This window comes from Telopea speciosissima, chromosome 4, assembly GCF_018873765.1.
Source record: "Telopea speciosissima isolate NSW1024214 ecotype Mountain lineage chromosome 4, Tspe_v1, whole genome shotgun sequence".
NCBI classification, from domain to species: Eukaryota; Viridiplantae; Streptophyta; class Magnoliopsida; order Proteales; family Proteaceae; genus Telopea; species Telopea speciosissima.
This window is the reverse complement of record NC_057919.1, coordinates 26588711-26655874: the sequence shown is the minus strand read 5'-3', so window position 1 is coordinate 26655874 and position 67164 is coordinate 26588711. Positions and strand designations below refer to the sequence as shown.

Below are 67164 nucleotides of genomic sequence, written 5' to 3'. Positions count from 1 at the left end.
TTTTATTCTAATCATAATTGTTTATTAATCGGTTAAACAGTTTAGTTGGATTTAAACCATTTAATTAAACAATCTCAATTTTGAAACCAAATCAAACCATTTATTAAATGGTTTACGATTTCAATGTAAATGGCTTTGTTCGATTTTGGTATATAGATTTGATTTGGTTTTGACATCCTTAGATACAAACGGATCGAACAGATGTACATTAAATGGACATAAACATCAATAATACTTTTAAGGGGAAATAATTTTTGTCTGGAGTATGGTCTCTGCTAATACTCCCTTGTTTGTATCGCTCTCCTTTTTCTATGAAATGACATCTATGCACCCTATTGATGAGGAGAGAGATAGACCCAAGGAGTGCTGGACCTATATAGGTCACTCCTCTAGACAGAAAAACAGTTCCCCTACTTCTAAAAGTAAAATATAATGTAATAAAATACAGATGCCAGTATGATATGTATTTAATACGATCGGTGTCTTTTTTTTAAAATATGAGAGGCAAATATGGTTTCTACCAAAAAAAAAAGAAAGGCAAATATGGTTATATTTTATTATACAATTAATATTATATATTATTATTATAAACAATAATATATAATATATATTATTCAACAGATAGAATAATAACATATAGAAGACAAATATATCAAGGATTGATAGACAAGTAGGTTAAAGGATTGGATCATGTAAACCTTAGACCTCTATCTCACACACTCACACACACACAAAAAAGGTGTTGAATGCAATGATTTTTGTGATGAAAGTGATGATGATATAGATAGTTGTTCTAATAATAAGTTGAATGATTATTGTGAAATTCTTGTTGAAAAGGTGAAAAAATATTTCATACGTAACTAAGTGTATTTCATATGGTTTTTTTTTTTTTTTTTTTCAAATATGAAATAGAATATATATGACAAAGAGTATCCATCACATTTTGCCTCATTTTCTATTTGATATTTATTGACATATCATTGTAATCCTAATGTATAAGATTCACAAGATGTAAAAAAACCTAATAAAATGACCTCAAAAGAACTTAAATGAACAAACCTAAGAAATTAGGTGGTTTGACTTAGAAAAGTATTAGAGTCTGTTGTCCACGGTCTTCCATGAACAAAGATGGACGACTGAACTTAACTGGCAAATCACAAAATATTCTAAGTCAATAGTCATGGACTACTGATCTTTAAAGTTCTAAGTCCACAAATGATCCTTGCAGTCTTCCATAGCTTCCGTGTATGTTCAAGAGTAATGAGACTAAGTCACAATAAGACAGACAATCCCATGGTCTTTTATGACCTGCTTTCGTTCATGTCTGAGAGTGACAGTCTTGAGTTCCTGCAACCACGATCTCCCATAATTGCCGTGCGATCTTCCATTCAATAACATTTATTGTTGCATGGTTATGAATTTGAATGCGATTTTGACTCATCATTTATTAATCTCTTGGATTCAAACCACTTGAGTGTAACTCTTAAACATCTTTACTAATGTTGAGGAATTCCAATTGCTAGTTTTTCTTATGGAGACTAAGTCACAATAAGACAGACAATCCCATGGTCTTTTATGACCTGCTTTCGTTCATGTCCAAGAGTGACAGTCTTGAGTTCCTGCAACCACGATCTCCCATAACTGCCGTGCGATCTTCCATTCAATAGCATTTATTGTTGCATGGTTATGAATTTGAATGCGATTTTGACTCATCATTTATTAATCTCTTGGATTCAAACCACTTGAGTGTAACTCTTAAACATCTTCACTAATGTTGAGGAATTCCAATTGCTAGTTTTTCTTAAAAAATATAAGTTGAACATTGGAGACCAAATTGAATTAATATTTACAACAAACTTAGAATGTAAGTGGTTCTCCAACAACTAGCTTTCCCTTGGAAATGCAAAGATAAAAATCAAATGTTTAAATGTGAAACTAAGCTTGACTCCAACGACGAGTTTAACAGTTAGTTCGTTTTCCTATAAAAAGGTGTGAGTCATTTTATGTCATTGTAAGAAAACAATAACAAGAGATTACAAGAGATAAAAGTTTACAAATTGATCTATCATCTTGAGAAGCTATTGTGAACTAAGCTATAGTGTCTATATCATTTTGAAAGGGCTATGAACAGAACTGCAACGTGTTCTATATCAAAAGCTAATCATCTTGTGCTGATCAAAAAAGCTTTAAACTGTGTACAATTACAGGCTTGAAAGAAGAAGTCATTTTACCGTAAAAAAATCCTTTTGTAGCATTTGTAAGTACTTTGTGTACTTGAGAAAGGAAATCGTTGGCATGTATGGCCCCGGTGGAAATCCTTGACCAGGGGTGGTTTGAATGCTCAATCTGAGGTTAGTGGTTGAATTATATAAGGGTTTGATTCCTATTTAGGAAAAAGAATCCATAGTAGAGGAAATCCTTGGTCAATCTATGATCAAGGTAATGGAAGTAGGATCAGTTTGTTAGAATATATCGATCCGAATAGGGACAAAATCCCAAAAGCCAGGATCTCCATAGGGCGTTCAAGAACACAAACAAATAAATAATAGAAAACAGGGATAGAACCACCAATCTTGTTTCGCATCCATAACGATGATCGCAGCGGAAATAAAGACCAAAGAACAAGGTGCTTCTCCTCTATTCCCAAAGTAACTAGCTTGATGAGAATACCTAATGCAAGGGATGATGAATACTGAATATCTCCCTCTCTGATTAGAATGCACTCCTCAATAGCAATTGAGAATAATAAGTTGTGATGGATAGAGGGGGGACCTAGCTCTCCTTATATAGTAATTCCAATAGGGTCTGACTCATCACAGTCCAAATAGGAATCTATCTGCCCACACTAAAGCCAGTCCACATAAGATTCCTAATATAACTCAATGACCCCCTTAATTAGACCAATACCATAATTAGCCTAAGTTTTACTTTATCTAATATTAGTCAATATTAGTCCATATTGAATTATATTCCAAATATAATTCTAACATTTTTTCACTTGGACTTATATTAAATCACACATTTTAAAGAGATTTAAAAACAATTTTGACCAAAACAAATCACAGGTTAACAATTCTTTAAGAAAATTTTATGTGCACAAGTTTTAAAAAACAAATTGGTCTAAAGGTCATATTAGAAAATCAAACCTATCCCGTAGAGTTTTAGACACCGAATCATGGCGGTAACTGCATCTATGATCAAGCGACACAGAGCCTTCCATGGTCACGAGAGCCTTCAACTCTACTAACATGGATGCAATGTGGTAGTGTGGCAACGAGATAATACTCATATAGTGATTCCTTATGGATTATCAATTTATCCGTCCAAAATTTCTCTTCTTTAAGTGGCACAGGTTCACTAGAGAAATAATATTTATGATTCCAACGAATCTGTATGTCTCATCTTGAATAACTCGAGTTTTACTTTATGTGTTACAAGACATACCTTTAGGCTAATAACTTAATGCCCCAACCTTGTTTAAGATTAACACATTCCTTAAGACTTTAAAACCAGAAATATATACATCATGTCAATGAATAAAACACCCATGTGTTTAAAAAAAACTGCATGCAATGACAACTGATATATATGCGTCAAAGTTTACCACACGGTAAAAATTACAGATGAAAAGAAACTTCATTTTACAATGGAGCAAAAAATAACTCCCACTAACCAACCGCATCCCATGATGCACCTAAGCCCATGCTTATGACATGTCTTTCAAAACAGAAGGACGAAGATCTTAGGTTAGGGGATCTATAACCATATCATTTGTACCAATATGCTCCACTGCAATGTCACATTTCTTTACTGTCTCCTTTACGGTCAAATACTTGACCTTCATGTGCTTAGACCCTCTAAGTTCTTTATTGTTGTTTATAAACAACACAGCAAAGCTGTAATCACTATATATCTGGATAGTCTATCCACAAAATCTAAAAAATGATCAACTACTTTATGAGATTCCTAAGTCAAATAACCTGAGTACCAACCCCATGGCGTGTTACAAATTTTACCTGTTTAGTCAAAATGATTACCAATGTTTGTTTTGTATTGTTCTATGATATTGCCCTTCCTGCCATCAGGAAAACATAACCAGATGTGGACTTCCTATCATTCTCACAGCCAGCAAGGTCGAAATCTGTATGACCCACTAGCTTGAGTTCATGAACGTGTCTTTATGTTGCATATAATCATTTGTCCCCTTCAAGTACCTCAATACTTTCTTGGCAGCAACCCAGTGACTAAGACCAGGATCTTACTGATATTTGCCAAGAAGACCCATCACAAAGGCAATATCCGGTCTGGTACAGACTTGAGCATATATGACACTACCAAGTGTGCTAGCAAAAGGCACCTTCTTCATTTCATCCCTCTCAGCTTCATTTTTCAGGCACTGTGTCGAACTCAGCTTGCCACCCTTGAGAACAGGAACATTTCCAGGTTTGCGATCCAACATACTGAACCTCTCCAGAACACGATCAACATAAGCCCTTTGAGAAAGACTTAATATACGGCGTGAACGATCCCTATGGATCTCAATGCCAAGAACAAAAGAAGCCTCACAAAGGTCCTTCATGTCAAATTCCCTAAATAATAGTTGTTTTGTATTATGCAACATCCCTAGGTCACACTGCTTGCAAGCAGGATGTCATCCACTTAAAGAATGAGAAAACAGAATTTGCTCCCACTAACCTTGTGATATATACATTGATCCACTTTGTTTTCCACAAAACCAAACGAAGTCACAATACTGTCAAACTTCAGATACCACTGCCTAGAAGCTTGTTTAAGATCGTAAATAAACTTTTTGAGTCTACATGAGATAGTCTGAACCATCCACCATAAAACCCTCAAGTTTAAATCAACAAGCTCCCAAACAACATTATGTTTCATCGATTGCACCTCATCTCTCATCACATCTAATCACAAATCTAACTGAGAACTAGAAATAACGTCCGAATAAGTAATTGGATGACCACACAACCAATGTCGTAGTCATGTTCACCCAGATAGACCTTATAGATAGAAGGTATTTCTGAATTTCTCTCCTTGATGGATTTCCGTAATGGTGCTACCACTGCCTCCCTTGAATCTGAGGAATCTCAGCTGGAACTGCATCAATGATAGAATCCTCAACCGTATCCTAATTAAGAGGAATCTCATCAGGTGCTACATGAATGTCAAGGACCGTATCAATATCAGGCTCCTGAACTCCAGCGGGTGTAACCAATGGCGTAGTATGCCTCACATCCATCTGAATAGGTAGAAGAACAGGTACTAATGTACCAACCATGTCACTATCTTAAACAGTTTAAGAACAATCAGTCTTTTCAATCATATTAAATTCCAGAAACTTCACTATCTATGAGTGTCACGCCCCTATTCCAGACAAGGAATATAATATAATATAAAGGGTGACTAGGATGACGCGTGTCATCCTACTAAGCCGCCCAGATCACTAACACAGTGTCCCAACGCATAGTCATAACCAATATTAAAGCAAGATAATATTAGAATGCGAAAAAGGAGTATTTCATTCCAAGGATCAGTAGTATTGCGGAAGCGTATAGAATCAAATAGTTACAAGATGTTTAAAGGCTAGATGATAAATATAGTAGTTAATTACATTCCCAATGACCATCTAATAACTATCAAAAGGTATAACGGTAAAGGTTTATACATGGGCTTAAGCCTCAAAAGTAAATCAAAAGGGACCAACTCTCGAATATCCTCATGGCCCGTAGGCGCAATCATCACAACGACACCCGTCGTCATGCTCCTCTAACACAGCTTCCAGCTCCTTTGTACCAATGTCATCATAACTTGACGACTGGACCTTGAGTCCCGCAAGATACCCGCCATCTGCATCATAATCTAAAAAGTGTGCACACGAGGGGGTTAGCTCCACTGAGCCAGTGAGGGGATGGGGATGCACAAACACGCAATTCACATAGTCCAATGATGCATACACATGTTAATTCTATTTTTATTCCACCTATCACACAACTAAGTCAGAGGTATATGCTACTGTGACAACTCGGAAGACACTGTGGGTCACTTATCTTATCACCACAATGAATTCTCAATTGTCACCAAGGGGCCTACGCCGATCGAAGCCTCCAAGACCACTCAGTGGCAGACCCCAATAACCAATACTACCATGACTGGCCTCTCTCCCCTCCACACAATCCAGTGTACTGATTACCCAACATCTAAACCCTTGTTGGTAAGGGTCGTAGCATAAGGGTGCAAAAATCCTAACCGTAGATATACTACATGTAAGTCCTATCGTCCCGAGAGGTAATCCGGACGAATCAACTTTTCATCTGGTTTAGTGCCCGGTTACCAGCACGGCATGACGCATGTAGTTCAATATGACATTCAACAAAATTACTTCATAAATATACAATATTCAGGGTTCCGGCATCGGCACTCACCGGCATCGTGACCCATTAAAATGTAATAACAACCACAATCATAATCATGTTCATCATTTAATAAAGTATGCAAATGCACAAATCATGCCAAATTAATTATACTAATAGTATGGTAAAATTATGCAATAATAGTAGCAAGCCCAAACAAACCAAACCCACTCACCCTAGGTGTTATATCCCGAAGCTAGAAGATGTCACCGCGATTACGTAGCATGTTGCAAAAATGGGAGATTTAACCTAGTGAAAGAGTGAGAATAGGGTTAATTATGTCAAAGGGGAGGATCCCCAAAAAGGTCCCCCACAAATTAACTAAGTTGTAGACTTTAAAGATAGGGTGATTTTATGGGTGGTTCCATGCCTAAACTTAAAACCACATGTAAATCCAACCTACACAAGGGCTTAGGAAGGGTTCTGCTAGGTGCGGTTTTACTTGTGGTTTCTCAGGATATATGAAACCGCAGGTAAAACCAACTTTAACAGATAGCTTCTTAAGATGATGATCTCAGGGTGGTTGTAGGGGCGGTTTCTCGTAGGTTTTGAAATCACAGGTAAAACCGCAGGTCTCCAAATCTCAAAATTAAAGGGTTATTCACCAAAGCTTTCATTCCCAAGTGAATTGAAGGAAAGGGAACACCAAGGGAGCTTCCTCCTTGGTCCATTAAGATCCTAAGACCGCATTAGGTCTATGTATTTCAAGGATTCAAGAGGGGGAAAGCAAGAGAACTTCATTTAGAGCATAATAGGATAGTAACCTTATGTCTATCGATTGGGATGGGATTGAGAGCTTTGAGGTTAGCCAATGGAGTCAAATAGGTCCACAAAATCAAGGCCATGAGTTCCCATCAATTTTTTGGTTCTAAAGTAAACCCTAGATCGATTCTCTCCCATCTCCCAGCCCCAAAATCCAAAATAAAAGACGGGAGAGGACCATAATGGCTTACCTATCTCAAGGAAGTGATACTCCACGTTGAGGCTCCATGAAGCAAGATCCTCAAGCCCCCTTTCAAGCTCCTCCACACCTCTTCTCCTTTCTCTCCTTCCTCTTTCTCTCCTTCACGTTTTAGGTTAGGTGAGAATAGTAATGAGAAGTAAAAGCCCTTTAGTCTATTTAAGCTAAGTGATGCTTTACGGTCCATTTGGTTGGGTACTAACAGAATAAAACCCATTTTTGATCCAACAAGTCAAATGGGTCAAGTAGGTTGAATGGGTCAATCTAAGTTAAATGGATATTTTAAGTTAAATGGGTCACCCATTAGTTCTAAATAGGAAATAAGTCTATCAAAGGGGTCTATTAAAGGGTGGGGTCCACGTAATAATGGAACACAAGTCCCTCACATATTTCTCGAGGTAAGTGGGACCTACAAATAAAATATTTCCTACCCAATTAAAATAGCCTGTGTGGTTCAAACCTTGGCCCGCACTTCGAGGGTATCGAGGGAATGGGTAAATAAATAAGACAAAGGGGCTACATTTTATATCACAACTACCATGGTCTGTCCCCCATGGACCCGATAGCTTCCTCTATAAGCAAACCTGTACTATGGTCAATAATTTTGTAGCTGAGTTTGACTATCATCGAGAACAGGTTACCAGCATACATGGCAGCGGTATCTACACGTCATAAGGGAGAAATAATAATTAATTATACTCCCAGGGTGCGGGTATAACAATGAGTCCATAATCTAGTGCCTCCGCAGGGATTATAAAATTTATATCCCTTCGAATGATGTGGGCAGCTAATAAAATAGTAACGAGTAGTCTTGGGATCCAACTTGTTCAAAGTCGGATAAAATAGTTTTACTTTTGCAAGGCACCCCTAAACTTTAAGATGGTTTAAACTGGGTTCAGTGACTAAGGGTTAAGGATATAAGGAATAGTTTTCAAAACCTCTCCCATAAGAACTTAGGTGAATTTGTCTTACTAACCATACTCCTCACCAGTGCAATTATGCCTTTCGGCGACACCATTTTGCTCAGGACTTCCTGGCATAGTCAACTGACCAACTATCCTAGAGTCCTCTAGGTATTTGGCAAACAGGCCCTTAAGCTGTCCAACATCACCATGTCTGCCATAATACTCACCCCCACGATCAGATTTAACAATTTTAATAACTTTTTTCAACTGTTTCTCAACTTTAGTCCTAAAATTCTTGACGTGTCAAGAGATTCAGACTTTTCTTTAATTAAGAACAGATAGCCATATTGGAAATAGTCGTCTGTAAAAGTGATGAAATAAAAATTTCTACACAATGAGGCTGAATAGGGACCACTAATGTCAGTATGAATGACCTCTAACAGGTCAGAACTACAGATTGTAGTTATTTTCTTTGTCTTAGTCATCTTTTCCTTACAATAGTCTACACAAGTTTCTAGATTACTTTCGAGAGTAGGTAGGATGTCAGACGTTATCAGCCTTTCCACTCTTGCTTTAGAAATATGACCTAGCCTCTTGTGCCACAATGTGAGGACCATTCTTTAGGTAAAGGTCTTTTGGAAACAACATTTTTAACTTTATAAGAGGCGTAGTTATCATTGGGAGATAAACACAGTCTATACAATCCATTGGACATAATGTAGGAACCAACTTTACTTGAAACAAAAAACTGGTAACTACCAATGTCCAACACTAAAAATGAAATTAAATTCTGCTTGGAGGACGGTACATAAAAAGTGTTCTTTACAGTCAAATTAAAACTAGAAACTAGTAATAAAATGATATCTCCCACGAATTTTATGTCAACATATCCATCATTTCCTATGACAAGCCTTGATTCATCCTGATTTGGTCGCTTCCGATTTATGAATCCCTGTATGGTAAAAGCAACACAGGTAGTTATCCCGCCATCTAGCCTCCAAGAACTGAATGAGGCTTCTGATGGATTGGATTCACAAACAAAAATCAAAGAATCTGTTATACCCGTACCCTGGGATGCAATTAAATATTATTTCTTCTTGTGACGTATAGATACCGCTGCCATGTATGCTGGCGACCTGTTCTCCATGATGGTCAAACCCAGTTACAAAATCATTAACCACAGTACGGGCTTATCGGTGGAGGAGAGGTTCCTCAACCGCCAGTGGGAAAAGTTCGTTGACGGCGACTTTGTTGACTATCCTCCAAGCACTAGCCCGGAAAGTGAGAAGTTTAGGAGAAAACATTCTGGACCGTCGCCTCAGTTGGGCACTTCGTTCAGTGATGAGCTTGGCATTGCTGTGGCGAAGCTATTTGGGGTAACGGATGAAAAACCATGACAAGGGAGATATAAGTTCTAACCTTTAATTTAATTACTTACCCTACCTTCGGTGTCCTCGAAGTACGGGTCGGGGTTTGAACTACCCGATCTATTATGATTGGATAGGAAATATTTTAATTGTGGGACCCACTTATTTAAGGAAGCGTGTGATGGGCTTATAATCCCATGGTGGATGGACCCATCCCCAAGTGGGTTCTTTTTTGTTTGAAACCTGTGGGCAGACCCATTTAGCTTGAGAGGCCCATTGGGCTTAAGTGACCATTTAACTTAAGAACCCATTTAGCTCTCATGAACCATTTAGCCCATTAGGCCCATTTGGCTTAATGAGCTAAGAATGGGTTTCTATTCTAGTGTTACCCAACCAAACAGGTCCTAAGGGCACTTTTGCCTGTTAAGAACTAAAGGCATTTATTTCTCTTTACTTTTCTCACCAAACCTAAACTGTAGAGGAAGAAGAGAAAGGAGAAGAGGTGTGGAGGAGCTTGTTTGGGAGGCTTAAGGATCTTGCTTCTTGGAGCCTCAACGTGGGTGCTACTTCCTTGAGGTAGGTAAGCCTTTAAGGCCCTCCCTTTCTTCTTTATTTGATTTTTTTGGGGTTGAGAGATGGTGGAGAATCGGTCTAGGGTTGTCTTGAGATCCAAGAATTGATGGGAACTCATGGCCTTGATTTTGTGGAGCTATTTGACTCCATTGGCTAATCTCAAAGCTCCCAATCCCATCCCCATCAATAGACATAGGGTTTCTACCTTGTTATGCCCTAAAAGAGGTTCTCCTTGCTTTCCTTTATTGAATCAATGGGTTGCATAGGCCTAATGGGGTCTTAGGACCCTAATGTGCCAAGGAGAAAGCCTTCTTGGTGTTTCCTTTCCTCCAATCTACTTAGAAATGGAAGCCTTGGTGAAAAATCCTTTGATTTTGGAGTTTGGAAGCAGGTGGTTTTACCTGCGGTTTTAAGACCTACGAGAAACCACCCCTGCAACCACCCTGAGACCATCTCTTAAGAAGCTCTCTGTTGAAGTCAGTTTTACCTGCGGTTTCACATCTGAGGTAAAACCACACGTAAAACTGCACCAAGTGGAACCCTTCCTAAGCCCCTGTTAAGGATGGTTTTACATATGGTTTTACATTTGGGCATGAAACCACCCATAAAATCACTCTACCTTTAAAATCTATAATTTAGGTAATTTGTGGGGAGACTTTTTGTGAACCCTCCCCTTTGACATAATTAACCATATTCTCTCTCTTTCACTAGGTTAAATCTTTCGTTTTTGCAATGTGCTACTTAATCGCGGCGACATCTCATAACTTTGGGATAATACCTAGAGTGAGTGGTTTTGGTTGCTTGGGCTTAATATTATTATTGTATTGTATATTATGTCATCATTATAAATTATTAAACATGCTTGCGCATATTGCATACTTTTATATATGATTGTTATGACGTTGATTGGAGATGCTTTACCTTGATGGGTCTCGGTGTCGGTGGGTGCCGGTGCCGGAACCCCAGATACTATATACATTTATGAAGTAATTATGTTGAATGTTATGTTGAACTGTATGCGCCGTACCGTGCTGGTAACCGGACACTAAACCAGATGAAAAGTTTATGTGCTCGGATTATCTCTCGGGACGATATGATTTGCATGTAGTATATCTGCGGCTAAGATTTTGCACCCTTATGCTACAACCCTTACCAACAGGGATTTAGGTGTTGGGTAATTAGTACACCGGATTCTGTGGAGGTGGGAGAGGCCAGTTATGGTAGTATTGGTTATCAAGGGTCTGCCACTGAGTGGTCTTGGAGGCTTCGATCGACATAGGTCCCAGGTGACAATTGAGGTTTCATTGTGGCGATAAGTTAAGTGACCCACAACGTCTCCTGAGTTGTCACAGTAGCATATACCTCTGACTTAGTTGTTTGTTAGGTGAAAAAATATAATTAACATGTGCATGCATCATTGGACTATATAAATTGCGTGTTTGTGCATCCCCATCCCCTCACTGGCTCAGTGGAGCTAACCCCCTCGTGCGCATACTTTTTAGATTATGATGCAGGTGACGGGTATCTCGCGGGACTTGGAGTTCAGCCCTCGGGATACGATGAGATTGGTGAAGGGGAGCCGAAAGTTGTGTTCAAGGAACATGGCGACGGTTGTCCTTGTGATGATTACGCCTATGGGCCGTGAGGATATTCGGGACTTAGTCCCTTTTTTATTTACTTTTGGGGCTTAGGCCCGTGTTTAAACATTTACTGTTATACCCTTTTGATAGTTATTAGATGGTCATTGGAAATGTAACTAACTACTGTATTTATCATCTAGCATTTGAACATCTTGTAACTATTTAATTCTATACGCTTCCGCAATACTACTGATCTTTGGAATGTAATATTCCTTTTTCCCGCATTCTGATATTATATTGTGTTAATATTGGTTATGACTGTGCGTTGGGACACTATGTCAGTGATCCGGACGATTTAGTAGGATGACACGCGTCGTCCTAGTCACCCTTTATATTACATTATATTCCTTGTCTGGAATAGGGGCGTGACAGAATCAATACCTGATAGCTTGGATTTTGATAACTAAGTCTTGTATTTGTTACAGTCCTTCTTTATGTGACCCTTCTTCTTGCAAAAGAAGCAGCGATCACTCTCTTTCTTAAAAGAGTCTCTCTTAGGTCCCAAATTGTTAATCTGATCGTACTCTTTATTGGCAGACTTATGAGTAAGGTTTTTAAACTTTTCACTCTTATGGGATTTGGAAGTAACAAGGATAGTGTGGGGTTTATCTTTCTTTAGTTTCTCTTCCTCAGATACAACCCTAGAAATAAGGTCATTAATACTCCAGACACCATACTGGGAAAAGTAGTTGGTTTTGATGATGTCAAACTCAGAAGGTAAAGTATCAAGAACTTGATGAACAATTAAGGCATTAGGAAGAGCAACATTTAAGGCTTTGATTTTGGTTTGATAGTCAACCATCCAAACAATATAATCCCTAACACCGCTAGAACCATGATATTCCATATTAAATAGCCCTTGCAGAAGTCTCCCAATCTCAGCATTCGATGAAACTTGATATCTCTTGGAAATTGCATCTAGCAACTCCCTGGCAGTACATTTATCAGGTAGACCACTCTTTAAGTGTTCCGATATTGACCTCTTTATAGATAGTATAGCTAAGCGATTACTATTTTTCCATGCAGAATGCACAGATTTTTCATCATCAGTACTATCATCTGTTAAGTCCATTGGTTTATCTATAACAGGGGACGTATGCATATTCGCCATCTCCATGGTAAACATAATGTCCTCTTTCCACTTCTTAAAATTTGATCCAGTAAGAATCTCAATAGTGACCATGTTATTGTTGACAGAAAAAATGACTAAAAATTTAAACAATGAACAGTACAATAATCAGCATGATGTAAGTATAGCTTGAAACCTTATAAGCTAATGAAAATTTTACACACATCGTTGTGAAAACACCTTTGAGATGAATTCCCAACATGAAATTGTAAAAATCCCTACATACCAGTGGCCATGAGAATACAACTCAACTTTCTAAATCCACCACCTTTGGGTGTGCAGAATTCTAGGGTCAGCTTATTCACATGTATACTGTATATGTATCCCTTCAAGTACCAATACATGATCACCACCTTCGGGTGTATGACCACACATCAGAGTTGAAGGACATCCCACAACTGTATGAGACCGGTGTTTCACAAATCCAACAAGGAATGTCACTTTGGCGGCTGCATCCTGTCGAACTCGTGGAATCCTCTCTTAGATTTTTCAAAATTACTTACATCCTTAAACAATTTTGTGTTATTTTATAACTTATGACAAAGAGCTTAATGTCTCAAAATTAACACAAATATGCCAACAGTATTGTTCATCAAAGTAGGTATTCTAGCAAATCAGAAAATTAGTTCGGTTCCTAATGGAACGAATCGATAAATTCCAGAAAAGGGCATGTATCAAAAGAATATCAAAAATATTTAAAATATGCATATCTAATCAAAACAGAGGGTACCACCGTGTAGAGCACGCAGAAAAATAGAGCCAACGCAAAAGAATGTGTGGGACCCCAATATCGCATATCTAATCAAAGAGTCTCGTAGAGCCCCCGGTCTGAGCCTAGAAAGTTAGGTCAAAGTTCAAGCCCAAATACGGTTGACTGTACTGGTCAAACTGGCCCAAATGGTCAAACCGAACCACCCTGATCCAATCAGGTTCGGGTCAAGTCTGACCGGGTCAAAATTTTGGGTCATTGGGTTAGGAAACGGGTCGGCCCGACCCAACGGTGCACGTTAGCACTTCTCTATATTTGGCAGGGGCGCACGATAGCAAACCCCAAAAAATTATTTTTTCTTTTTTTTTTTTAATTTTTAAAGACCTGAACAACAAGTGAGATCACCCACCGCTGTCGACGGCGCGTGAGGGAGCGTCCGACGGTGGCCGACGGTGATCCACCCTCTAAAATTCTTGAAATTCTGTGCTCTACGCACCCATGTGGTCAGATTCTGTTTTCGCCGGTTAAAAAAAATCGACAGTGTGCCTCCATACGGATTTTTTGAAAAATAAAAAAAAACCCTAAAAACTTTGATTCGAACAAAAAAAATTTCGATTCCCTTATTATGGTCTATTATTTTGAATCTATATAAGTTCAAGAACGGATCTATGGAGGCTCTGATACCACATGTTAGAATATATCGATCCGAATAGGGACAAAATCCCAAAAGCCAGGATCTCCATAGGGCGTCCAAGAACACAAACATATAAATAATAGAAAACAGGGACAGAACCACCAACCTTGTTTCGCATCCATGACGATGATCGTAGTTGAAATAAAGACCAAAGAACAAGGTGCTTCCCCTCTATTCCTAAAGTAACTGGCTTGATGAGAATACCGAATGCAATGGATGATGAACACTGAATATCTCCTTCTCTGACTAGAATGCACTCCTCAATAGCAATTGAGAATAATAAGTTGTGATGGATAGAGGGGGGACCTAGCTCTCCTTATACAGTAATTCCAATAGGGTCTGACTCATCACAGTCCAAATAGGAATCTATCTGCCCATACTAAAGCCAGTCCACATAGGATTCCTAATATAATTCAATGACCCCCTTAATTAGACCTACCAAATTAGCCTGAGTTTTACTTTATTTAATATTAGTCCATATTAGGGAATATGGAATTATATTCCAAATATAATTCTAACACAGTTGTGTCCAAACCCCTCTAAATGTTGGTAGTAGGATCAGTTGTGTCCAAACCATTCTAAATGTTGGTCTCTTTCTCTCTCTCTCTCTGTCTCTCTCTCCCCCCCTCCCCTCTTACAATTGCATTTGTTTGATAACTTGCATTTAATTTTAGCTTATGTTTTATATTGTGTAAAAAGAGTTATAACCCAATTTACCCCCTCTTAGGTGTTACCATTCAATCCTACATACAAGTTCTTGGCTGATAGTATATCATTACAGCCCTCAATGGGGTGGCAATGATATTCTCTCTTCGGTTTTTTTTCTTCTAAATGTTATGCTAATTGTTTTCATATTTAAATCATATTTTCATATTCCTCTTGATCTTTTGATGTTCATGAAATTTTCACTCATTTTATATTATTTTATTTTATATATTTTTTTCTTTCAGAAGAGAATTTTCTATAAGGTAGAGGGTTCTTTGAGCAAGTGGCATAGAGTAGCAAACCAATGAGGTGCAACATAAGGTTTCGTACATAGGAGGGCAGCAAGATAATTTCATGAGAGAGAGAGAGAGAGAGAGAGAGAGAGAGAGAGAGAGAGAGAGAGAGAGAGAGAGAGAGTTAGCATTAGAGTACCCTCCCCTGGAGCTTTTTCCCTTTCTATAATTTTGGTCTTTCTTGTTTATAACTTTATACTCCATTTCCCGTGATTTTGGATATTTTTTAAATAAGTGGTTTACCATTTCTTAATTTCTATCATCCTTCATCCCTATTATATTTTTGTTGTAGCATTATAGAAAATATTTATTGTGCTCTTTCAGGGTTTTTTTCCGGTATTTTCATATCACATGACACATTAGTAATTTAGATTAATTTTATGTATGTATTTCTAACAATCTGCTTTCAAGTTTTAAAGGTTGAATCATGATAGAGCGAGTAGGTATGTTATGCATTAAAATAAATTGTCCATGCATTTAGGGTTTAAGATTTGATTTGGCATAATGGGGTTTTTTTTTTTTTTATAAATTTCTGTAGAATATTTTTATACAATTTCCAGGTCTATCTCTAGATTGTTTTTAACAGCAAAAAGCAAAATCTAGGTATTGCATAGCCTAATTTGAGTCTTTTTATTTTTAGGGAGTTTTTCATAAACTTTAGGGTTATGTTTGCATTACAAAGATATTTTGTAATTTTTCATGTTATATTAAATTTGAATTTTATTTGATTGTTTTCTGTTTAGAATTATTTAATATCAATCTAGAATGTTTCCATGCTAGTTTAAGTTATTTTTATTTTTAATGTTTAACATTAATTCATGCATAGAATGACATTTTTTTTGAAATTTTGCATTCCTAATAGAATCTAGGGTTTTAGTTTCTTATTTGAATGATAATTTGGTCTTAAGTTAATGTTTAATTTGGATATAGAATAATTTTCTATATTAGTTTAGGGAAAAGGCTAGGCACACTGCCCGCATACAACACGCTAGCGTGCCCCAATTAGTGCCGCTCACTAGCATACTGTAGGTGGGTGGTGTGCCTATCCCTCTCCCATTAGTTTTTTTTTTTTTTAATGAGAAAAAGAAGATATATTACTGGAAAGATAAGAGACTTTGTACAATATTGTGATAAAGAACAACTTGTTCTTTGTGGCCTGCTATGTATTTAGTCATAAAATTTACAAAGCTAGAAATTGATTGGAATGCCTCTGGTTCCATCAACTGCTTGAGATAGAAGAGGACTTAATCTACATGGCTGCACCACTGAAGTTGGGTCTTGAAGCGAAGTAGGGATTTCCATGTTGTAGAACCAAATTTCCTTGATGTTGTAACCTAGCTAGGATGCATATTGAAGACCTTTTACAAGGCCAAAAATTTCTATCTCCAAAAAATCTTTAGTACCCAAAAAACCTGCAGCTGTTAATAATATTTGTCCTTCCAACAAAATAGAACACATTTACCTCGATCTCTTCAGGGAAGACTGAGTTGTTGTTCCTATGCAAATCAGAATTGTGGTGTAATATGTGAAAGGATTTCAAGCATATATCTATAGGATGATCACTATTACCAGAACAATGCATAGAAGAAAATGCAGTATGGGTTGGGGATATTACAACCATTTGCGGATGTTTGAAATAACTCCCACAAGTTCAGATTTAATAGAATTATGGACCACCTGGTTCCTAACATTAGAGAAGTTAGTGGATATTCGAAAATCCATATTCGATCCGAGTTCGTATCCGTTTAGGATAATCCTAATCCGTTCAAAACTAATCTGATACGAATATGATAATCCCCCTATCTGGCCAATTATTATCCGATTCATTTAGCAATCCAACGGTAAAAAAATATTTTGAAATATATCTCTGTGTCCATCTATCCTTTTAAGTCACCTTATTGGATTTTGTTATCTTATTTTTATAATTTTATAAGTTAAGATAATGTGATTCTTTTTCTATATTTTCTATTGGTTTATATATATTGTATTATGCAATGTAATACATGGAAGCACATATCTATGTGAGAAAATCAAAGACTAAGAAGAGTAGAAGAAAGGGTAGTTGTTGAACTCTCAAGTCTCAACCCTAATTGTTATACCCATGCCCAAAATACACCCTAGGTTTTCTGGCCAAATTGAATTTTCATTGATAAATGTTGCGGCACTGCCAATGGTCGACACCTGTGACTTTGGACCGTAGTAGTCAAGGGGAAACCCTGAACCAAAGGATGGGAATCACACTTTGATGGGCGATTAGACCATACAATGGGTAAACTTTTAATCCTAAATATTAGGTATGCATACTCCCTTTAAAGCCCTTAAAGTGCAGGCCAAAGCCCGGAGCCAAACAAGAAGTGAAAAGGTCTTTTCTTAGGATCGGATTTAAGGCAGAATGCAAGACTACTGTTGCATCCGGGCTTGCATCCTATGGTACTGTTGAGCCTCTAATGGGTAAATTATTATGTGGGATTCACATGCCCCCATGCTCCAAGCATCACAGATGTATTCCCGGGCCTGATGGACCCCACCCCACCTCTATCCTTTCCTCACCTTGTTGAACCATGTTAATGGACCCACAAAGCTTAACTAGTTAAAATGTGTTTTATGACTTAAAGGCCATAGCCTACAAGGCCCGATTGATCTTTAAATGAACCAAGGCCCAAACCATGTTTAAATTAAATTTTAAAGCATTTTGGACATTTGGAAACCTTATCCAAATAGGCCCTAAGGCCCAACTTGAGTTAAAATGGGTTTTGGGGTTTAAGGACTTAGGCAAACGGACCCTAAGGTCCATTTTAATTATAAAAGGAGGGAGCTTTGAAGCTCTTCCTCATTTCTCCAAAAGCCAAACTGGGAAGAGGGGAAAGAGGAAGAAGAAGAAGAAGGAGAGAGTGGGAAAAGGAAAATAACTCCCTCACTCACACTCTCCGTCTCCTCTTGCTGTCTGGACAAGGAAAGAAGAAAAGGAAGGAAAAGAAGGCAGAAGGAGATGAAGAAAAGGAAGAAAAAGAAGGAAAGGAGGAGAAGGAAAGAGTAACGAGGGCTCACCTAGCCTTGTTCTTGCTGCCTCTAGTGATGGAAAGTAATCTTTCCAATTTTCCCTCTCAATTTCTCTATTTGGTAGTTTAGGGTTTTGGTTTTTGGGGTTGGGAATTGCTTGGGTTCCACTTGGGACTCAATGCTCTTATGTTGGGGCATGGTCTTAGTCCCTTTGGGTGCCATTGCACACTCTTACTCCTCCCATTGATGTACCATACAACCCAAGCCATGAAAACCTAGGGTTTTCACCCAAAAACTCAAGTTTGGGTTGAGTAACTGAGTATGGACTATAGATGCCTTGATTCTTTGTGCCATTAGGGTTAATAGGACCTTAATGAACCTTAGAAACCATCCCCACAAGGCCTTGGAGTCATTAATGGGCTTTGGGGATCGATTTAGTTGATTGTCAGGGAAGAAAATTGTGTTCCAGATGCATCGGATGCAACATCCTGCGTAAATCTGATGTTGCATCCGATCCTGTCTGGAACTGCCCAGCTTTGACCTTTGCTCACTGTTTTGACCATAATTTGGTCTATACATGTCATCTCGATGCGATTCAAGTTGCGTTATACACTAGACTTAAAGGGATACAATTATTATAAAGGACTCTTAGACCTAATTAGAGTGGAAGACCCTAGAAAGTGGATCAAAACCCTAATGTTTTGACAGTAACGTTAGGACAAAATTTTAATCCGGTGACCTCGCCTACATCGTGATTGTTTGAGTAGAACTTGCTAAAGTTTTATGGGGTTTAATTACAACCTAAAATGCCCCTTAACTATTCTAATTACATGATCTATTATGGTGCCAAGGTCTACCCTCGATGCCCTTAAAAACTCGTTTTTCCCTCATTAGTTTTGGATATGGAATCTTGGAAATTTGGAGTTGAATTGGGGTTCCATTAGAACCCAAAGTATGACCTTAACTATGTGTTGGGCCTCATTAGTGGTGTCATGACCTTTAAATGCACTCATTAAAACCCCTCCTTGAACCCCATTGACCTTAAGGTTTCAAACACCCAAGAGAAACCCTAGCTTTTGGATCCTTGAATCTATGGAATCTCTTAATCTTTGAATGGCTTGTATTTCTAAGACCTTAACAGACCCAAGGACACCCCCTCCCTAGCCCTTAGAACTTAAAGAACCAAATGGGGCAAAATGGGCTGTTAAAGACCTTAAAAATCGCACCTGGGTAGTATCGAATGCAATGTCCTGTGTGCATCCGATCTTGCATCCGATGAGGCCTGAGCCTACAGGAAGGATCGGATGCAAGGTCGGATGAAAGACCCTATTTGAATCCGACCCTGCATTCGATATTGTTCTGAAGCCTATAAACTTATGTAGCTTTGGGGGCTTCTCTATGAGGCCTTCCTTAACTCTCCTAACACTCTTACATGCTTCCCTAGGCATTTGTATACGTACGGGAGGGTGACCTTGAACGGGAATCATTGCACGGTTACAAATCTATAACAAACAATCGATGAGTGGGGGTTGGACTTTTTTTACCTTGAGTGATTCTATGCTTAAATGATACAATTGATGCATTTATAATACTTGTCATATTTCATGCATAATTTATGTTTGTATTATTTAACTATGAATGTGTTCATGTGTATGTTAATTGATGGCTATGCATTGTAATTGTGGTTGGAAATGGATGAAATGATAATGTGGTTTGTTTAATGCTTCTCATCATGTATTATATTTGGTTTGTAATGCGTCGTGTTGTGCTGGTACTCAAGTGATAGATGGTATGAGACATTGATGCGCCCGGAGTATCTCTCAATACGATAGTTTCATATAACATTGTGCATAATGGGTTTGTATATTGTGATTAAAGGGATACGGGTGGTAGATAGGTTAATTCCTAGACCGTGATCGCGTAAATGTGATAAAAGGGATACAGGTGGTAGATGGGTTAATTCCTACATCGTGATCGCCTTAATTGGTAACCAACCCGGGTGTTCGATGGGTGAATTCTGAAACCGTTGTTAGGTTTATCGGAGGTTTGCTGAGACACTGATGTGTGTCCATGATTGGCAGGCTTCCACACGCAGTTAGGTTCATTATCGTTGAGTGTCTAACGGGTAAATTCCAGAACCAGGGATAATGCCTATTGCGTTGTATATAATATCACTGCATGCATGCCCTGCATCATAATTCATTGCGCATCATATATCATGATTCATATTGTCGTTTGAACTATTGTATATGATGCATAGCTATAAATTGGATCTAATGTGCGAGTCATCATTGGTGGTATTGGACGTCAATGATGCACATTTATCAGGTTCGGCTTGCAGTCAAACTATTGTTGTTGTGTGTGTAGTTCAACTTTCTGCTCACAGGGCTTAGTGGAAGCTCACCCCTTGTGGAATCCTTCTTTTTAGAATGTAATACAGATTGTACCGTACCGGTGGATGATAAAGGACCTGGTAAAGGATGTAGATGCGAAAGTTGGTCATTGACCATTGATGCTTCTTTTACTTCTTGTTGCTTTTGATATTGTATTTTCTTGTTGCATGTTTTCCTTTCTTTGCTGTACTTATGAAACGACTTCTGTTGTATTAACTTTAAATTCAAGGATAATCCACTCTATGTATTTATTATCACTCTAGTTTCCCTTTATGAGAACCAGTGGCCTTGTTTTAAAAAGTCTTCCGTTACTCCGATGTTCTTTATGATTCTTGACTATGTGACTGTGAGGTAAGCCATTGCATTCGTAATCCTGGAGGCGGTTTGGGATGTTGGGAAGCATCCTAGTCATACCAAAACCCTAGGGTGGGGATTGGGGTGTGACACTAACCCTCATCATAAAAATGGTAAAGATGTCAATGGATAGTCAAAAATTCGTATTCAATCCGCGTTCATATCCATTTAGAAGAATCTGTATTCAAAAAATCACTATCCGGAAACTATCCAAATCTGTCCGAAAATCGATAGGATATTATCCGAATTCTTCCGAATATAAACGGATACGAATATGATAATGCCACTATTCGACTGAATTCGATCCGTTTACATCTCTACCTAACATGCCATATAAAATAACAGGTAATAATAAAAATCGAAAAGAACCACTTGGAGAACCTCTCTCATTAGTTTATTCTAGGATTGTGCTTTCTAACTTTTTTGGAGATAGCCTTCAGCCTAGGTAAGTTTTCTTCTCCTTTCCCTTATATTTGATTATTTTCATGTTTTTTCAGCTTTTGTTTATGTTTAGTTTGTTGATTAGAAATATTTATTATTTTGTTTAAATACCAAGCAAAATAAGAAGGTCAATTTAACATATTAGACTAGGGTGCTTAACCCCTTCCCTAGTTTGCAACTTGACCTAAATCTAATTGTCTAACAGGTTCAAATGGAGTTAGGGGGACTGTTTATGGGTCCTAGACCTTAATCTAGGTAACGACTCCCTATTTCTTTTCTCCCAAATTTAGAAACCTGTGTTCTTAGTTTTTACAATATCAACAAAAAAAATAAATAAAAAATGCACACCACACATAGAGTTGACCACACCTAAATTATAGATCGTCTCAATCATATGATTCACATATTTTAGACTCTTCTTCTTATATTTTTAATGGGAGAGGGTTCCCAATAATGTCAGTGTGGGGAGAAATATGCACACCATACTAATGCGTGCCCTGAAAAGGTAGTATCCATATTGGGCCCACATTTTCATAGTAGGTGAGAGAAAATAATAAAGAATCATGTGGGAGGGAAACTCCACAATGGCAACCTGGCAATATTTTTCCCATCTTTACAAGTTTAAATTATTTTAAAAGCCTTTATTATAAAAAGGATTTGTAATTGACACGTACCTCTCAAGATGTCAAATAATTTGTTACCTTTTTTTTTTTTTTTTTTGGCCCTTTAAGTATTATACATAATTTTCTCCAATATGGATAAATATTGTCATTTTATATATTTATACGAAATATATGTATGATAAAGACACCTTTTGATAATGACATAATGAAATATCATTTTGAAACTATCTTTGATAACCCTTTTATACTTCTAACTTAAATATCTTTAGAGAATAAGAGAAAAAAACTGTTTAAAAAAAGGTGTCAAGCTTTAAATAATCCCATAGAGGTACATTCCCATTATAAAAAAGTGAAATATGGTTGAATTAAAAAAAAACATATTAGATGATGAAATGGTCAACAATGTGCGATAAAATAATAAACTACTTATCAGAAAAATTATCTCAAGTTCTCTGCCTGGTACAGTTCCCTAGTGCCTCTAATAAGGGGGGGTGGACCCCACCCGGGTAGTGTGTTTGGGTAGGGGTTAAGGTGGTCATTTTTGCCCCCTATGAGAGGAACCGTATGAACTATACCGGACAGGAACCTGAGAGGATAAAGATCCCTACTTACCATGTAGTAGATAGATATAACACAACCCTTCTTCACCCCAAATAAGGAAACCTTTCAAGTTTTTTTCTTACTTTCTTAAAAAAAAGATACCGATGCAAAAGGCCGGCCCAATTTCTACAAAAATAAAAAAAAGGTGGCCTTATTTCTACAAAAAATAAAATAAAATAAAAAAAGCTGGCCCGGATAAAAATCCTTTGCAATATTGCAATGCTTAATCTTGCGGTGCCTTCAGACTCTCTCTAATGACATTTAACCACCAGAGTCGATCTCCCACCATTCGTGGGGTGTGGTCCCCATTCCCAAATGTGGTCCCCACACCCCATGGATAGTGGGAGATCGACTCTGGTGGTTAAATGTCAATGGAGAGGATCCAGACTCTTAGCAGTTTGGGTCTATGAGCTTGACACACGAAAGATGCTTCATCCAATGATATAAGCTCGAGTAGAAAGACAAAAAAAAAAAATAATAATAACAATTAAGTCTGCTTGAACTCGCACCATTGGATGAAGCATCTTTCACGTGTCGAACTCGGAGACCAAATTACAAAGGCACCTCAAGATTAAGCACTGCAGAGAATTTTTATCCGGCCCAATGACACCTCCCCTTCTTCCTTTTAACAATTGTCTCAGCTTGCAAGTCAAGGCACCTCTCCATCAGTGACAGTCTACCATACACTAAATAAGCAAAGGAAATGCACAAACACTAAAGAATTCATTTTGTCAACGTAATAATTTAAATAAACCTCTTCAAAACTATATGAATCTCCTATCATCTCCCCTGCTCCACAACAATAGAAAAGCAATCTCAGCCTCTCTGTTTTGCAGAGCTCTTCTCAAGTTCTCAAGTTCCCTATTATGGCTTCTTTCGTTTCCACATTCCTCTTCCAAGTCCTTCTGGTGGTTACCTTCTTGCAGCTTTCCAATGTTGGGAGGAGACTCTCTGGATTGTTGGAGGAAGAGCAGTCTATTCTCTTACCATACCACAATGGTTCTTTTTTCCCACGCAAAATCTCTGTCAATCTTATCTGGTACGCCAATTTCAAACCTACCAAACGGGCCATTATCTCAGATTTCATCTCTTCCCTCTCATCCTTGAAGACCCAACCCCAACCCTCTTTTCTCACATGGTGGAAGACCACAGATCACACACAAGCCCTCTTCGTTCACTCTCTCCAAATGGGTAATCAAATCCTTGATGAGAACTACTCATTGGCAAGTCTCTCACTAGAAAGCAAATCGTGAAGCTCGCAGGTAGAGGCGATCATATAAATGCCGTCAATGTAGTTCTGACCGCCTCAGATGTCATCGTCGAGGGCTTCTGTGTGCAGACATGCGGAAACTATAGTGCTCAAGCGAAGAAGGTTTACATCTGGGTTGGTAACTCGGAGACTCAGTGCCCAGATCATTGTGCTTGGCCCTTCCACCAGCATATCTATAGGCCTCAGAACCCACCATTGATTTCCCCAAACAATGATGTGGCCATGGATGCAATGGTTTTCATTCTGTCTAATCTCTTGGGTTCAACTACTACCAACCCTTTTGGATATGGTTTCTATCAAGGCTCGGCTGAGGCACCATTAGGGGTACCCTCAGCTTGTCCTGGTATCTATGCCACTGAGGCTTACCCTGGTTTTGTAGGGAAGGTGTTGGTGGATTCAACTACTGGTGCTAGCTACAATGCCAATGGTGTAAATGGAAGGAAGTACCTGCTTTCAGCCATGTTTGATCCTTCCATGTCTTCATGCTCTACTGTGATCTAAGAATTAGGAAGGAGAACCAGAAATTTGTATATATGGGGTTATTCTATTGTTCTCCGGAAAGGCAGAGTCTCTGCTGATGATATTGACGAATAACAGAGTATGCTAGCATGTTGTCACCCAACTCCATTTGAAATTCTTATGTGTGTCTCCAATTCTTGTACTTATTTCAAAGATTGTTATACAAGGCATATATTGTACGACTAAACTGTAACACAGTAATAAGTAAAATACCTGTTATCAGTACCGAGACACCAATCAGAGAGGAGAACTTCTACAGCATGAACAAGAACAGTCACGAATAGGATGAGTTGAGTCGTATCTGACAGATACTCTCCTTAAGGTTTTAGATGCCCCCACTTCTGCAACGGGGTTGACCTTGCACCTAGCCCTCCAAGATGAAACAACTCCTAAACGTATAGGTTGCAGAACCTGATACGAGTACTAAGGATACCAAATGGCTATACTAGCCATATGTTTATAGAAGATGCAATAAGGTTAAACTGTCTCTGGAATGAACAGTTGCAGAGACAGAAAACAAATTCTGTTGTGTATATAAAATGACAGGCATGAAAAGTTGTATATGTAAGGCTGGAGTACCCTTTCATGAAGGGACATATCCATATGGATTACAGGTGAGATGGTACATGTATCCTTCACGTATGGAGAGGGGGCGTATCTATTCGTATATGTGTATGAATAGGTATGTATGGTTCAACCGTATAGATGAACCATGGGTGAACCAAACCGAGTTTTAAAATAAAGATTAAAACTCAAAAGTGCAAAACTTATATTATCTAAAAAATAAGATTTCGCCAACACCCACACCCAGACCCCGACCCCGACCTCGGCCCGGAGCACGCACATGCGATTCAAAAGCACCCCACGGACCTCCCACACACTAGAGTGTAGGGTGACTACCTCTCCAAAGGGCTCACACCTTAAGGAACCAACCATATATATATACCCCTCACGTTACTCTCCCATAACCAATGTGGGACTATTCATGAGCTCAATATTGCCTTTTGCACATAAGAAAACACAACAAATTCAAACTAAAAATGGAGGGAAGTAATAAGGAGAGAATAACAAAAGACACATATTTTGAAACTTTGTACCACATGACTCTAAAAGTACTTTTTTGAAATAGTACATTGACCCAAAAAATGCTTTTATAAAATAATAATACAACAAAGATTGGCTAACTTTGGCTTTTTTGGTGGCGACATGAATGAGATTTTTTCAGTGGTCTGTGATGATATGGTCTGACCTGATGGATCGATCCAACTTGGAAAAGTATTTATTTGTCTTGTTGTGTAAGTAAAAGTGAGAAGTAAGATTTGGGGGTTTTTCGTGTTAGGGTTTTTGGAGAGAGTTCTTGCCGACCTTTGGGTGTTCATGAGAGATCTCTGTTGTATTTTCTTTCAGATATATAGTGAAACATCTTCAGTTTCGTCTGTGGACGTAGCACATCATATTGATGTGTGAACCATGTTAAATCTCTCTGTCATCTTGGTCTGTTTTGTTTCTTCGTGTTTCTTAGTGTTTGCATTAACAAAAACAAAGGGTGATTAGTAGTTTATGGACTTTTTTTTTTCTAATCTATACCCGTTTTATGAACTCTTAGGATCGAAACTCAGTTTTGATTGGATGATCTTAAGCTTTCCATGAACAACTTGTTTCTAAAGTATGTCTTTTAGTGTATGAAGCAAAAAGATTTGATGAACAAGGAAGAGTAGATTGAAAATGATGAACTTGAATAGATGATCAGCAAATTCTTTTGTTTAGTCAATTGTAAAAGATGGTTTATAACTGTCTCAAGGGTGTCTAGTTGTGTTAGAAACTTTGAAACTAGGATTACAAGAAATATACAAATATGAAACTAATCCTAAATACTTGTGCCATTGTGGAACTATTCTTGAAGGCCTCCACTACCAATTCTTGTTTCCGAGGCATTTCAATTTATGAAGTATTTTCTTGAAGCTTGATCTTCCATTGAATGCTTCCAACATTTCATACTTCTTTTGTTCTCTGAGTTTATGGAACATTCTTTTAAGGATGCAAGCCTTGGTAAATGTCCTCGTGATATATCACTTTGCGATTGATCGGTGACTTGCTTCTGCTTGCTTGGCTTGATTTTTTCCGTTTCTTTGATGCACGAGGAAATACCTCCAAAAAATAGCTTTTTCACCACTCATACACAAACTTTCATTACTCCAACACATTTTAGTGATCACTAAAATATAAGGAGAAAGTTTTCCTTCACCATGGATGTAGGAAAAGTACACCCATATAGGGTCATAAATGTTTGCCCCAACGCAGTAAGAAGTATGCGGGATATTTCATTCTAGTGCTAACAACCCTCAAATCCACAAGGTAAAGAAAATCCTAATTCTAATGAGGAAGAAGAGCAAATAAAACCAGTTTGATTCATAAACTTCAAGATACCTTTATTTTGTCCTAAATGACCTTTATATAAGAAGATCAGATTACAAAGGAAAGAACAATGAAATAAAACTGGAAACGAAAAAAAGTAGAAAAATAAAATAGGAAACTAGTATCCATAAATCACGCACAAAACTTTGGAGGCCCGGATCACCCCTTAAACGTGTGAATTTGACCCCGAATCTATAGTCCAATGAATCTTGTTACTTAACTAAGCTATAAAGAATTGGTTGCTGTTTGGATATTGGTGTTATGAGTCCCATAACTCCACTCGAGTAAAAAATTATGGCCCTTGGAAGTTGTGCTGACAAATTAGCACTTTCGACCTAATCGGGTGGACTTCTGCCAATCTAACCAATCCAAAAATTCTTCAGAAATCTTCTCTACATCACTCCTTATTGTACAAGGTCGATAATACCCCTTTACTTTTCCACAATAGCCTCTACAAACCATCTAAATGCCTCGGTCAAGGGAGAATCCCTTGACCGTGGCCAAAGGAAAACAATCTCCAAACATAATGTAAAAGAGTAAGTTTCCCTCCATCACCCAGTGAATGGATTCCCACCATCCTAGGTTTTAATATATTCCTAAAATACCGCCTGATACCTCCTGCGCACATCTAAACCCAACTCGGTGAATGGATTCCCTTTCACCATGACCGAAGGGAAACTTGGTCCTAATGTAAAATACATTGTCCCAACACCTTTTCTTTAAGTGAGGACCCATGCTCATATCAAAGTCTCTTAATAATTTGTCTTTTTTTTTTTTTTTTTTTTTTTTTTTTGAGATAATTTTGTTTGAGTTTACTTAGCTCTCCTAAGGTAGATGGAATGTGACTGGAAGATTCTACAAAATAATCCTACTTGAGATTATGCTTTCTGTCCAAGAGTGTGGCCTATGCTAGTGCTCCTTGTGTCTATCTCTCTTCTCCCCCAATAGAGATAAAGATGTCATTTCATAGGAGGAGGAGAGAGATTGACTCATGGGCGGTGGCATAGGCTACGTTCTTGGACTAAAAACATTTTCCCAAAAATTATGCCAAAAAAAATATAAAGAAAAAATATTAAAATGCCTTGTTTAATTAATATTTGGCCCTTATGACATAGCAAAAGGCCAAGGATATGGCAAGAGTCTTAACTCTGGAAGAAAATTCTAATTCTGTGTCATGTCATCCAAATGCGCTTGAAACTTCATAGTCTTCTCATGTAGAGTTATAGCACCATCCTCTTCATCTTTCCTATCAACCCTTTTAAAACCCGAACTCTCCTCCCTAGCTCAAGTGTGTTAAGCCTAAGGGTGATAGTCAGTATGGTATTGGGAATTCGGTATGGTACAAAAGATAGAAAGTAGATACCGAAACCATATCGTACCGAATACAAACTGTATTTCTACTACTGATATTGTATTGACTTGGTATAGTTTGTATTCAATGTCAAAAAATAGTTTGTATTCGATATTAAAAACAGTTTTTATTTGGTATAAAAAACATGATGTTGGCACGGCTCAATCAAATCAAATCAAACAATCCATTAATTCCTAGGAGCTTTGATTTGATTGAGCCATTCCAACATCCCACTTTCACCCACAACCAGCGACGATGAAGAAGACGATACAATAGAGAAGAATGGAAGATGAAAGAGCATGAACACTTGCATCCTGTGGTTCTAATTTAAACCTGCTCAGAACTAATGCCATAGATTCAAGAGTTTGTTTGATTATCGAGTCAGACAACGCGACACTCATTTCCTTGTTGAGCTACCCAAGGATGAGCCCACCTATCACCATTGATGGTATTTTGAAGGACATCCGATGGTTTGGCTCCCAATTCCCTTATGTTTCTTTTCTTTGTACCTCTAGACAAGCGAATGTTGTTGCTCACTCTCTAGCTAGGATGGATCTGTCTGTGGAAAGTAAGACAGATTGGCCTCTTTCCACTCCTTGGCTTCTTGATGCTTATAATCAGGATGCCTTTAGCTCCTTTTGCCCTCCTCTGCAATAGAATTGTTTTTCACAAAAAAAAAAAAAAAAAACCCAGGAGTTTGAACCTAGTTCTTCTTATTGTATATCAATAGCGAGAAGAATGGTCACTAATTGAAAGAATTGTAGATGGAGACGTAAGAAAAGAGAAAGATTAACAAGAATTTCAATGGAAATTTTAAAAATATATCTTTCATGTTTCGATTTTCAATGAAAAATTAAAAAATATATCTTTTATGTTTCGAAACAAAATTAAGGATAAAACTTAGGGTTTTGATTTTGCAAGTTGGTACTTTGGCTATATACTTTAGCCTCATTCGGTACAAATTTTGTGTGTTATAGAGAATTTGGTACGGTATCGATACATATTGACGATTTTGTCTTAAAAACCAATATCGTACCAAGAGATATTCTATTTTCACATATCAAAATCAAACTGAATTTGTATTAGAGAGATAGTCCATACGTTTCCCTTTTCATTTCAATGATATAATTAAAGGAGAATGTTTTTTGTATTGGGGGCGCAGGTTGCGCCCAGAAACATGGGAGTGGGCAAAATGATCATTCTATCCCCCTAAATGACAGGCCCATGTGTTTGGGCGCAGGCTGCGCTACGACACAGAAAACATGAACCCCTTAATTAAATTTATTCTAAAAACCGTTGTTATCAGATGTGATAAAGTTTAGTCGGACATGACCAACATAACAGAGACATGGATGACAATGTGAGTTCGACGAACACAACTGCGAGGTGGCAGACAGAACGCAACCGTTTTCGCCTCAAATAAGGAGGCCATTCATATTTTCGGTATCTTTACTTTCTTCTAACCCTCTGACCTTTCGATGCTCTACTCAATACTCTCAAAGAGGTGGAAGCATATGGCTGGCCATATGGAATTATGGATCATTGACCAGTAGGTACTTCTTGGTCATTTAAACCCTTGTAGTTGTAGACAAGCTCTGGAGCCTGGAAGAGACTGAGAGAACTGTGACCATTTTTTTTTATTTACTCTAATGTTTCAACTTTCAAGGTGGGGGACAGTTGGCCACTTACTTGGTGACTTCCTCCCACTCTCTCACCTTGACTACATCCTGTGAACCACCGAACCAACCCTATAAGGTCAAAACTCTGCTTTCAAAATAACGCGTTTGAAAGAAGTTTTTAATGAGTCACCACCTACCTTTCTTTAAACAACTATCATCAGCCTGTCAGTTAAGGCCCACCTCATCTATCACTACAGCTCTACCATACACTAAAATATATACAAATGAACAAATCCCTCCTTCTCCGTAGCTTCACTGACCCATTTTCTTTTGTCAAACAATTAAAGATCTCCTTCCTCAACACTATTATAAAAGCTCCCATCTCCTCCTTTGATCCACAAGAACAGAAAAGAAATCTCAGCCTCTCTACCTTGCAGAGCTCTTCTCAAGTTCCTTTTCTTCACTTTAATTCCAAAGTTCCCTAATATGGCCTCTTTTGTTTCTACATTACTCTTCCAAGTTCTCTTAGTGGTTTCCCTCTTACATCTCTCCAATGCTGGGAGGAGACTCAGTGGATTGGTGGAGGAGCAGTCTATGCTCTTGCAATACCACAAGGGTCCCCTTCTCTCAGGAAAAATATCTGTCAATCTCATCTGGTATGGCAATTTCAAGCCTACCCAACGTGCCATTATCTCAGATTTCATCTCTTCCCTCTCATCCTCACCAGCTTCATTGAAAACCCAATCCCAACCCTCTGTTCTCGCATGGTGGAAGACCACAGACGAGTACTATCACCTCAGCTCCAAGAACAAGAAGCCCTCTTCGCTCTCTCTCCAAATGGGTAATCAAATCCTTGACGAGAACTACTCATTGGGCAAGTCCCTTACCAGGAACCAAATCGTGCAGCTCGCAACTAGAGGCGATCATATGAATGCCGTTAATGTAGTTCTGACCGCCGCAGATGTCAGCGTTGAGGGCTTCTGTATGGACACATGCGGAAGCCATGGTTCCCAAGGCAAGAAATCGAAGTTCACTTACATCTGGATTGGTAACTCGGAGACTCAGTGCCCGGGTCAATGTGCTTGGCCCTTCCACCAGCCCATCTATGGACCTCAGAACCCACCATTGATCGCCCCAAATAATGATGTGGGCATGGATGGAATGGTTATCAATCTGGCTAGTCTCTTGGCTGCAACGGCTACCAACCCTTTTGGAAATGGTTTCTATCAAGGCTCTGCTGAGGCACCATTGGAGGCAGCTTCAGCTTGCCCTGGTATCTATGGGAAGGGGGCTTACCCTGGTTATGCAGGGGAGCTGTTGGTGGATTCAACTACTGGTGGTAGCTACAATGCCAATGGTGCAAATGGAAGGAAGTACCTGCTTCCTGCCCTATTTGATCCTTCCACATCTTCATGCTCTGCACTGGTCTAAGAATTGGGAAGGAGAAACATAAAGTTGTATATAGATTTCAAACCGGAAGTGGTGTGATAGAAACATGATATATGATGTAATTCATTCATTTATTCATGCATTCATTAATTAATTTATTCTATAATTCTCAGAAAAACAGAGTCTTTGCTGACGAAATCGATGAATAATGAGTTTGCTAGCATGTTGTCAGCTTACTCTATTTAAAATAAAGGTTGATTAGTTGTTTATAGACTATTTTTTCTCTACTCTATACCCATTCAATGAACTGTTGGGGCCAAAAATCGGTTTTGATTGGATGATCGTAACCTTTTGGATGAACCAATTGTTTCTAAAGAATGTCTTTTAGTGTATGAAGCAAAAAGATATGATGAACAAGTAATAAGAGTAAAGATTAAAAATAATAAAATTAAACAGATGATTGTCAATCCCAAAACATTCCTTCACTATTTGGAGAACTAAGATTAATTCTCTTCCCAGTCAAATTCTTTTTCCAAAGGAATTTGTCAATTCCAAATTATTGTCTTTGTTGTACCAAAATCGTTGGCCATTTATTGTTTTCATGTCTTTTTTCAAATCTATTTGGGATAGTATTCTTAGAAATTATGGCATGTCCCTAAAATCTTTCTCTTTGACAAAGAATAGAAGTGGATCTCAGACATATTTAATAGTAATACTCTATATGACACTATTGGTAAGTTGGTTTTCTTTGTTTGTGATCTATCATATTTGGTGGTAAAGAAACAAAAGAAGTTCATGATATCGAGCTGGTATTGATATTAGTGTGTGGCATGGTACTTCATCATCAGTTTGGAAGAGAATTTGGAACTGTCATACTTTACTTAAAGTAAGAAATTTGCTTTGGCGAGCATGCACATCAGGTTTGGCTTCAAGAGAGGGGTTGCCACAATGACAAATTCCAATTGTTGTTTCATACTTGAGATGCGGCAGCACAATGGAGACTCCATTTCATATCTTGTATCATATCCTTTTGCTCAGGCAGTATGGTCTGACAGCTCGTTATCATAAAATGTGAGAAATTCAGGTGATATTTCTATCCAATCTTGGATACAGAGCAGGTCTCCTTTCGACCAGTTTGAAAAAAACAAGGATGGAAGACCGTGGGCTGATGTGGTATTGTACGGTATCTATGGAGAGCGGGGTTTGTGGAAAGTGCTGGTCACTTATGGAGGTTATAGAAGCTGCTCAAAAGGCTCATTTAGAGCTCTTTCAGGCTCAGGGTCATCCTGTATTTAGATCTATAAATATGAATGCCAACTCCAGTGCCCCTTCAAATGATGGCTAGGTTTGGATTCTTCTTCACTTTCCAATGCGGAAATTCAATATCGATGCATCTTGGAGTAGTGATCATCAATGAGGAGGATTATGGATTTTGATCATATATCACCTTGAACAGCTATGTATTGCAAAGTCTGAACTAACGGGTTTTTATTCTATGCTTCAGAGTGAGGCAATGGTCGCTCGAAGTATTTTGTTGGAGGCTCTAGAGGATTGCGTAAAGAGGAGGCTTATGGTGGAGATGGACTATAAGAACTCTATTCATGCATCATTCACACTTCCACAAATATTCTTTTATCTGTGTAGTTTGTGATTGGAGACATCTTATATTTACCTACTTATTTCTTTCATTTAATTTCCAATATATTTTTAAGGAAATCAACAAGTTAGCTAATTCCCTAGCTAGGAAGATGTTATCTATGACGTGTATGACAGAATAACTTAATTCCACTCCATGGTTGAGGGAGTTATGTACCTTGTCAACTATGCGCTTCTCACGTGTTTTTTTTATTTTATTTTATGAAAATAGTGAATAATATAATTAAAAAGAAGGCAACTGATTACAGTGTTCCAATAGACATGGGATTTTAGTACGACTGGTAAACTGTACAAGAGATCTAAACCATCCTATTAAAGTAGCATTTTCAAAAGACCGAAAACAAACGTCTTTGGCCCGATCCAAGATCTGCAAAAAGTATGTTAGCACTTCCCAAAAAAAAACAAAAAAACAAAAAAACAAAAAAAAACAAAAAAAACAGAAATGAAATACTGAAAAGAAATGTAAGCATTCCAATTACAATCATTAATGCATATTAATACAAACATGTATCCAAGCAATGTTCTTATTATCAATTAAAGATGCTTTTGAATATGCTTTCTTAGAATGGAAATGAGTACCAAACATTGCCTGAGATTTTGATTATGGATATCTCTAAAAATTAAAACATATATTTTTTTTGTAGAAAATATAAAATCATATTCAGTAATTGATCAGCGTGTCTGTCTAAACTCAAATGGTTCACCTCATATTGCGCAATTGATCTACTTGTATTTTCAGTCGTTCAATGTGTACTATTACGTTCCTTCTTAATTTTTCAACAAATTTTCAATGTTTACCTTATGGTAAGAGCTTAAAATTTGAAAGATGAATAGAGGAGAGTGAGGTTTACCTGTTTTTCCAAATTAATCAAGGTTATCAAAAAAGTCTCTGTTTATAAAGAAAATAATAGAATGAATAAATTAATTAATTAATGAATTAATGTTTTACATCACATATAACGGTATGTATATACAACTTTCTGGTTCTCCTCCCTAACAATTCTTAGATCAATGTAGAGCATGAAGATGTGGAAGGATCAAACAATGCTGGAAGAAGGTACTTCCTTCCATTTGCACCGTTGGCATTGTAGCTAGCACCAGTAGTTGAATCCACCAACAACTTCCCTGCATAACCAGGGTAAGCCCCCTTCCCATAGATACCAGGGCAAGCTGAAGCTGCCTCCAATGGTGCCTCAGCCGGGCCTTGATAGAAACCATTTCCAAAAGGGTTGGTAGCAGTAGCAGCCAAGAGACTAGCCAGATTGATAACCATTCCATCCATGCCCACATCATTGTTTGGAGCAATCAATGGTGGGTTCTGAGGGCCATAGATGGGCTGGTGGAAGGGCCAAGCACATTGACCTGGGCACTGAGTCTCAGAGTTACCTACCCAGATGTAAGCGAACTTTGATTTCTTGCCTTGGGAACCATGGCTTCCGCATGTGTCTATACAGAAGCCCTCGACGTTGACATCTGCGGCGGTAAGAACTACATTAACGGCATTTCTATGGTCGCCTCTACCTGCGAGCTGCACGATTTGCTTCCTGGTGAGGGATTTGCCCAATGAGTAGTTCTCGTCAAGGATTTGCCTACCCATTTGGAGAGAAAGAGAAGAGTAGGACTTCTTGTTCTTGGAGCTGAGGTGGTAGTACTTGTCTGTGGTCTTCCACCATGTGAGAACAGAGGATTGGGGTTCGGTCTTCAATGAGGCTGGTGAGGATGAGAGGGAAGAGACGAAATCAGAGATAATGGCGCGTTGGGCAGGGTTGAAATTGCCGTACCAGATGAGATTAACAGAGATTTTGCCGGAGAGAAGAGGACCCTTGTGGTATTGGAAGAGCATAGGCCGTTGCTCCACCGATCCAGAGAGTCTTCTTGCAGCATTGGAGAGATGTAAGAGGGAAACCACCAAAAGGACTTGGTAGAGCAATGTAGAAACAAAAGAGGCCATATTAGTGAACTTGAGGAGTAAAGAAGGGGAGGTATTGAGAAGTAGAGAAAGAGTTCTCTGCGAGAGAGAAAGATAGGCTGAGATTGATCTTTAGATGTAATGGAGGAGAGAAGGTGGAGATTGTTGTTTGGCTGTTGTGGAGAAAAGATAGTATGGGTTCTTTATATATATAGTTCTGATATCTTTGGCCAAATGGGTTGGGAGAAGCAACGGAGAAAGATGGGCTTTTGTGTTTGTTTAAGTGTGTAGCAGTACGTGACCGAGAGGGGGAGGCCTCAACTGTTAGAGTGATGACATTATTAAAAAGCAAAACCTGTTGTTTGAACATTTTATTATAGGTAAAAGAGGGGTTTTCCCCAATTTTCCCTTGCTTTATTACAGCCCAGCTCCAGCTTAAGAGTGAGAGAGAGAGAGAGAGAGAAGGGAATGAAACACGGAACTAGGAAGATGGATTCCCTTGCTTTATTTATTAGTGTACTGCCCAGCTCCTACTAGAGGAAGTAACCAACCAACTCATGATCCTTTTCGGTGCTGACTGAAAGCTGATTTCCAATTCCTCCAGGTGTTCGAAGATGTGGGCATCTTCAATTCCTCTAATAGGGGGGAGTGGATCTCACCTTGGGCAGTGTTTTGGGATAGGGGGTAGGATGATCATTTTCACCCCATGTGAGGAATTAGAGGAATTGAAAGAGACAGCGAATTGGAGGGAATAATGATTTACAAGTGATGATTAAAATTGAAAAATACTTCTATAAACTAGATGGTTAATCAAACTATACCCTTTTCTTATTTTGGCTTTTATGCCATTTAGAAATGTTTTAGGACTTAAATTTTGTGCATATATATATTTATGTCATCATCTAATAATAACATGATTTTATAATTATACATTGGAATCTATCGAATTGGATTGATTGAGATCTGATATGATTTTCTCATATTCTTAGAACCTTATTTTGGATTGATCAGGAATACACAAAGATCACTCTTTTGGCCATTTCTTCCTTAGTATTTTTTTAAGGGGTGGAAGTTAGGCACACCACTATCTTTCTTGGAGTTAGCAGTTCAACTGAGGGGACTAGGATGGGAGGGGCAAGGGGACTTTTCCATAGAGGTGAGGAGAGAGGTATGTCCGACTCTTATCTTTTTTAAATCACTAAAAATGTAGAATTAATGAACTTACCTCTTCTAGCTAAATTTACAATAGTTGAATCAAAAGCTCCAAAAAACCAAAGTTATGTCAAAATTTATGCTTTTCTTCCTGATTCCATTTTCTAGGGTTTTGGTCGTTTCCAATTGATTTATGTCTAATTCTTTCCTGATTTCAATTCAATTCGAATCCAAATCGATGGTGCAGATCCTTTAAACCGGTTTTGAGAATTCAAACCCTAAATGATAGATCCATTTACTCTAATCATTAAACACCTACACACACAATTGAGTGAAGCACTGTCTTCCTTCGTTGCTTTTCTCAATTGTAACTTTATCAAGGTTTAAAAGTTTGGAATCATGACCGGAAATCGGAATCAACTACCATTGTTTCTCTCTCAACAGATTAATATATTTTTTTGCAATTTTTTAAGCTCAGCCGTTTAGGCCCTTGATTAACTGTCTTAGGAAGTGTGTGGATTTGGCCGTTGGGGTGCAAGATGGCTACGATTATCAATAACAAAAAGGGGGGAAATGTTCACTATACAAGGGGCGCAGAGTGCGCCCAGACACATGGGGTGGGTGAAATGACACTCCGGCCTTTGAATAGTTGAAATGGCTACCTCGCCCATCCCTTGTGTCTGGGTGCAGCCAGCGCCTTGTGTCCTGCTGTGCAGAGAATATCTCCCCCCCCCACCCCCCAAAAAAAAGGGAAAATTACATGATTAGCTACTTTTGGGTTTTCATTTACAAAACTGTCCACCTTATGTTTGAGTTAACAAAAATAGACAAAAACAAGTTTAGTTTTACAAAACCAGACAAAACAGTGACTCTCCTTCCTTTCTCGGCAGTTTTCCTCTGAAAAAATCTCTTTTTTTTCCCTCTGTTAGTTGGGGTAGCAGAGAATATTGGAGGTGGCTAGGACAAGGTAGGGTTGCAGGGAATGGGGGATGCCTGGGCGAGAAGGCAATGGCAGGGGTAAAAATGTCTAAAAAAGTAAGTGTGGGAGGTAGAGATACTATTTAATTTGTCCAGTTTTGTAAAACTAAACTTGTTTTTGTCTATTTTTGTTAACTCAAACATAAGGTGGACAGTTTTGTAAATGAAAACCCAAAAGTAACTAATCATATAATTTTCCCAAAAAAAAATGCAGGACGGCCACATGGCCACATTGGTCAATTTTTTGGTCCATGAAAGCACGATTATCATTAATCTGTAATTGCTGTACTTCTTTGTGTTTTTTTTAGAGAAAGTTACTTGGACACCCCTATACTATGGCCTAATTATTTAGTCTCCCCAATGTTTGAAACAATTACTTGAACACCCCCTGCAGTTTACCATTTCTTTCAAGTAGCCTTGTCCGTTAGTCAGTCACCATTATCATGGGTTAAATATTTTGTAAATGCCTAAACTACCCTTAAGGTGTAGTGAAGTGACACATTTGCCCCCCTTCTCTTTCTTCTTCTTCTTCTTCTTCTTCCTCCTGCAACCAAAAAAAAAAGTTTCAAAAACCATTAGGGCATCTTTGAAGATTAAGCCCGAAAGGTCGAATCGGAATCAAAGAGAAAAGCTTCATTCATGGCTCTTATGGCGGTCATCCTCGCCGTCTTCTCCTTCATTGGAGATGCTATCGCTGCTGATGCTCCAGCTCTAAGTCCTACTTCTGGTGCTGAACTCGGTGTCGTCTCCGCATCGATCGCCGCTGCTTTCCTTGTCTCTTTCCTCGCATTCATGCTTAGATCGTTCTACCGATAAACGATTTGAAGATCTCGTACGTCTCTGAATCTATTTTCTACTATTCCATCTAAACTACTCGGAGACTAACGGATTTTCTTTTTTTACTTTGAGATTTATACGATTCGATTCCTTGTACTTCGATTGTTTTCAGGTATTTTAGTAGGAAATTTATTTTTCTTCCTTGATGCAATTTTGAATCGTTCATCTACTGTGGATCGGAGAATGTTGAATTGTTGATATCAATCTTTCGTGAAGTACACCATCTGATTTTGCTGTACGTAGCTTCGACATCTAATGAATGCTTGGGGTTTTATATGGTTACAGTCTTACAAAGTCGGTGGTAGGGAATAAGATGTCCTAGATGGATTAAAATGGATTTCTTTACTCTTTAAAAGTGTGATCCATAGTCGGCGATTAGGGGGTCCACGCTTTCTCCCTCCCCTCCACTCTATCTCCCCCACTCCCGGTAGCACCCCCTCCCCGCCACCTACTGTGCTCCCTCCCTGCTATGAGCACCCTGGCCGGAAAGCTCACTCAAACCCCCTATTGCTCTGCACTGTGAACCCTCAGACCTCTGCCTCTTGCACCTGTGCCCCTCGACCTCTACCTCCCCTCTCCCAATTCAAAATAGAAATCTAATGAGATACTGAAATCAAAATCTCCAAATCCACCATAGTTGTAAATCAGTCCCCTCTGTTTCCTACTCTCTCCTCTCCTCTTCTTTCTAAAGCTCTAGTTTGACCACGGATTGACGAATCCACCACAGTCCGGTCACCGACGAACGACGAATACACCATTGTAGTCGGTTCAGACATCATGTAAACCCCCATTGCCTCGCTCCATCTTTAACTATTTGACTATTTTAACAGATTCTTGCTTCAAATGGGGGGAGTTGTTTATTCTGAGTTCTCTGCAAGAAGAAGAAGAAAGAAGGGTAATTTGGTAATTTTAATTTTACTGTATTCTATTGAATAGGTAATAAGGGTAAAATAGGCATTTTCATTTAAACACTAATAGTAGACTAACACCGTGAGGTTTCAGGGGGTCGTCAAGCAATTATTTCAAACGTTGGTAATCATAAGCAAAATGGCCATAGTACCGGGGCTGCCCAAGTAATTTTCTCTTTTTTTATTTATTTATGTTGATACCTACCGTCCCCACAACTTAATTCAGAAAACCCATCAAAGAATATCATGAGCCTTTTTACTTCACAACGCGTCTTTTGGTTCTTTGCAGCATTGACAGTAAATTAATTTATATAATACAGTAGGCACTGCCTTTGCTTCTCTTTAGTCCAACTATTGCCTACCCCAATTTCAGCCAGGATCCAGATCATCTACGGTGCGCTGTCTGTAGCGGCCTGAGAGATGCAGACTGAATCGTGTGGGCAAAGACCGCCTTATCCTTGTCCAAACGCTTTGACCAAGCGGGGGTATGCCGGTCATTGTGTGCATAGCCTAGTCTGCGTCGCACAAGCCGCTACGGGCATCTGCGCCGTAGAGGATCTGTGAGTTTCTCCCAAGCTTTCTCTAGTTAATAAAATCTATCTTCTCTTTAAAAAAAAAAATACAAATACTCACCCCACGCTGTAAAGCAATAAAAAATGAATCTAGTCCTTTTATTGTAACTATATAATTCTCACATGAACCCCTCCTCTGTCTCTATAAACAAGAACTCAAAGACCATATTACAGCTAATTTAGGACCATATTATAGCTAATTTAGGAGTAGACACAATGGCATTAGCTTACGATACATCTACAGTGTGCCAGCCTTTTTCCATAATTCATGAATTTTTTTTTTTGGGGGGGGGGGGGGCGCAAAGAATTCATGAAGTTTGAAACCCATAGAAGTGTATGCATCTTATTATATACATGGAAGCGAGTTTTGAAACCATTAATTTTGTATTCAACATTAATCTAATAAGTGTATGCATCTTATTATATACATTTCAATTTATACGGGTATTTTTACGAACACCTGGCCTACATGTAAAATACAACTAAATAAGGAAATGCAATAGTGGATTACCATAACCAGAGTAATCCCACAATTTTTAGAAGGGAAATTATCAGCATCACCCGCTGACATTTGCCTATATTTTAAGGCACACCCACTAACTACCATATTATCAGCGCCACCCCCTGCTTTACCAAACTAATTCCACACAGACCCCCTATCGTTAGTTAAGAGGTGTTGAGTGGTGATGTCAGCTATATAATATTTTTTTAAAGACAATTCTACCCTTCTTACTGGGCGAAGTACCTAATCTACCCTTTCGATTAAAACCCCCACAAACCCTTCTTCTTCCTCACATTCAGCAAACAACATTGGAGAACATCCACTGCAACCTATCGTCTTCATCTCTACCCTCTTTCATTTTTCCGATTTTCATACTGAAACTCTTATTTCATCATCACTGAACCATTCCACCTCTACCTTCTGCCTTTCCAAAAGAAAACCTAACCTAGTCGCCCCACCATCTCCACCTTCTAATCCATTGACCAAACATTTTCTTCTCTATTTTTCTCCCAACCAAAAACTTATTTCTCTCATCCTCCACTGGTCTTCCAAAACCCACCGATCAAAACCCCTACCCATTATGATTGAACCCATTACTAACCTACCATTTATATTCTACTGTTGCTAAAATCGCATTTCCATTCTTCCTTTTCTATTCTCTTCTATATTTTCCAGCTATTACACCATTACCGTGGTGTTTTTGTGACCATATGAACCTATAACCCATTCTTCCCCCCCCCTATCTATCTTCTATTCGATTTCCTCACCTTCGATGTATCCTTGTGACCCCAACTGTAGGAAGAAATAGCCACGGTCATCATCCCTGAAGCAGCCATGGTACAATCGATGAAAATAATTTCAGGATCCACGGCAGCTTAGTTCATCCTAGGGAAGAACTGATTCGAACCATTCGATTTTGACGACCGTGAGAGGGGTAACATTAATTCTTCATCACGGTACCAACCTGGGGAGCTCAGGGAAACCCTCTGACTTCTTCATTGTTGCTGCTCCACCTACATTGGATAACCACGATTGAACCTCAACGTTTCTGCCGTTGCTATTCCTATGGTTTTTGTTTAATTTTATTTGATTGTGTCGGTTTGTAATATGAATTTCCACCCCTGTTTTTGATTTTGTTCATCGTACCATTCTTCCCGTGACAGACCTTCGTCAATCTTCTGCCTCCGACCTGCATTGCAAGTGCATACCCGGATCAAAGAGGACCGACCCCCATTGCCAATATTTGAAGTTTGCCACAACTTCAGGGTGGAAGAAATGGCTGGGTACTGGTTTTCACTAGAAAAACAATGTTTTTCTTCGTGGCCGTCGCCGTCGCTATCGTTGTTAATGGTGTTGTGGTGATTGTTTCCGGCGACACTTGTCTTGGCGGCGTTGTTTAGGGGGCTTGGGAAGTGAAGGAAGAGAGGGTTTCTTCTTCTTTTTCTTAGGGGAGTACAGTGTGCGTTTAAGAAATGATTTCGACTAGGTTTTTTTAATGTTTTAGTGAGAGGGGTATTTTGGTCAAAATAATTTTATTGGTTAACACCGTTCAAAAATGGGTAATCATTGATATTATGGTAGTTAGTGGGTGTGCCTTAAAATATAGGCAAACGTGAGGGGGTGGCGCTGATAATTTCCCTTTTTAGAATTGCCGGTGATAGACGTATCCAACACAATCTTGCAATCCTCTCTTCTTCCTTCCTCTTCTATTTTCTTCTTCCTCTTTTCCTTTCTTCGTTTCTATTTTTTTTTTCCCTTCCTCTTCCTCTTTTTCTTGCAAAAACCCTCCTAGGTTTGCTTCAAAGCTCACACATCATGCACATAGTTCAATAGAGGCAAACCGTAAGCTTAAATGATGACTTGATGGAGTTTCATGCATGGGAAACCGTTTTTCTTCTTCTTCCTTTTCTTTTCTTCTATTCCTTCTATATGATGACTTGATGGAGTTTCATGCATGGGAAACCGTTTTTCTTCTTCTTCTTTTTCTTTTCTTCTATTCCTTCTATATCTTGAGCTTTCTTCAAACCCTTGATGTATTCTTTGAAGGCACAATATCAAATAGAGTTTCCCTTGAAAACTTGAAGTCAACAATAAAACATAGAAGATTCAAGGATTCTTGGGTTCAAGCTCTTGGGAGCTTTCTCTAATTCTTTCTCTTCTTCTATATGGATTTTCTTCATTGTAATGAATTTTTGAGTGTGGTTTTCACCACCAAGCTCGTGATAAGGACCTTAACTCACATATTGTAATCGCAGGAAAACTTCAAGAATGCATCTCCAATTTCAAAACTCTCCCAATTTGCTCAGTTTCTGTGCAATGATACGAAAAACACATTACATCTTCGTCCGATAATGAAATGATGCACTTCCATTTGAGATGACAGAAGACTGGAAGAACTACAAGTTCTATGTGGATGACTTTGCCCAGATCTATCATTTAAACCTTCCATAATTAGCTACAAACATGCTCCCACTGCGTGAACCTATGATTTCTCGATTCAAACTACGTGGAGCTTTCACCCAATGCTACCACATGCTTTCGATGACTATATAACACTGTGATATGTTTCCATATAAGCCTCTCTGTATAATTGTTAAAGTGTCATATGTTTCCATGTAAGCCTCTCTGTATCACTATCAAAGTGTCACATCACTATCAAATCACTACTTGACCATTTCAGCTCTCCCAACTTGTTGTCTGATCTCTCCAATCACTTTCAAGACCTATGTACACTCTATATATCTCTACAAATTGACACTTGAGCACCATTTCCAGCACCGCCCCAACTACCACATGCCACATCATCAATAACTTTTGCCATGCAGTGCCTGTTGTCATTTCACTGCTTTTCAACCTCACTAACATTGTTAGTATTGCCAAATAACTCTATAACCCTTGTGATATATTTATACACCCATGTACATATCATTGTCACTTCACTAACACCTCAACACTTTTGATTGTACTAAGCACTGTACTGCCAATATGTGAGTGTGTTGATTCTGACAGTGCTGACAACAATGACAACACCATTCTTGTTTCCTAGGCATTTCAATTTATGAAGTGTTTTCTTGAAGCTTGATCTTCCATTGAATGCTTCTAACATTTCATACTTCTTTTGTTCTCTGAGTTTATGGAACACTTTTAAGGATGCAAGCCTCAATAAATGTCCTCGTGATATATCACTTTGCGATTGATCGGTGAATTGCTTGATTTGCTTCTGCTTGCTTGGCTTGATTTTTTCCGCATCTTTGATGCATGAGGAAATACCTCCAAAAAATTGCTTTTTCACCACTCATACACAAACTTTTTCATTACTCAAACACATTTTAGTGATCATTAAAACATAAGGAGAAAGTTTTCCTTCACCATGGATGTAGGAAAAGTACACCCATATAGAGTCATAAATGTTTGCCCCGACCCAGTAGGAAGTATGCGGGATATATTTCATTCTAGTGCTAATGACCCTCAAATCCACAAGGTAAAGAAAATCCTAATTCTAATGGGGAAGAAGAGCAAATAAAACCAGTTTGATTCATACACTTCAAGATACCTTTATTTTGTCCTAAATGACCTTTATAAAAGAAGATCAGATTACAAAGAAAAGAAAATCGAAATAAAACATGAAACAAAAAAAAGTAGAAAAATAAAATAGGAAACTAGTATCCCTAAATCACACACAAAACTTTGGAGGCCTGGATCACCCCTTAAACGTGCGAATTTGACCCCAAATCTATAGTCCAATGAATCCCATTACTTAACTAAGCTATAAAGAATTGGTTGCCGTTTGGATATTAGTGTTATGACTCCCATAACTCTACTCGAGTAAAAAATTAAGGCCCTTGGAAGTTGTGCTGACAAATTAGCACTTTCGACCTAATTGAGTGGACTTCAGCCAATCCAACCGATCCAAAAATTCTTCATAAATCTTCTCTACATCATTTCTTATTGTACAAGGTTGATAATACCCCTGTACTTTTCCATAATAGCCTCTACAAACCATCTAAATGCCTCGGTCAAGGGATACCGTCGCCGAAGGAAGACAATCTCCAAAACATAATGTAAAGACTAAGTTTCCCTCCATCACCCAGTGAATGGATTCCCATTCACCATGGCTGAAGGGAAACTTGGTCCTAATGTAAAATACATTGTCCCAGCACCTTTTCTTTAAGTGAGGACCCATGCTCATATCAAAGTCTCTTCCTAATTTGTCTTTTTTTTTGGAGATAATTTTGTTTGAGTTTGCTTAGCTCTCCTAAGGTAGATGGAGTGTGATTGGTGGATTCTATAAAAGAATCCTACTTGAGATGATGCTTTCTGGCCAAGAGTGTGGCCTATGCCAGTGCTCCCTGTGTCTATCTCTCTTCTCCCCCAATATAGATAAAGATGTCATTTCATAGGAGGAGGAGAGATATAGACTCATGGGCAGTGGCGTAGGCTACGTTCTTGGATAGAAAACATTTTCCCAAAAATTATGTCAAAAAAAAAATAATATACATATATATATATAAAGAAAAAAATTAAAATGCCTTTTTTAATTAATATTTGGTCCTTATTACATAGCAAAAGGCCAAGGATATGGCAAGAGTCTTAACTCTAGAAGAAATTTCTAATTTTGTGTCATGTCATCCAAACACTCTTGAAGCTTCACAATCTTCTCGTGTAGAGTTATAGCACTATCCTCATCTTCTTTCCTATCAACCCTTTTAAAACCCGGACTCTCCTCCCTTGCTCAAGTGTGTTAAGCCTAAGGGTGATAGTCAGTATGATATCGGGATTCGGTATGGTACAAAAGATAGAAAGTAGATACCGAAACCATATCGTACCGGATGCAAACTGTATTTCTAATAATAACGATATTGTACCGACTCAGTATGGTTTGCATTCAATTTCAAAAAACGTTTGTATCCGATTTTAAAAAGGTTTTTATTCGGTATAAAAAACATGATGTTGGCACGGCTCAATCAAATCAAACAATCCATTAATTCTTAGGAGCATTGATTTGATTGAGCCATTCCAACATCCCACTTTCACCCACAACCTAGGATGATGAAGAAGATGATACAATAGAGAAGAATGGAAAACGAAAAAGCATGAACACTTGCCTCATGTGGTTCTAATTTATACCTACTCAGAACTGATGCCATAGATTCAGGAGTTTGTTTGATTATCGAGTTAGACAATGCGACACTCATTTCCTTGCTGAGCTACCCAAGGACGAGCCCACCTAACACCATTGATGGTATTTTGAAGGACATCCGGTGGTTTGGCCCCCAATTCCCTTCTGTTTCTTTTGTTTGTATCTCTAGAGAAGTGAATGTTGTTGCTCACTCTCTAGCTAGGATGGATCTGTTTGTGGCAAGTAATGCTTGCAATCAGGATGCATTGAGCTCCACTTGCCCTCCTCTGCAATACAATTGCTTTTCACAAAAACAAAAAAAAAAACAAAAAAACAAAAAAAAAAAAAAAAATGATTCAGGAGTTTGAACCAAGTTCTTCTTATTGGATATCAATAGCGAGAAGAATGGTCACTAATTGAAAGATTTCTAGATTGAGATATAAGAAAAGATAAGGATTAACAAGAATTTCAATGGAAATTTAAAAAGTATATCTTTCATGTTTCGAAACAAAATTAAGAATAAAACTTAGGGTTTTGATTTTGCAAGTTGTTACTTTGGCTATATACTTTAGCCTCGATTCGGTACAAGTTCAGTGTGTTATAGAGAATTTGGTACGGTATCGATACATATCGACGATTTTGTCTTAAAAATCAATATCGTACCATACCGTACCAAGAGAGATTCTATTTTCACATACCGAAATTGTACCAAATTTGTATTAGAGAGATAGTCCGTACGTTTCCAGACAGAACGCAACCTTTCCACCTCAAATAAGGAGGCCATTCATATTTTCGGTATCTTTACTTTCTTCTAAGCCTACCTTTCGGTGCTTTACTCAAAACTCACAAAGAGGTGGATGCACATAGGGGTGTAAATGAATAATTGAAATCTGTTTTCATAGTCGTGTTCGTATTCGTTTAGTACTATTCGAATCCATCTGAAAACTAAACGGATGTAGATACGAATAGGCTATAACTATTCGAAAAGCTATATTACATGTAAATGGATAAAATATCCGATCCATATTCATGTCCATATCCATTTAGCACTGTCCGAATTCATCCGAAAGTTAATCGGATGCGGATGCGGATATAACACTCTCCGAACCGAATCCAATCCATTTACATCCCTAGATGCACATGGCTGGCCATATGGAATTATGGATCATTGACCATTACGTACTTCTTGATCATTTAAACCCTTGTAGTTGTAGATAAGCTGGAGCCTGGAAGAGACTGAGAGACCAGTGACCATTTTTTTATACTTACTCTTTTTTTTTTTTTATATATTTACTCTAATGTTTCAAGAGACATGTGTGGGGACAGTTGGCCACTTACTTGGTGACTTCCTCCTACTCTCACACCTTGACTACATCCTGTGAACCACCGAACCAACCCTATAAAGTCATAACTCTGCTTTCAAAACAACGCGTTTGAAAGAAGTGTTAATGAGTTAAGGCCCACCTCATCAATCACTACAGCTCTACCATACACTAAAATATATACAAATGAACAAATCCCTCCTTCTCCGTAGCTTCATTGACCCATTTTGTCAAACAATTAAAGATCTCCTTCCTCAACACTATTATAAACCTCCCATCTCTCCTCCTTTGATCCACAAGAACTGAAAAGAAATCTCAGCCTCTCTACCTTGCAGAGCTCTTCTCAAGTTCCTTTTCTTCACTTTAATTCCGAAGTTCCCTAATTTGGCCTCTTTTGTTTCTACATTACTCTTCCAAGTTCTCTTAGTGGTTTCCCTCTTACATCTCTCCAATGCTGGGAGGAGACTCAGTGGATTGGTGGAGGAGCAGTCTATGCTCTTACAATACCACAAGGGTCCCCTTCTCTCAGGAAAAATATCCGTCAATCTCATCTGGTACGGCAATTTCAACCCTACCCAACGCGCCATTATCTCGGATTTCATCTCTTCCCTCTCATCCTCACAAGCTTCATTGAAAACCCAATCCCAACCCTCTGTTCTCACATGGTGGAAGACCACTGACAAGTACTACCAGCTCAGTTCCAAGAACAAGAAACCCTCTTCGCTCTCTCTCCAAATGGGTAACCAAATCCTTGACGAGAACTACTCATTGGGCAAGTCCCTTACCAGGAACCAAATCGTGCAGCTCGCAGCTAGAGGCGATCATAGAAATGCCGTTAATGTAGTTCTGACCGCCGCAGATGTCACCGTCAAGGGTTTCTGTATGGACACATGCGGAAGCCATGGTTCCCAAGGCAAGAAATCGAAGTTCGCTTACATCTGGGTTGGTAACTCGGACACTCAGTGCCCAGGTCAATGTGCTTGGCCCTTCCACCAGCCCATCTATGGACCTCAGAACCCACCATTGATTGCCCCAAACAATGATGTGGGCATGGATGGAATGGTTATTAATCTGGCTAGTCTCTTGGCTGCAACTGCTACCAACCCTTTTGGAAATGGTTTCTATCAAGGCTCTGCTGAGGCACCATTGGAAGCAGCTTCAGCTTGCCCTGGTATCTATGGGAAGGGGGCTTACCCTGGTTATGCAGGGGAGCTGTTGGTGGATTCAACTACTGGTGCTAGCTACAATGCCAATGGTGCAAATGGAAGGAAGTACCTGCTTCCTGCCCTGTTTGATCCTTCCACATCTTCATGCTCTGCACTGGTCTAAGAATTGGGAAGGAGAAACATAAAGTTGTATATAGATTTCATACCGGAAGTAGTGATAAAAACCTGATATGTGATGTAATTCATTCATTTATTCATTCATTCATTATTAATTAATTTATTCTATAATTCTCAGAAAAACAGAGTCTTTGCTGATGAGATCGATGAATAATGAGTTTGCTAGCATGTTGTCACCTTGCTCTATTTAAAATAAAGGGTGATTAGTAGTTATAGACTTTTTTTTCTCTACTCTAGACCCATTCAATGAACTGTTGGGACCAAAAATCGGTTTTGATTGGATGATCTTAACCTTTTGGATGAACCAATTGTTTCTAAAAAGAATGTCCTTTAGTGTATGAAGCAAAAAGATATGATGAACAAGTAGTAAGAGTAAAGATTAAAAATAATAAAATTAAACAGATGATTGTTAATCCCAAAACATTCCTTCACTATTTGGAGAACTAAGATTAATTCTCTTCCACTCAAATTCTTTTTTTCCAAAGGAATTTGTCAATTCCAAATTGTTGTCTTTGTTTTAAGGAAGGCGATGGTCATTTATTCTTTTCAAGTCCTTTTTCCAAAAGTCATTTTTCCAAATCTGTTTGGGATAGTATTCTTAGGAAATTATGGCTTGTCCCTAGAGTTATCCTTCTCTTTGACAAAGAATAGAAGTGGATCTCGGACATATTTAATAGTAATATTCTATAAGACACTATTGGTAAGTTGGTTTTCTTTGTCTGTGATCTATCATATTTGATGGTAAAGAAACAAAAGAAGTTCATGATATCGAGCTGGTATTGATATTATTGTGTGGCATGGTCTTCATCATCAGTGTGGAAGAGAATTTGGAAGTGTCATACTTTACCTAAAGTAAGAAATTTGCTTTGGCGAGCATGCACATCAGGTTTGGCTTCAAGAGAGGGGTTGCCACAATGACAAATTCCAATTGATGTTTCATACTTGTGATGCGGCAGCACAGTGGAGACTCCATTTCATATCTTGTATCATATCCTTTTGCTCAGGCAGTATGGTCTGACAGCTCGTTATCATACAATGTGAGAAATTCAGGTGATATTTCTATCCAATCTTGGGTACAGAGCAGGTCTCCTTTCGACCAGTTTGAAAAAAAGCGAGGATGGAAGACCGTGGGCTGTTGTGGTACTGTACAGTATCTATGGAGAGCGGGGTTTATGGAAAGTGCTGGTCTCCTATGGTGGTTATAGAAACTGCTCAAAAGGCTCGTTTAGAGCTCTTTCAGGCTCAGGGTCATCCTGTATTTAGATCTATAAATATGAATGCCAACTCCAGTGCCTCTTCAAATAATGGCTAGGTTTGGATTCTTCTTCACTTTCCAATGCGGAAATTCAATATCGATGCATCTTGGAGTAGTGATCATCAATGAGGAGGATTAGTGATTTTGATCATATATCACCTTGAACAGCTATGTATTGCAAAGTCTGAACTAACAAGTTTTATTCTATGCTTCTGGGTGAGGCAATGGCGGCTCGAAGTAGTTTGTTGGAGGCTCTAGAGGATTGTGTAAAGAGGAGGCTTATGGTGGAGATGGACTGTAAGAACTCTATTCATACATCTGTCACACTTCCTCAAATATTCTTTTATCTGTGCAGTTTGTGATTGGAGACATCTTATATTTACCTACTTATTTCTTTCATTTAATTTCCAATATATTTTTATGGAAATCAACAAGTTAGCTAATTCCCTAGCTAGGAAGATGTTATCTATGATGTGTATGACAGTATAACTTAATTCCACTCCATGGTTGAGGGAGTTATGTACCTTGTCAACTATGCACTTCTCACGTGTTTTTTTTTTTTCTTTTTATGAAAATAGTGATTAATATAATTAAAAAGAAGGCAACTGATTACAGTGTTCCAATAGACATGGGACTTTAGTACGACTAGTAAACTGTACAAGAGATCTAAACCATCCTATTAAAGTAGCATTTTCAAAAGACCGAAAACAAACGTCTTTGGCCCGATCCAAGATCTTCAAAAAGTATGTTAGCACTTCCCCAAAAAAAAAAAACAAAAAAACAAAAATGAAATGTTGAAAAGAAATGTAAGCATTCCAATTACAATCATTAATGCATATTAATAAAAACATGTATCCAAGCAATGTTCTTATTATCAATTAAAAATGCACTTGAATATGCTTTCTTAGAATGGAAATGAGTACCAAACATTGCCTGAGATTTTGATTATGGATATCTCTAAATATAAAAACATATTTTTCTTGGTAGAAAACATAAAAATATATTCAGTAAATTATTGGAGGTGGTTCCTTCTTCTTTCTTTTTTTTTTTGGGGGGGGGGGGGTTAAGGAGGTGGTTCCTTGATTGCCTTATTATTGATTCCTTTACTATTATTTTTTTTTATAGGTTATTTGTTATTATATATAATTCAATGAAACTTGAAACCATATACATGTATGCACCTTATTATATACACAACAGCATCTTTTGAGACCATTAAATTTACATTCAACTTTAATATAATAATTATTAACTATTGCTATTCTAAAAGTCCAAATCAATTCAATATCGAATATCATTGTAAAAAAGAACCCTGAAAGGCAACATAGTCCCTGCACCCAGAGACAGAGGTGCATGAAATGATTGCCCCACACCCATGAAAGGTGGAAACCCACCCCTATTGATGCTTTCACGCATGCCCCCATTGGTCCTGCGCTGGTGTAGGGGAATCCTACCTCTCAAGAAACCCTCTCCCAAAATCATTTATCCTTTGTTTATTCAACCATTACATCGTTTACACATTAGGTGGTATCGATTGATTCAATACTCCAAAAGAATCCTAAAAATGAAAATTACGCCTCCATATATGTTAGTCTATCACAAACTCCAAATTCATATGGGAACAGTCTCTCTTCTATCACTGCTAAACTAGGGGTACCATCTTTAGTTATCTGGATTCACTAGGGGTTCAAGGATCTAAACTAAAGAATGAAACTTTAACCCTCTGTTGTTTCATTGCATGGTATCTGTGGCGTGCTCGAAATGATCTCATTCTTGAAGGCAAGTTTTGGACTCCAGGCGATGGTAATCAATGTGATGAAAAGGCAGCCACCGAGTTCACCAATGCTACTCGGATTCCATTTCAGTCTAACCCTGGATTACATTGTCTTCTCCTTCAGAAGCCACCTATTAAGGATACGTTATCAAATTCAAATTTAAGTTTGAATTTCAGCAACCACAATATGAGTTGACCTGATCCAAGCAACTCCTACACGTCTCTAGCCGTGATCTATTTTTTTTTTTATTTTGTTCCTATTATCTCTCCTGTATAAGTTCTGTAGAATAGTTTTAGATAAACTCAAACTTGAACTTCTTTTTTATTTTCAAATTCTAAAATTCTTTATGTAAAGATCATATACATTATAAATACAAAGACCCAATATCAGAATGATATGTGGGTGAATTCAAATCCATTCTCATCTCTTACACCACCCATATATTGGACTTAGCCTCCAGATGGGTCTCTGAAAGTAAATTGTGATGCTTCACTGTTGCCAGATAGTCTAATCGGTGGATTGGGATTAGTTTCTGTGATCATTTTGGGCGTCTACTTCTAGCTGCTTCTTAATCAGAAACTTTTGGGTCGGTTCTGATTGGTGAAGCCATGGCTATTCGGAGAGCCCTACTTCAAGCCATCAATGATTGTTTGGATCATCTTATCATTGAATCGGATAACAGAGATTTTATCAGCTTTCTCACTGTTGTGCGAGACAATCCACCTAGTTCGGTTGTTCCCATTCTCAAGATATCAAACATTTTGACGTCGTATTTATAGTCATGTGTTTTTCGTTTCGTTACAAGAAAGGTAAACAAACAACTTAACTGATTCTTTTGCCATGGAAGGACCATCTGTGATGTATAGAACTACTTGGCCTCAATCCATTCCATGAATTCCAAAATCATATGCTTTTCACATCAATCTTAATAAACTATTTCTACCAAAAAAAAAAAAAAAAAAACCCTCCAAATTGACATATTAGTCCAAAATAAAACAATTTCTACCTCTTAATCATCTACCTCTTTGGGTGACCAGTATAAACTTACCACAATCAAAATTAATCACCAAAAAGTTAGGATCAGCGTGTCTGTCTAAACTCAAATGGTTCACCTCATATTGCACAATTGATCTACTTGTATTTTCAGTCGTTAAACGTGTACTATCACATTCCTTCTTAATTTTTCAGTCGTTAAACGTGTACTATCACATTCCTTCTTAATTTTTCAACAAATTTTCAATGTTTACCCTATGGTAAGAGCTTAAAATTTGAAAGATGAATAGAGGAGAGTGAGGTTTACCTGTTTTTCCAAATTAATCAAGGTTATCAAAAAAGACTCTGTTTATAAAGAAAATAATAGAATGAATAAATAAATTAATTAATGAATTAATGTTTTACATCACATATAACGGTATGTATAGACAACTTTCTGGTTCTCCTCCCTAACAATTCTTAGATCAATGTAGAGCATGAAGATGTGGAAGGATCAAACAATGCTGGAAGAAGGTACTTCCTTCCATTTGCACCGTTGGCATTGTAGCTAGCACCAGTAGTTGAATCCACCAACAACTCCCCTGCATAACCAGGGTAAGCCCCCTTCCCATAGATACCAGGGCAAGCTGAAGCTGCCTCCAATGGTGCCTCAGCTGGGCCTTGATAGAAACCATTTCCAAAAGGGTTGGTAGCAGTAGCAGCCAACAGACTAGCCAGATTGATAACCATTCCATCCATGCCCACGTCATTGTTTGGAGCAATCAATGGTGGGTTCTGAGGGCCATAGATGGGCTGGTGGAAGGGCCAAGCACATTGACCTGGGCACTGAGTCTCAGAGTTACCTACCCAGATGTAAGCGAACTTTGATTTCTTGCCTTGGGAACCATGGCTTCCGCATGTGTCTATACAGAAGCCCTCGACGTTGACATCTGCGGCGGTAAGAACTACATTAACGGCATTTCTATGGTCGCCTCTACCTGCGAGCTGCACGATTTGCTTCCTGGTGAGGGATTTGCCCAATGAGTATTTCTCGTCAAGGATTTGCCTACCCATTTGGAGAGAAAGAGAAGAGTAGGTCTTCTTGTTCTTGGAGCTGAGGTGGTAGTACTTGTCTGTGGTCTTCCACCATCTGAGAACAGAGGATTGGGGTTCGGTCTTCAATGAGGCTGGTGAGGATGAGAGGGAAGAGACGAAATCAGAGATAATGGCGCGTTGGGCAGGGTTGAAATTGCCGTACCAGATTAGATTGACAGAGATTTTGCCTGAGAGAAGAGGACCCTTGTGGTATTGGAAGAGCATAGACTGCCGCTCCACCGATCCAGAGAGTCTTCTTGCAGCATTGGAGAGATGTAAGAGGGAAACCACCAAGAGGACTTGGTAAAGCAATGTAGAAACAAAAGAGGCCATATTAGTGAACTTGAGGAGTAAAGAAGGGGAGGATTTGAGAAGTAGAGACAGAGTTCTCTGCGGGAGAGAAAGATAGGCTGAGATTGATCTTTAGATGTAATGGAGGAGAGAAGGTGGAGATTGTCGTTTGGCTGTTGTGGAGAAAAGATGGTATGGGTTCTTTATATATATAGTTCTGATATCTTTGGCCAAATGGGTTGGGAGAAGCAACGGAGAAAGATGGGCTTTTGTGTTTGTTTAAGTGTGTAGCAGTACGTGACGGAGAGGGGGTGGCCTCAACTGTTAGAGTGATGACATTATTAAAAAGCAAAACGTGTTGTTTGAACATTTTATTATAGGTAAAAGAGGGGTTTTCCCCCATTTTCCCTTGCTTTATTACAGCCCAGCTCCAGCTTAAGAGTGAGAGAAAGAGAGACAAGTGAATGAAACGCGGAACTAGGAAGCTGGATTCCCTTGCTTTATTTATTAGCGGAGGAAGTAACCAACCAACTCATGATCCTTTTCTGTGCTGACTGAAAGCTCATTTCCAACTCCTCCAGGTGTTGGAAGATCAGCCAGCCAGCCTTTAGGTTGAATTTTACGAGTGAAGGACGATATGGCCTAGTTAAACTGTATTTCCAAAAGATAAAAAAAAAACACATCTGATGCTTTTGTTCAAAGTACTACTACTAAAAAATCATCCAATTTTGTTACAAGTGATGATTAAAATTGAGAAGCACTTCCTAGATAATCAATCTATATCTTTTTCTTATTTTGGCTTTTATGCCATTTAGAAATGTTTTAGGACTTAAATTTTATGCACATATATTTTATGTTATCATCTAATCATGTGTTAAAGTCTTGATTAAGTTTATATTTTCAACATTTTAATTTATTGCATAAAAAAAAAAAAAAATTGTTATAACTATCAAAATGATAAGAACGACTAAAAAACAAAGAGTTTTTTCGATCTATCGAATTGGATTGATTGAGATCTGATCTGATTTTCTCATATTCTTAAAACCTTATTTTGGATTGATCATGAATACACAAAGATCACTCTTTTGGCCATTTCTTCCTAGTATTTTTTTAAGGGGCGGAAGTTAGGCACAGCACTAGCTTTCTTGGAGCTAGTAGCTCAACAACGAGGGTTGGGATGAGAGGGGCAGGGGGACTTTTCCATGGGTGAGGAGAGAGGTATGCCTGCCCTTATCCTTTTTTAAATCACTAAAAATGTAGAAGATTATTGAAACTTACCTCTTCTAGCTAAATTTACAATAGTTAAATCAAAAGCTCTAAAAAACCAAAGATATGTCAAATTAAATTTATGTTTTTCTTCTTGATTTCATTTTCTAGGGTTTTGGTTGTTACCAATTGATTTATGTCTAATTCTTTCCTGATTTCAATTCAATCCGAATCCAAATCGATGTTGCAGATCCCATAAATCGGTTTTGAGAATTCAAACCCTAAATGAAACATCTACTTACTCTAATCTTTGAACACCTACACACAATAGAGTGAAGCACTGTCTTCCTTTGTTGCTTCTCTCCATTGTAACTTTATCAAGGTTTAAAAGTTTGGAATCATGATCGGAAATCGGAATCAACTCCCATTGCTTATCTCTTAGCAGATTCACATTTTTTTTTGTACATTTTTTAAGGTTAGCCATTTAGGCCGTTGATTAATTGTCTTAGGAAACGTGTGGATTTGGCCGTTTGGGTGCAGGAAAAATGTTCTCAGCACAAGGGGCATAGGCTGCATCCACCCAGACACATGGGACGGATAAAATGACAGTCCCACCCCCTGAATGGCTGAAATGACTGCCCCAGCCATCCCATGTGTCTGCCCCATACGCGCTGCGATGCAGAGAACATTGCCCCGGAAAAAAAGAATGCAGGAAAGCAAGACAATCATTAAGCTGCAACGGCTGTACTTCTTTGTTTTTTTTAATTCATATCTTGATACCTACCTTCCCCATATCTGGATTCAGAAAACTCATCAAAGTATATCATAATTAAGCATTTAAGCCTTCACCCCACAACGCGTCTTTGGTTCTTTGCAGCACTGAGAGTCAGATACTTTATAGTACTGTAGACACTGCCTTTGCTTCTCTCAAGTTCAGCTGTCGCCAACCCCAATTTCAGCCTGGAGTTTCTCCCAGGCTTTCTCTAGTTAATAGAATCTATCTTCTTTTGACCAAAAAACAAAACAAAAAAAATGCTCACCCCACGCCGTAAAGTAATTAGAAATGAATTTACCCCTTTCATTCCAACTATATAATACTCACATGAACCCCTCCTCTGTCTCTACAAACAAAAACTCAAATACCATATTATAGCTAATTTAGAATAGATGCAAGGGCATTAGTTTATCATATCTCTACGGATTTTTATATGTTTCATTTCTGTCAATTTCCTCCCTTAGATTATCGATACATGGCATGCTTAAATCCTATGGTAAGATTTGAATTATGGTATTCACCCACCCAACCCTAACCTAACACAAATTACCTTATCTCTCTCTCTCTTTGTTGTTGTTGCAACTCTCGGAGACGACGGCAAATTGCCATGGTTTCGCTGATTTTGAGTAATGTCAATGCATGCCTGGTCCACCATATCTCAGCCCTTTCTGGACTGAGATCAGGCTTCACCAATAACATTTAACCGGGGTAATCCCACAATTTTATGAATTGCCAATGATCGACATCTCCAATATAATCTTGCAATCATCTCTTCTTCCTTTTCATTTTTCTTCTTCTTCTTTTTCTTTCTTCTTTTCTTTTCTTTCTCCCTCTTCCTCTTTGTCTTGCAAAAACCCTACTAGGTTGGCTTCAAAGTTCACACATCATGCACATAGCTCAATGGAGGCAAACCATAAGCTTGAATGATGGCTTGATGGAGTTTAATGCATGGGAAACCTTTTTTTCTTATTTTTCCTTTTCTTTTCTTCTATTCCTTTTATATCTTGAGGTTTCTTCAAACCGTTGGTATATTCTTTGAAGGCACAGTATCAAATATTCTCTTGAAAACTTGAAGTCAACAATAGAACATAGAACGTTCGGGGATTCTTGGGTTCAAGCTCTTGGGAGCTTTCTCTAATTCTCTCTCTTATACCATAGGGATTTTCTTCATTTTAATGAATTTTTTAGTGTGGTTTTCACCACCATGCTCATGATAAGGACCTTAACACATATTGTAATCTCAGGAAGAACTTCCAAAATACATCTCCAATTTCAAAAACTCTCCCAATTTGCTCTGTTTCCGTGTGATGATACGAAAAACACATTACTTCTTCGTCCGGTATTGAAACGACACAATTCCATTTGAGTTGGACAGATGACTTGAAGAACTATAGATTCTATGTGGATCACTCTGCCCAGTTCTATCATTTAAACCTTCCAAAATTAGCTCCAAACATACTACCACTGTGTGAAACTATGATTTCTCTCTTCAAACTAAATGGGGCTTTCACCCAATGCTACCACGTGCTTCTGATGACTATATAACACTTTGATATGTTTCCACATAAGCCTGGATATCTTTGTATCACTGCCAGAGTGTCACATCACTACCAAATCACTGCTTGACCATTTCAACTCTCCCAATTTGTTGTCTGATCTCTCCAATCACTTCCAAGACCTATGTACACTCTGTATATCTCTACAAATTGACATTTGTGCACCATTCTAACACTGCCTCAACTACCACATGCCACGTCATCAATAACATTTCCCATGCAATGCCTGCTATCAAATCACTGCTTCGCAACCTCACTGATATTGTTGGTATTGCCAAATAACTCTATAACCCCAGTGATATATCTATACACCCATGTACATATCATTGTCACTTCACTAACACCTCGACACTGCTGATTGTTCTCCAATATAGATTCTATGTGGATCACTCTGCCCAGTTCTATCATTTAAACCTTCCAAAATTAGCTCCAAACATACTACCACTGTGTGAAACTATGATTTCTCTCTTCAAACTAAATGGGGCTTTCACCCAATGCTACCACGTGCTTCTGATGACTATATAACACTTTGATATGTTTCCACATAAGCCTAGATATCTTTGTATCACTGCCAGAGTGTCACATCACTACCAAATCACTGCTTGACCATTTCAGTTCTCCCAATTTGTTGTCTGATCTCTCCAATCACTTCCAAGACCTATGTACACTCTGTATATCTCTACAAATTGACATTTGTGCACCATTCTAACACTGCCTCAACTACCACATGCCACGTCATCAATAACATTTCCCATGCAATGCCTGCTATCAAATCACTGCTTAGCAACCTCACTGATATTGTTGGTATTGCCAAATAACTCTATAACCCCAGTGATATATCTATACACCCATGTACATATCATTGTCACTTCACTAACACCTCGACATGCTGATTGTTCTCCAATATAGATTCTATGTGGATCACTCGCCAGTTCTATCATTTAAACCTTCCAAAATTAGCTCCAAACATACTACCACCGTGAAACTATGATTTCTCTCTTCAAACTAAATGGGGCTTTCACCCAATGCTACCACGTGCTTCTGATGACTATATAACACTTTGATATGTTTCCACATAAGCCTGGATATCTTTGTATCACTGCCAGAGTGTCACATCACTACCAAATCACTGCTTGACCATTTCAACTCTCCCAATTTGTTGTCTGATCTCTCCAATCACTTCCAAGACCTATGTACACTCTGTATATCTCTACAAATTGACATTTGTGCACCATTCTAACACTGCCTCAACTACCACATGCCACGTCATCAATAACATTTCCCATGCAATGCCTGCTATCAAATCACTGCTTCGCAACCTCACTGATATTGTTGGTATTGCCAAATAACTCTATAACCCCAGTGATATATCTATACACCCATGTACATATCATTGTCACTTCACTGACACCTCGACACTGCTGATTGTTCTCCAATATGTGAGTGTGTTGATCTGATAGTGTTAACAACAATGATAACACCATTGCCATATTTCCATCAAACCTCTTAATCATCTAACTTTTTAGGTGGCCAGTATATATTAATCACAATGTAAATTAATCATAAAAAAGTTAGGGTAATAGAATGAATAAATTAATTAATTAATGAATTAATGAATTAATGAATTACATTACATATAATGATTCTCACATCTACAAATTATAACTATACTTCCTTGTACCTTACCGGAAAAAAAAAAACTATACTTCCTTGTATGATATCTATTTACAGCTTTCTGGTTCTCCTCCTTGATTCTTAGATCAATGTAGAGCATGACGATGTGGTAGGATCAAACAGTGCTGGAAGAAGGTACTTCCTTCCATTTGCACCGTTGGCATTGTAGCTAGCACCAGTAGTTGAATCCACCAACAACTCCCCTGCATAACCAGGGTAAGCCCCCTTCCCATAGATACCAGGGCAAGCTGAAGCTGCCTCCAATGGTGCCTCAGCCGGGCCTTGATAGAAACCATTTCCAAAAGGGTTGGTAGCAGTAGCAGCCAAGAGACTAGCCAGATTGATAACCATTCCATCCATGCCCACATCATTGTTTGGAGCAATCAATGGTGGGTTCTGAGGGCCATAGATGGGCTGGTGGAAGGGCCAAGCACATTGACCTGGGCACTGAGTCTCAGAGTTACCAACCCAGATGTAAGCGAACTTTGATTTCTTGCCTTGGGAACCATGGCTTCCGCATGTGTCCATACAGAAGCCCTCGACGGTGACATCTGTGGCGGTTAGAACTACATTTACGACCTTTCTATGATCGCCTCTAGCTGCGAGCTGCACGATTTGCTTCCTGGTGAGGGATTTGCCTAATGAGTACTTCTCATCAAGGATCTGGCTACCCATTTGGAGAGAGAGCGAAGAGGGCTTCTTGTTCTTTGAGCTGAGGTAGTAGTATTTGTCTGTGGTCTTCCACCATGTGAGAACAGAGGGTTGGGGTTGGGCCTTCAATGAAGCTTGTGAGGATGAGAGGGAAGAGATGAAATCTGAAACAATGGCGCGTTGGGCAGGGTTGAAATTGCCGTACCAGATTAGATTGACAGAGATTTTGCCTGAGAGAAGAGGACCCTTGTGGTATTGGAAGAGCATAGACTGCTGCTCCACCGATCCAGCGAGTCTCCTCGCAGCATTGGAGAGATGTAAGAGGGAAACCACCAAGAGGACTTGGAAGAGCAATGCAGAAATAAACGAGGCCATATTAGGGAGCTTGAGAAGTAAAGAAGGGGAGATTTTGAGAGATAGAGAGAGAGAGAGGCTGAGATTGTTCTTTGGATGTAATGGAGGAGAGAAGGTGGATGATTGTTGTTTGGCTGTTGTGGAGGAGAGAAGATGGCATGGATTCTATATATAGTTTTGATATCTTTGGCCAGATGGGTTAGAGAAGCAACGGAGAAAGAGGGGCTTGTGTGGTTGTTTAAGTAAGTGCGCAGTAGTGAGTGAGTGATGGAGTCATGGAGGTGGAGGCCTCAACTGTTTTGAGTGTTGACATTATAAAAAAGGCAAAACGTGTTGTTTGAATTTTTTATGGTAAAAGAAGGGTTTCTTATCTGAATTTCCCTTTCTTTATTTAATAGTTTACAGCCCAGCTCCAGCTTTAAGAATATTACGGAAGGAAGTGTGGAACTAGGAAGTAGGAAGTAACCATGCAAGTCAAGATGACCCTTTTTGGTGCTGCAGCTCATTTCAAACTCCACCAGGTGTTGGGAGATCAGAAACCTGATACCCCTGTTTAGCAAATTGAGGGTGTGAAGTGTCTTCACTTGTTTGGGTCTTATCTAAAAAACATTTAAAACATTTGATGCTTTTGTTCAAGGCAAAGTTACATCTTTTTTAAAAATTCATCTGATTAGGTTACAATTGATGAAAATTGAGAAGTAGATAATCAACCTATACCCTTTTCTTATTTTTTCTTTTAGGCTATGTAGTAATATTTTAGAATTCAAACTTTATGGATATATTATCTCATGTCATTATCTAATTATGTAAAATTTTTCTTTCTCAATTCTTGCACTGAAAATTAATATTTGTTTGTAACCATCAAAAGAATAATAACAACTACAAATTCAGTTTTATCTCAACTTAATGGGATCGGTTAAATGAATCCAACAAAACAAAGTAAAACCGAGGTCTAAACAAAGGTAGGGGGAATGGAACGATATGCAAAGAGAGATGGGGATAAGATGAGTAATAGAGACAAAAAAAAAAAAAAAAAAAAAAAAAAGAAAAAAGATAAATGAAAGGTGGAAAGTAAAAGAATAATAACTGCTAAAAAAAAAGGTAAGATTTTTTTAGGTCTATTTGACCAAGTTGGCATCATTAGTGTGCACACATTTGTTGCCATGTGGTTGTTAGATGAGACTAAAATTTTGTGGGCAAGACAAGACTCCAAAGTCGTTGACGATGTATCAGATTTCAATACATATAAGGTTAGTCCAAGTAGTGGAATAAAATATTAAAAAATTTGGGGACCACAACAGGATGCATGCTAATACATGGATGGCTGGAAGAAATAAAGAAAATATTAGTATAAGGATGTTATTTGATTGTATTTGAGTCCAAAATCTAATATGCTACCAATCCAAATCATCCCAAGGTATCCAATGATCAGAATTATCACATCACCTTTCCATATAACACGATTAAATACACAAATTTTTTTTTTAGGGGGGGGTAGGGGGTGGGGGGTTGAACAATTAAATATACAAACCAAAGACACCAATATGGTCAAGTAAACAAAAAGAGCATTTTTTTTTTCTCAAAAAACAGCTCAAAGCCAACCAATTGAACTTTCGGCCCGGTTTTAGAAACTATGGTTAATTAGCGCGAACAATATCGACCCTGTGACAACAATGTCCTAACTTCTTCAATAATAACATGGTATAAAATTATGAATTGGAATTTGTCGAATAGGATGTATTGAAATTTGATATGATTTTCTCGAATTCTTAGAACCTTATTTTGGATTGACCATGAATGTACAAAGATCTCTCTTTGGCCATATCTTCCTTTGTATTTTTTTACTGGGCAGAGGTTGGTCATGCTTCTAGCTTTCCAGGAGGTAGCGTCTCAGCATGAGGGTTGGGATGGGAGGGGTAGGAAAACTTTTTTATGGGGTTGACGAGAGAGAGAGACACCAAGCGTGCCCCGACCTTTACTAGGGGTGCAAGTTTGGCCTTGACGGCCCGAGCCTGCCCTGAGCCCGAACAGGGCCTAGGTTGAGATACCTTGGCCGTAAGGACGAGTCAGGGTTGAGGCCTCAAGCTGAGCCCAGCCCAACCCCATCTTGTCTTCTTCTTCTTCTTTGTTCTTCTTCTTCTTCCCAGCCTGGCCAACCCATGCATCTCCCTTCCCCCCCCCCCCCCCCCATGGTCAAGGCCAATTAAGGTAGCCCGGGCCGACCCTGAGGGCGGTATAGGGTTGGATTGTTTTGGCCTTGAGTCAGAATCGGGTCGGGCCTGGGCCCAACTAAGGGGACTTAGGGTTGAGTTGGGATTTTAAAAAGCCTGGCCCAACCCAACCTTGTTGCAGCCCTAGCCGTTACCCTGTCTTAAGTCAGTAGAAGTGTAGAAGATCAATGAAACTTATCTCTTCTTGTTTTTTTCCGCTAAAAGATCATTTGTATAGAAAAAGAATAAAAAGGATTACAAGCCAAAAATATATTGAAAACAAAAGGCTATAAACCCCTAACCCCCACCTTCGGCATTGCCATCAACATGGGAGAGGCTTAGCCACAAAAGCAAAACAAGTTTCGAAACCCATATCTCAGTCTACATTGAGTATCTACCAAAAGATCGACTTGAACTGATGGCGGGAGCGCTAGGGAATTATCCGACAATGCACTCTTTGCAGCCTCCCGCTATCGGATTAGCTTCACGAAAGCAATGAGAAACCTTCCAATGGATTGAAGATTACAAAAAAAAAAAAAAAAAAAACTGATGGTAAATCCATTATTGATAAACAAACCATGAAATAGATTTTTCATTTACGACTGTAGTCGCGTTACGGTTTCGGATGGTAAAAAAGGGGACTTTTCTTTAACGCATTACACCAATAAACAAAATAATTCTGTTTTTTAACTAAAATAAACCATTTTGTTTACATCTTAATCTTTACTAAATATATAATAATGGTGTGACAAGGTGAAGCAGAGAACAAGAGGGGTACAAGACTAAGTGGGTTTGTTGGACGGAGATGGGGTGGGTGGGGCGGTGGTGGGTGTGCCAGGGTTAGCGGCATCGAAAGGGCGAAAGGGGTGTCGTTCCTTCTAATTGGTTTTTTATAAAAAGCTGTTAGTGTGGTTTGAGTATAATACGTGCTGTTAAAAACGTTTTTTTAAAAATACATAGGGGACGGGGGGAGTATTATAGTTAAAAATCGGGGGAGCATAATTATGATATCGACTTTAATACTAAGGTCCAAAGAGCCTGAATCCCCAAATCTTTGGCTATTGAAATGCAATCTCACAAGGGCTCTAAATTCCACCCCATATTTTGAACAAATGCCAAACTACTACTCTAGCTTGAGAGTCACGAATGACACTGCCCCACCAACACGACCCAGATTGTAAATTGAGCACCCATCCACATTTAACAAAAAGCAAGTGAACGTTCGAGCAAACCAAAAAACCCTCCAATACTGTTGTTGGATTTCTAGGGATTCCAGGAATACCAAAACGTCTAAAGCACAGAAAATCATCCACCGAGCTCACACGACCCTGGCTAATAGGCACTTGATCTTTCAAAGCTTTAAAAATCATACGAACCAGCTAGTCAGATCGCCTATATTTCCCTTCAAAACGTCTTGGATTTATCTCCATCTAAATAAAATATGGAACAAGAACCAAACCCGCACGTCAAAGATCTTTCAAAGTTTGTTTCCTAGATTTGCGAATCCATCATGACACAAGGTCTAGTAATAGAAAAGCACATCAAATTGAGTGAGAGAAAGTACATTCCAGAAATAAGTGAGAAGTCAATTCTGGAACAGTAAGACTCTATTTGTTTGAGGAAAAAAAGTGAAAAATAAAAAAATAGGTGGAAAACTTGTACCTATTCTCACAAACTACTATAAATGTGACTATTTGATTAGACTCTTTTATTATATAGGGTGGGAAACTTTCAGACAAGTTCATTAAGTGCATTAAATTCTTGTCTGGTGAGTTGGCATCCCTTTTTTTCTCACCTCATTCACATTCAAAATTGGACTTGGCATTGCTTTTAGAAAAGCTATTTTTGAGTCTTTCTCCTCTTCTTATTTCCTTTCTTTCCCATGGAATCCCACCCTATATCCATTTTCTCTTTCCCACTAAATCCCATCCCGTTACAAATTTTATATTCCATTATTTTCTTTTCCTTTCATTTCCTTGTCAACCCAACCCACAACATGTGGGACTCACTCTCACAAGTTTACCACCCGGCCCTTTTGATTCAGTAAACAAACGGGGCCTAAAGCATAACTTTGGAATGAACCAAGTCATCCAACGAAAGCTTTCCTTGATAATCTTCCATGCGAAAATAGATTGCTTAGACAAAAAAGCTTTTTCCCAGATCACAGACAGATAAGGAACCTTTGGGTTTCTTTTCCTTATCAACGATGGTTGAATCAAAACTCCAAAAAATAAAAAAAAACCCAAAGATCAGTCAAAATTTATGTTTTTCTTCTTCATTCCATTTTCTAGGGTTTTGAACTTTTCCAATTGATTATGTCTAACTCTTTCCTGATTCAATTCAATCTGAATCGAAATCAATGGTGTAGATCTTGTAAATCGGTTTGGAGAATTCAAACCCTGGATGATACATCCGCTTACTCTAATCGTTGAATCGCTACACACACAAATAGAGTGAAGCACTTTCTTCCTTCATTGCTTCTCTATATTGTAACTTTATCTTTTTTTTTGGTAAATAGCATTTTTATTGAAGGCAAGAGGAGCGCAAGACATCCTGATTACAACCATCGAGGAGCCAAGGAGTGGACAATGGCCAAACTATCTTACTTACCTGAGGCAGGACCTTCCTGGCTAGAGAATCAGCAACATGATTTGACTCTCTAGGGATATAATTCATGATACAATTGGAGAACCAGGGTAGGATAACTCTGATGTCATCCACCATGCCAATCAAGTCAAGGGGGATAGGGCTGGATGGATCATTAATGATGCGTGCCAGCGTAGCATTATCCGTTTCCAGCATAATATTATCCAGGTGAGCACCCACATTGGATTGAAGACCACTGAGAACAGCCTGGGCCTCGCCCCACAGAATTGAAGGAGCCGTGAGCGGTTCAGAAATGGCCAGAATAGGGGTTCCTTGTGCGGTTCTGATGACAAAGCCAACCCCTCCCCTGGAACCTTGAGAAGCCGAGTAATTACAATTGAGCTTCAAAAAGCCCGGAGGGGGGGGGGGGGACCCACTGTTGGATAGGTGGATCGATGATGGGCTCGTGGGGACTCACAGTCCTAGAGGCCTGCTGAAATTCGTCAAACGCCCGTTGAGCACGAAGGAAAACATCTTGCAGTTCCTGGGCACTTTGTTGGAACACAAGTTCATTACGCGCCAACCATAGGTACCAGCAGACATAGAAGAACATATTGTAATTTTATCAATGTTTAAATTATAGACAAAGTTTTTCTCCACCCATTGAGGACAGTTCACCCATCATCCTAAGGTTCACAAACCCCTCCTAAGGATTTAGTATGTTTCAAAATACCCTCCCGATATCCATTTCCGACTTCTCCCGCAACTCAATGAGGGTGGAGAGAAATTAGTAGGTCCTTAAAAAAATAATTGGAATCATGATCGGAATCAACTCCAATTGCTTCTCTCTCAGCAGATCCACATTATTTTTAATTTTTGCAATTTTTTAAGGTTAGCCGTTTAGGACGTTAATTAACTGTCTTAGGAAGCGTGTGGATTTGGCCGTTAGGATGCAGGACGGCTACAGTTATCAGAACAAAGCGGTGTAGGACGGCTAGTCGGTCACATTGTTCAAATTTTAGGTCCATTAAAGCACGACTATCATTAAGCTGGAATTGCTCTACTCTTTTTTTGGTTTTTTTAATTCATGTTGATACCTACCTTCCCCAGTAGCTGGATTTCAGAAAACCCATCAAAGATTATCATGAGGCTTCACCCCACAACGCGTCTTTTTGTTGTTTTTTTTGATGAGACCCCACAACGCGTCTTTGGTTCTTTGCAGCGTGAGAGTTGAATAGTTTATACTACTGTAGGCAGGCAATGTCTTTCTGCGTTGCTTCTCTCAAAGTCCAACTGTCTCTACTCCAGTGTTCACCCCACGTCGAAAAGCAATAAGCAATGAATTCAGTCCTTTCCTTCCAACTATATAATTCCCACATGACCTCCTCTACCTCTGCAAACAAGAACTCAAAGACCTTCTCATACTTTTTTTCCACCTTACTTGAGCTCTCAAGTTGTTTGAGAAATGGCCTCTTCGGTTTCTAAATTTCTCTTCCAAGCCCTCCTGTTGGTTTCCATCTTCTGTCTCTCCAATGCTGGGAGAAGACTCACTGACTTGGTAGAAGAGCAGCAGAGTATGCTCTTTCAATACCATAATGGCCCTCTTCTCTCTGGCAAAATCTCTGTTAATCTCATCTGGTATGGCAATTTCAAGCCTACCCAACAAGCCATTATCTCTGATTTCGTCTCTTCGCTTTCTGGGTCAGATTCATTTAAGTCCCAATCCCAACCCTCTGTTTTAACCTGGTGGAGAACCACAGACAAGTACTACCATCTCAGCTCCAAATACAAGAAGCCCACCTCTTCCCTGACTCTAGAGATTAGTAATCAGATCCTTGACGAGAACTACTCAATGGGCAAATCGCTTACCCGCACCCAAATTGAGCAACTTGCAGCAAGAGGCGATCATAGAAATGCCATTAATGTAGTTTTGACCGCCGCCGATGTCAATGTCGAGGGCTTCTGCAGGGACACATGTGGAAGCCATGGTTCCTATGGCAAGAAATCGAAGTTTGCTTACATCTGGGTTGGCAATTCAGAGACTCAGTGCCCGGGCCAATGTGCTTGGCCTTTCTACCAGCCCATTTATGGACCTCAGAACCCACCATTGATTGCCCCAAACAACGATGTGGGCATGGATGGAATGGTTATCAATCTGGCTAGTCTCTTGGCTGCAACTGCTACCAATCCATTTGGGAATGGTTTTTTTCAAGGCCCGGCAATGGCACCATTGGAGGCAGCTTCTGCTTGCCCTGGTATTTATGGAAAGGGAGCTTACCCTGGCTATGCAGGGGATCTGCTGGTGGATTCAACTACTGGTGCTAGCTACAATGCCAATGGTGCAAATGGGAGAAAGTACCTTCTTCCTGCTCTGTTTGATCCTTCCACATCTTCGTGCTCTACATTGGTCTAAGATTAAGGAAGGACATCAGCAATGTATATAGTTGTTGCTATAGATGTAGAAGATATGATGGATACGAACATTCTTTGATTCATTAATTCATTTATTATTCTTTTTATCCTTTGCCATTGAATTATATATGGAATATTAGATCATTTGGTTTCAATCATTCTCTTTCTAATTACTCTCTGCTTTGCTTTGCTCTTCTTTTTGCTTATGCATTCTGGAAATATAAACATGCTAAAGACTGCACCTAAGACATAGCAACCCACCACCAACCAAAAAACTGATCTGTCCATTCATGAAATTCCCAATTCTCAAAAACTTGTTATGTGTGTCTCGAATTCTTTTACCCGTTTTGAAGATTGACCCGCTCCAACATTTTTGGTGACGACCTAAATGGAACTCATTATGAGGGGTGAGGGGTGAAGCCCCGTTCAACCCGATCCAATGGAGGAGTATGTATATTCTTTACCCGCTTTGTTGTACACTGAGAGAGTTTTGGGGTTTTTTCGTATTGGGGTTTCAGGGAGAAAGCAGCAATACTGTTTCTGGGTGTTCATGAGAGACCTCCATTGTAACTCATCTTCCATTACATAGTCAAACATCTTCAGCTTCGCCCATGGATGTAGCACATCGTATTGATGTGTGAACCACGTTAAATCTGTGTCATCTTGCTGTGTTTTG

At 38.7% G+C, this 67164-nt stretch overlaps 6 protein-coding genes and 1 pseudogene across 6 annotated transcripts; 4 read left to right on the top strand and 3 right to left on the bottom strand.

Annotated features, from left to right (window-relative positions):
* Positions 1-23627: 23627 nt before the first annotated feature.
* LOC122659772 (protein PHOSPHATE-INDUCED 1-like) lies at positions 23628-31435 on the top strand. The gene is made up of 2 exons (XM_043854905.1): positions 23628-23642; positions 30411-31435. The coding sequence occupies exon 2, from the start codon at positions 30476-30478 to the stop codon at positions 31418-31420; it is 945 nt and encodes a 314-aa protein (XP_043710840.1). The 5' UTR covers positions 23628-23642; positions 30411-30475; the 3' UTR covers positions 31421-31435.
* Positions 23658-24586, top strand: LOC122659774 (annotated as a pseudogene).
* Positions 31436-33997: 2562 nt separating the features above from the next.
* On the bottom strand, positions 33998-35103 carry LOC122659768 (protein PHOSPHATE-INDUCED 1-like). Its single transcript, XM_043854902.1, has one exon. The coding sequence runs from the start codon at positions 34983-34985 to the stop codon at positions 34038-34040; it is 948 nt and encodes a 315-aa protein (XP_043710837.1). The 5' UTR covers positions 34986-35103; the 3' UTR covers positions 33998-34037.
* Positions 35104-37712: 2609 nt separating this feature from the next.
* Positions 37713-47707, top strand: LOC122659128 (protein PHOSPHATE-INDUCED 1-like). The gene is made up of 2 exons (XM_043854275.1): positions 37713-37876; positions 46669-47707. Exons 1-2 carry the CDS (start codon positions 37713-37715, stop codon positions 47660-47662), a joined length of 1158 nt encoding a protein of 385 aa, XP_043710210.1. The 3' UTR covers positions 47663-47707.
* Positions 47708-52130: 4423 nt separating this feature from the next.
* LOC122659769 (protein PHOSPHATE-INDUCED 1-like) lies at positions 52131-53130 on the bottom strand. The gene has a single exon (XM_043854903.1). The coding sequence runs from the start codon at positions 53104-53106 to the stop codon at positions 52159-52161; it is 948 nt and encodes a 315-aa protein (XP_043710838.1). The 5' UTR covers positions 53107-53130; the 3' UTR covers positions 52131-52158.
* Positions 53131-58290: 5160 nt separating this feature from the next.
* On the bottom strand, positions 58291-59379 carry LOC122659773 (protein EXORDIUM-like). Its single transcript, XM_043854906.1, has one exon. It carries the CDS (start codon positions 59299-59301, stop codon positions 58357-58359), a length of 945 nt encoding a protein of 314 aa, XP_043710841.1. The 5' UTR covers positions 59302-59379; the 3' UTR covers positions 58291-58356.
* Positions 59380-65541: 6162 nt separating this feature from the next.
* LOC122659770 (protein PHOSPHATE-INDUCED 1-like) lies at positions 65542-66593 on the top strand. Its single transcript, XM_043854904.1, has one exon. The coding sequence runs from the start codon at positions 65542-65544 to the stop codon at positions 66487-66489; it is 948 nt and encodes a 315-aa protein (XP_043710839.1). The 3' UTR covers positions 66490-66593.
* Positions 66594-67164: the final 571 nt, after the last annotated feature.

Bases quoted from the DNA above. Each gene is read 5' to 3' on its own strand.
- LOC122659772 (XM_043854905.1), top strand. From the start codon at position 30,476: ATGGCCTCTTTTGTTTCTACATTACTCTTCCAAGTTCTCTTAGTGGTT.
- LOC122659768 (XM_043854902.1), bottom strand. From the start codon at position 34,985: ATGGCCTCTTTTGTTTCTACATTGCTCTACCAAGTCCTTTTGGTGGTT.
- LOC122659128 (XM_043854275.1), top strand. From the start codon at position 37,713: ATGGCTCTTATGGCGGTCATCCTCGCCGTCTTCTCCTTCATTGGAGAT. The intron at 37,877-46,668 runs GTTCTACCGATA...TCTACCTTGCAG, and splicing joins CTCGCATTCATGCTTAGATC to AGCTCTTCTCAAGTTCCTTT.
- LOC122659769 (XM_043854903.1), bottom strand. From the start codon at position 53,106: ATGGCCTCTTTTGTTTCTACATTGCTTTACCAAGTCCTCTTGGTGGTT.
- LOC122659773 (XM_043854906.1), bottom strand. From the start codon at position 59,301: ATGGCCTCGTTTATTTCTGCATTGCTCTTCCAAGTCCTCTTGGTGGTT.
- LOC122659770 (XM_043854904.1), top strand. From the start codon at position 65,542: ATGGCCTCTTCGGTTTCTAAATTTCTCTTCCAAGCCCTCCTGTTGGTT.